Source organism: Chiloscyllium punctatum, chromosome 9, assembly GCF_047496795.1.
Source record: "Chiloscyllium punctatum isolate Juve2018m chromosome 9, sChiPun1.3, whole genome shotgun sequence".
NCBI classification, from domain to species: Eukaryota; Metazoa; Chordata; class Chondrichthyes; order Orectolobiformes; family Hemiscylliidae; genus Chiloscyllium; species Chiloscyllium punctatum.
The window spans coordinates 31,182,374-31,254,462 of record NC_092747.1 but is presented as its reverse complement, the minus strand read 5'-3'; the positions used below and the strand labels follow the sequence as shown (position 1 = coordinate 31,254,462).

At 41.6% G+C, this 72,089-nt stretch overlaps 1 long non-coding RNA gene across 1 annotated transcript; it reads right to left on the bottom strand.

The window, feature by feature from the left end:
- Positions 1-27,035: 27,035 nt before the first annotated feature.
- Positions 27,036-66,132, bottom strand: LOC140481261 (uncharacterized). The gene is made up of 2 exons (XR_011961488.1): positions 66,033-66,132; positions 27,036-27,526 (listed from the first exon to the last, which is right to left on the bottom strand). It is a non-coding gene; the product is annotated as an uncharacterized lncRNA (long non-coding RNA).
- Between the last annotated feature and the right edge of the window lie 5,957 nt (positions 66,133-72,089).

Below are 72,089 nucleotides of genomic sequence, written 5' to 3'. Positions count from 1 at the left end.
ACTGGGGAGATAAAACACAGACTGGACGATGTGTTTTCCAGAACGCCTACATTCTGCAATGAAGAATGACCCTGAGCTTCCAATTGCCTGCCTCTTCGACACAACACCGTGTTCCCTGGCCAATATCTCTGTCTCAGGCCTGAAGCAGTGCTCCAGTGATGCCCAGTGCATGCTGGAAGAGGAGCATCTCATTTTCCGCTTTGATATCCTGCAGCCTTCAGGATTCAATGTCGAGCTCAGTAATTTTAGAGGAGAAAGTGAGGACGGCAGGTGCTGGAGATCAGAGCTGAAAATGTGTTGCTGGAAACGCACAGCAGGTCAGGCAGCATCCAAGGAGCAGGAGAATCAACGTTTCGGGCATAAGCCCTTCTTCAGGAATGAGGAAAGTGTGTCCAGCAGGCTAAGATAAAAGGTAGGGAGGAGGGACTTGGGGGAGGGGCGTTGGAAATGCGATAAGTGGAAGGAGGTCAAGGTGAGGGTGATAGGCCTGAGTGGGGTGGGGGCGAAGAGGTCAGGAAGAAGATTGCAGGTTAGGAAGGCGGTGCTGAGTTCGAGGGATTTGACTTACCTCCCCCCCACCTTGTCTCAGTCAAATCCCTCGAACTCAGCACCGCCTTCCTAACCTGCAATCTTCTTCCTGACCTCTCTGGCCCCACCTCACTCCGGCCTATCACCCTCACCTTAACCTCCTTCCAACTATTGCATTTCCACTGCCCCTACCCCAAGTCCCTCCTCCCTACCTTTTATCTTAGCCTGCTGGACACACTTTCCTCATTCCTGAAGAAGGGCTTATGCCCGAAACGTCGATTTTCCTGCTCCTTGGATGCTGCCTGACCTGCTGCGCTTTTCAATAATTTCAGAACCTGAATATCATGTTTTATTTTGTTTCCCCACTTCCACACCACAGGCCATGTTGTCACATGGGCTGCTTTCAGCACAGTCAACCCAATGGTTGACCTCTGCCTTAAGACTCAATCATTCCATCTTCACCAGCCTCAGTGCAACAAAGTTCCAAAGACTGATGATCATCTGAGAGGAGAATTTCCTCCTCATCTCAATCTTACATGGGAGATCTTTTTTTTTGTAAGTTGTACTCCCTAAGGTTTAGTTTCTCCCACAAAGAGAAACGACCTTTCAGCATTCACTCTGACAAGTTCCTACACGATCTTTTGCTTCAGTAAGGTCAATGAGATTATATAGAGACCAACTTCTTCAGCCTTTGTATTTTTGTGTTGACTGGTCCCTAATGCCTGATTAGTCTCCTGTTGTTTACCTACTAAGTAAGCACAAAAAGAAAGATAAATACAGTATGATGCTGACAGAACAGAATGTTTCTTTTCAAGAACAGCATACACAACATGATGCAAGTGCTTAGAAGCTGGTCAGCAGAAAATTGTCTGAAGTTTGAAAACGCTCAGTAAATGCAAAGTGCATGGTCTTCACCTGGAGCTCTGAGAGCCCAGTAGTGAGGGTATTGGTGGGGATAGGCGTGTTGAGAGCATCAGCTGAGTCAAGAAAGGTGAATAGCTGGGACATGTGTCAGAGTGATCGCCGGGCAAGAAGAAATGAGAAACATTCCAGAAATCAGATACCGTAAATGAGAATTTGAATTTGAGAAATGGGAAAGGTGGCAAAGCTGTTAGCACTGTTATATATGCCCGGAAGCTTCATGTTGCACTCCAGACACAAATCAACTCTACGGGTAGAAGCAGCAACAGCTCCAATCATTCCATGCCCAGCGTCATTGAGTTGCTATGGGGAGTACAGGAATTGCTACACTCAGGAGTGGCTTTTACAGTGGCCACTGTGATCAAATCCCGATCAGTTACAAAGTAGGAATGTTGATTTCAAAATTTCAAAGCTTAAACTGGAAGTTGATAACAACTCCCAAAGCTTTGATTCAGTGATTTGGAATGAGAGTGTGTTCTACATAAACAAGCTATAGAAAAATTTGTCTGTCCAACAGAAATGAAGGGTTTAGAGTATGACACGTCTAGAAAAACGACCAAAAAGGTCCCAGGAAGATGTGGAGGACTTTGACAGAATCAATTTGAATTTCTGTATCCATCATCTGGAGTTTATGTCATGCAAATTTAGTAGCCTCAGGAATACAGCGATAGTTTCACTGCAATTTTTAAAAAGTAAAGCTGATAAAGAGAATCGCTGAAAAATTGATTGCATCTACTTCAATAGATGACTTTCTAAAGGATCTACAGGTCAAACCCAAGAGCTAAAACATCCAAGGCAAATGAAAGTATGAGGTGAATATTGAAGGCTGACAAGCTCAGAGGTTTCATTTGCAGCCCCTACCATTGACATAATGAGCAGATTGGGGGCAGATGTTCACAGATAAAGGGAAAACTGGAAAATGGGAAGCCTTCAGAAATGAGATAACGAGAATCCAGAGAAAGTATATTCCTATTAGGGTGAAAGGGAAGGCCAGTAGGTATAGGGAATGCTGGATTTCTAAAGAAATTGAGGGTTTAGTTAAGAAAAAGAAGGAAGCATATATCAGCTATGGACAGGATAGATCAAGTGAATCCTTAGAAGAGTATAAAGGCATTAGGAGTATACCTAAGAGGGAAGTCAGGAGAGCAAAAAGAGGACATGAGATGGCTTTGGCAAATAGAATTAAGGAGAGTCCAAAGGGTTTTTACAAATACATTAAGGACAAAAGGGTAACTAGGGAGAGAATAGGGCCCCTCAATGGCGGCTATTGTGTGGAGCCACAGAAGATGGGGGAGATACTAAACGAGTATTTTGCATCAGTATTTACTGTGGAAAAGGATATGGAAGATATAGAATGTAGGGAAATAGATGGTGACACCTTGAAAAATGTCCATATTACAGAAGACGAAGTGCTGGATGTCTTGAAATGGTTAAAGGTGGGTAAATCCCCAGGACCTGATCAGGTGTACCCGAGAACTCTGTGGGAAGCTAGAGAAATGATTGCTGGGCCTCTTGCTGAGATATTTGTATTATCGATAGTCACAGGTGAGGTGCCTGAAGACTGGAGGTTGGCTAAAGTGGTGCCACTTTTTAAGAAGGGTAGCAAAGACAAGCCAGGGAACTATAAACCAGTGAGCCTGACATCGGTGGTGGGCAAGTTGTTGGAGGGAATCCTGAGGGACTGGATACACATGTATTTGGAAAGGCAAGGATTGATTAGAGATAGTTTAAATAGCTTTGTGTGTGGGAAATCATGTCTCACAAACTTGATTGAGCTTTTTGAAGAAGAAGTAACAAAGAGGATTGATGAGGGCAAAGCAGTCGATGTGATCGACAAGATTCCCCATGGGAGACTGGTGAGCAAGGTTAGATCTCATGGAACACAGGGAGAACTAGCTATTTGGATACAGAACTGGCTCAAAGGTAGAAGACAGAGGGTGGTGGTGAAGGGTTGTTTTTCAGACTGAGGCCTGTGACCAGTGGAGTGCCACAAGGATCGGTGCTGGGTCCTCTACGTTTTGTCATTTACATAAATGATTTAGATGTAAACATAAGGGGTATGGTTAATACGTTTGCAGATGATACCAAAATTGGTGGTGTAGTGGACAGTGAAGAAGGTTACCTCAGATTACAACAGGATCTTGACCAGATGGACCAATAGGCTGAGAAGTGGCAGATGGAGTTTAATTCAGGTAAATGCGAGGTGCCGCATTTTGGGAAAGCACATCTTAGCAGGACTTATACACTCAATGGTAAGGCCCTCGGGAGTGTTGCTGAACAAAGAGACCTTGGAGTGCAGGTTGATAGCTCCTTGAAAGTGGCGTCGCTGGTATATAGGATAGTGAAGAAGGTGTTTGGCATGCTTTCGTTTATTGATCAGAGTATCAAGTACAGGAGTTGGGAGGTCATGTTTTGGCTGTACAGGACATTGGTTAAGCCACTGTCGGAATATTGCATGCTATTCTGGTCTCCTTCCTCTCGGAAAGATGTTTTGAAAGTTGAAAGCGTTCAGAAAAGAATTACAGGGATTTTGCCAGGGTTGGAGGATTTGAGCTATAGGGAGAGGCTGATCAAGCTGGGATTGTTTTTTCTGGAGCATCTGAGGCTGAGGGGTGACATCATAGAAGTTTACAAAATTATGAGGGGCATGGATAAGATAAATAGACAAAGTATTTTCTCTGGAGTGAGGGAACCCAGAACTAGAGCTCATAGGTTTAGGGTGAGAGCGGAAAGATATAAAAGAGACCTAAGGGGCAACTTTTTTCACGCAGAGGGTGGTACATGGAATGAGCTGCCAGAGGAAGTGGTGGAGGCTGGTACAATTGCAATATTTAAGAGGCATTTGGATGGGTATATGAATAGGAAGGGTTTGGAGGGATATGGGCTGGGTGCTGGCAGGTGGGACTAGATTGGGTTGGGATATCTGGTCAGCATGGATGGGTTGGACCAAAGGATCTGTTTCCATGCTGTACATCTCTATGACTCTATGACTCTATGTGTGGAAAGTACATACAATCAGGCGCTTTCCAATGTTTCATGATTTCTGGGAGGCGCGTGGCAAAGAGGGTCACTGACAGCGGCAATGCAAAACAGCAAAGGCCAAAGGAGCTCCCTGAAGTCATCCAAAAACTAAGGCAGACCACGAATAGATAATTCCCTTGACCAAGAACTACCACTTTCCCCGAGGTTGTAAATTAAGTGACCAGTGAAGACGTAAGCTACAGTGAGCACTTATTGGACACTGCGCCATTCTGTTAGCAGTATATTCAAATTCCATTACATCATTAGATGTTATTTGGTGTGATTAAGATACTAGAGCTGTTGCGAGTAGAGAGGTTTTTTCTGCTACATAATGCATGTTGAACTGATTGCGATGAAGAGAAGGCATTGGCTGAGCTGCAAAACGGCATTGCTGGCAGTAAGTCAGCATTGCAGACTCGTTGGCATTATGATCGTCCGACTCTGCACAATTCTGACAGATGTTCTTTGCCTGTGCATTGGCAGCTCTGCCAATGCTTGATGACATGCTTGATACCACAAGTGTGTGTATGCATCACATGCCCTTTAGACCACCCTCATAGTACCCAAGTGATGGATGCTCCTTGTCCCAGTTTCCAGCCTCATGGCTTTACTCTGAGTTATAGACCTGCTAATGTCTATTAAAACACAATGTGAGATTACATCCAAACTCCCTGCCGATTTCAGTAAGCTGGCTTAATGTGCACCACTCAGGCAACATGCCTTCAGCCTGACAGTATTTCACTGCTGGAGGAGATATTTGATTTGATCTCCACACTTCAAAACAATTTGTCCTGGCAGATCAAGATTGAATCAGACTTGCAGTGGAAAAGCACAAAGGAAAACAATTCCTCAAACTGCCATTTCTCATCTTGATGAGAGAGCTATGGAGGTGAGTGTATTTTTTAAAGAAAACCTTTGTATCTTATATGAGTTTCTTCATCAATATTTGCATTATTCCATAATGCACTATAAATGTTAGTTAAAAGCTGTGGTGTAAACAGACATTTTATACACAAGACTGAGAAATCCCTCTGTGGGTTACATTATACAGCCATATGTTGTGTATATGTAACATAAAAATACTGAATAATGTACCTTCATAATCCTAGAGAATTACTCTCTTGAAAAATTTCTCTGTTATGATAACAGAAATGTTTAGCTTGTTTATAGCATACTATTAAAAGGCCCTGAAAATATTTTATTATTAGCCTCCAACCATTAAAAAGTACTGTCTTGAAAAATATTTATCTTCCAAATAGCAATGAATCATGTAAAGCATTTATTCTGAATGTTATGGCATGTATTTTCGGTGCTAAATACCAATATTTAAAGCTGAACTTTTCCACTGGGAAATACCTGCAGTAATATTGTATCTGGATTTGGGAAGATTTCCTTCTGAATGCAATCTCAAGAGCCTGTGCAAGAGTGAGAAGCTGCAAGCTCCAGTCTCACCATGGGAATTGATGGTCATGGAAGATACACTCATAATCAGAATCATTGGATTGTTGCAGTGAGAAAGGAGGCCATTCAGCCCATGGTGCCTGCACGGTTCTTCAAATGGGCATTATTACCTCATGTCAATCTTCACCTTTTATCCCCATCCACTTGCACAGTATTTCTATCCAAGTAATTATCCAATGCCCTCTTGAATGCCTCATTTGAACCTGCCTCCACCATACTTCCAGGCAGTGCATTCTAAACCCTAACTACTCGCTGAGTGAAAAAGTGGTTTCTCACAACATACACCCATAACACAGCCAAGCAGTTTGAATAGCAACTGAAAACAAAAATATGCTGGAGATCACTGGGGTTCAGGAAGCAACCATGGAGAAAAAAACAAGCTAATGTTTTGAGCCTAGATGACTTTTCTGTGTATCCTTCCCAGCACACAGCAGTGACAGGTAGTGACAATGGGACAGACTCCTGATCGCTCATAGCATGGGAAACAAGTCATAGCCTCCACAATCACTATCCCAAGTTCCAGGCCCTGAATTCTGTTATAAAAATGCATGTTGCTGCAGCAACTTGGATTTCCTGAGTGAACTGTAACACATCACCACCATAATTTTGCAAGACATACCAAACTGAAGAAATTGCATGTCTCCCTGCCATCTGCAAAAATAGTTTTGAGAATGGGCTTCAGTTGTGCCATATTCCTCTACAATATTCAGCTCTCCTCTTTGTCCTTTTGGTGAAAGACCAAGAGAATGCTCCGGAATTGCAGAGTTATAAAGTAGTATTTCCCACAAATTGCCCTCTGTACACCAAGCACCTTCGTCACAGTTTTAGCCTGACCATTTGTGAGTGCCAGCAGTGGATTTGGATGTGATTGGGCAGGGCACAGACCCAGGCCACAACCTTGAGCTGCTGCACCAGCTTGAAATCAGAGTCATTTTCACGTCCAGGTTCATTTCCATTTATGAAGTGAGATTCTTGTCCGGTGCACAGCGGAGCTCCTGCTTATTCCTGTCAGGTAGGAGTGGGAGTTTGGTGAATGTAGCTGGGCAGCAAGGGATCATTATGGCCACAGATGGTAAGTGATTGGGAGAGGCCTATGGTTAGCATTCCTGCTTGGAGGATATGGGTGGAAATGCAGGGAATGAGAGTCCACCGTTTTCTTCTCAATGCCAGAGATAATATCATCATAAATAAAGGGCCCAAGTCTTGGCATCTTCTGTGATCCTAAACAACAATAACAAGTTGCACTGGATTAGATTTACATATGAGTAACACCATTGGACATTGAGTTTTGAAGAGTGGGGCAACAGTGGCAGAGTGAAAATGTTGTTGCGCTAATAATCCAGGAGAGAGTAATTCAGGGCACAAGTTTGAATCCCACCATGAAAACTGGTGGAATTTAAATTCAACTAATTAATACATTAAATTGATTAATAATATTGTGTTATTTCTCATAGCTTGTGCGCAATAGACCTTTCGAAAGCATACTTATGATAATACCCTATTAAGCTATGTGCCCTCATGGAATAAAGGTCTCAGTCTCCACTCCACTGGGACCACTTCTAGGATGGTTTCCCTGATGGAGGCATGATATAGCTTATATCCAAATTTCCAGTCACAGGAGTGCCTGTGATTGTAATATATACATGTATGTTGCTCGCAAGAGTTGTAGTAGACATATGTTGAATCTTTCAGTACTGCATGACTTGCATCTAGTTCTTGTGTTATAGAAGCTAATGTAACTATTACCTCCGCGTTTTGAAGAACAATCATACTGGAGTTGAAACATTTACTCTGTTAGTCCCAGGACAGATGCTACCAGACCTGCTGAGTTTCTTCAGCACTTTCTGTTTATATTTTGTATGAGCACTACCTCATGAGGTAAATACCCTGCAGAAAAAAGAAAAGCCCATTGCTGCATCTACAGCAGGTTGCAGGGGCAGAAAAGATGAAGCAGCAGCGATCATTGATAAAGAAACTACTCCTTGATTCCTAGGTATCATATTATGATGGAAGTATGGTGCTAATTAGCAGTAACTATTTATAAAAGACTCCAAGATCATAGGTTTGTCTGCCTCTGACTAGAGAGACCTCTATCACAATCAATTTCTTGGAGCCCTCATTATGTTAGAGCCAGTCAGGGTACCAGAAACCTGACTATTGGTGCTATATTCCCCTGAGGTTCCACTGCCCCCTCCATTTTCCAAAACAGCATACCTGCAACCTCGGGAGTCTGTCTGTGTGGAGTTTTCACATTCTCCTTATGTCTGCGTGAGTTTCCTCCAGGTGCTCCAGTCTCCTCCCACAATCCAAAGATGTGCAAGTTAGGTGAACTGGCCATGCTAAATTGCCTATAGTGTTCAGGAATGTGTAGTTAGGTGCATTAGTCAGGGGTAAATGTAGAATAATAGGGTTGGGGAATAGGTCTGGCTGGGTTACTCTTCAGAGGGTCAGTGTTGACTTGTTGCATCAAAAGGCCTATTTCTACACTGTCGGGATTCTGTTAGAGATGGGGATAGCCACAGGGACTCCTGCTGTACCTGCCTACCACTCCTACATTTCCTAGAGGTAACCCATCTACCTGTCTGTCTCTGTGGTTTTGCTACCTTCCTAAAACTGCCACCCATCACACCCACTGGCTCCTATAAATTCCTCAATGCCTCTAACTGCTTCTCCAACTGGTCCATCAGTTGTTCACAACTAAACACAATTTCCTGCAGACATAATCATCAGTAATATTGAAATTCTCCCTAATCTCCCACATCCAGCAGGAAGCACATCACGAGACAAAGGCCTTCTCTGCACCATCATCCACAGATCCAGAAAATAGCAATCTTACTGCTCTAACCACTGCTATAGGATGACTTGGTACCTATGTTTTATATATAAAAAAAATTAATCTGTCCAAATGTTATCGAGTGTTTCTTCACATCTGCAAAGTATGCGTTACCAAAGGACGTTGGGCAAATGCGTGCAGAAAACCTAATTCCAAAAGCCAAGCCAGACCTCAGAACAAGACTCAGCTGACCAATAAGGTGGCTCCATGCTATGCCACTGGCAGCCAGTACACTCCTAAAAACATGTGGGCAAATGTAAATATTTCGATGGTGTGCATAACCAACAAACAAAAAGACAAAACTCAGAAGATAACCAAGCTTTTCATATTGTCAACCTCATATGTGTAAACTGCATACGGTGATCAGAAGCTTTCATGACCATTAACATTGAATGCTCTAAAAAGGCAGATTGACACACCCTAAAGCCAACTGAAGAACTAGTGCCAGCATTCAAAGACACACATAATCCAACAAGTGACACTTCATGGTGCAGGCTACAAGAGAGTCCACATAATAAATAATAGATTACCAGTTTCTTGTAGTGACATAATCACATTGTGGTGCTAACATGCAAGGGCAACCTGAATGTAGAGATCTCAGAATAGTAACCACTGATGAGATTCAAGTCCCTCACTGCAGTAGAACATACCAAATGCAACACGATGAAATCAGGCAGTGATTTTAAATAGATGTACCCAGATGGATTTTACAAGATCAACCATTTCAAGTGTCATGCAATATTGCAACTCAAGGATGATGCAACCCCACATTCATCAATCCACCAATGAAGCACAGCAAGCACATTAAGTAGAAGGCACTGCCATCTCCAAAACAAGTGAGAACAACTTTGCCTAACAATCATTTGTTGAACTGTTCTGAGACATAGAACATTCTTCTTCAAAGACAGAGGAGAAAGAAGGAGAAACATGTCCAGAGAGCAGGTGGGCCGAGAGTTAGTCAGAAATCCAGTCACAAACACCTAGAAATCAGCAAAGGTTTCTAAAATATGCAACCAGCCTGAATTTTACAAAACTCTTGCTGCACATGACACTACACATAGTCGCAGTTCATGTTATTACCAGAAAAGTCAAATCCCAAAGTGTAATCTGGGATGGATCATAGTTTGTCTTGTGTTGATTTTAATAAGGTGTCTCTCACTAAAACGTAAGAAAGCAATGTTGCAGATTTTGTTTTAACATTGAAACTGAAATTAAAGAAATGAAGATGAAATAGAATAAACCAATCTATTTTATGTCTAACACAAACTAAAAGAATTTTAGATGCATGATAAAAATGTGTTCCCATTAATCCCAAGATACTCCTCTACAGGTTAAAGGAACATTTCTTGTACAGTACTCTTGACAAATAAAACTATTTTTCAAATACATTTATATAAGCTTAAAATAACTGTGATTTCAATTCCCAGCTTGTGAAGTCTGATAAACTTTCCATGAAGCTTTCATCTACCTGAGCTTAAACAATCTCAGCTTCAAAGAACATCTTTATTCTTTTTATCCAAACACATTTGTTCCAGAGCTACCACTAAACGTACTCTAACTTAATCACTTTTCAGATCCTCGACCTCTTCTCAGTAGCAAAGGCTTTATACATTCCTCTTCATCCAAGGACTACTGCAGAACTCCCCAAAACTGAAACTAAGACTGAAATCTGTATCTCTTTTTTTAAGCTCTCTGGGCTTAAAAAAAAACTCGAGTTCAGAATTTTCTAATCAACTTTGATACACAATTGTTTACCTTGTTCAGTCAGAACCACCCCTAACGTGGTCCATCACAGTGGGAGGGAATCCTTGATTGAAGATAATGTCAGACCTACCAGAATCCCCCATTGCAGAATGTAATTCCATCTGAACAAATACGACATTGGAAGAGAAACTGGGAGAATGGAATTGTTACAGGAAGCAGGGTGTGAGAGAAATGTAGCTGAGGTGGCTGTGGGAGTCGATGTGTTTGTAATGAATATTAATATACAGTCTATCCCAGAAATGGAGACAGATAAGTCAAGGAAGGAAAGAATTGGAAATGAACCAGGTGAAGGGGAGACAAGGATAGAATTTAGAAGCAAAAATCGATTACTTTTCCTATTCCAACCAAGAGCAAGGCATAAAATTTAGTCCTTTACAGAGCCACTACAGTGTGGAAACAGGCCCTTTGGACTAACAAGTCCACACCGACGCACTCAATCTTACACTTACCCCTGACTATTGCACTGAACCTACACATCCCTGAACACTGTGGGCAATTTATCATATCCAATCCACCTTAACCTGCACGTTTTCCTGTGAGGGAAAACCAGAGCAGCCGGAGGAAACCCACATAGACACGGAGCGGGGAGAATGTGCAAATCCCACACAGACAGACAGTGGCCCGAGGCCGGAATCGAACACAGGTCCCTGGTGCCATGGAGCAGCAGTGCGAACCCCTGAGCCACCATGCCCAGGGACTCAAAAGCCACAGATTTGGCTACAGACAGGATAGGCACCACTACCATCCTCCCCAGGGGCAGGAGGACAGAGATGACCCAGCACCTGTGTTAAGTTAGTTTAAAATTTTAGTTTTTATTGTGTGTATAATCATCACTTTCCCAGTAATTCAGCAAAAAGGCTAGTTTGCAGAGTTCCAACTCTAAGAGAGGAAAGAAGTGGGGGACAGACAGGTTGAGGGGAGTGAGGGGGAGGGTGTGTCGGAGCTGGGGCGGGAAGTGAGGGAGGGAGGGAGGGAGAGGATGTGCGTGAAGGGGCAAGGGAGGGAGGGTGCGCACGAGCATAAGACAGGGGAAGGGAGGGAGAGGGCATGCATGAGGGGGGAAGGGAGGGAGGGTGCGGGTGAGACTAGAGAAGGGAGGAAGGGAGAGGGCACACATGAGCGAGAGACTGGGGAAGGTGAAAGAAAGGGGTGGGAAGGATGGAGGGAGAATGCACAGGAGGGAGAGTGCCAGGGAGAGTCAGAGAGAGGGAGGGAGGGAGAGCGCCAGGGAGAGTCAGAGGGAGGGAGAGCGCCAGGGAGAGTCAGAGGGTGGGAGGTAAAGTCAAAGGGAGGGAGAGCACCAGGGAGAGTCAGAGGGAGGGAGAGCACCAGGGAGAGTCAGAGGGAGGGAGGGAGAGTCAGAGGGAGGGAGAGCGCCAGGGAGAGTCAGAGGGAGGGAGAGCACCAGGGAGAGTCAGAGGTGGGAGGTAGAGTCAAAGGGAGGGAGAGCGCCAGGGAGAGTCAGAGGGAGGAGGGAGGGAGAGTCAAAGGGAGGGAGAGAGGGAGGGAGATCAGAGGGAGGGAGGGAGAGTCAGAGGGAGGGAGGGCGAGAACACGCGAGGGAAAGAGAGTGCACGAGCTGAAGGGTTGGCAGAGAGTTGGACACAGCACAACGGGGAGGGGGCGGGGGAAGCAGCAAGTGGTTGCATGTGGGAGGGAATGTGAGTTGATTGGTGCGGAGGGTGGGGAAGACAGAGAGAGGTGGAGTTGGGGGAGAGTGTGGGAAAGGGAGATGGAAGGGTGTGGGGTGACAGAGTGAGAGAAGGAGGAGAGAAAGAGAGTGTGGAGGAGAGGGAGGAGGAGAGGGAGGAAGAGAGGGAGGAGGGAGATAGGAGGAAGGAGAGCCACCCTACCTCCTGCAAAAATGCCATCCCGTATTCCCAATTCCTCCGCCTCCGCTGTATCTGCTCCCAGGAGGACCAGTTCCACCACAGAACACACCAGATGGCCTCCTTATTTAGAGACCGCAATTTCCCTTCCCACATGGTCAAAGATGCCCTCCAACGCATGTCGTCCACATCCCGCACCTCCACCCTCAGACCCACCCCTCCAACCGTAACAAGGACAGAACGCCCCTGGTGCTCACCTTCCACCCTACCAACCTTCACATAAACCAAATCATCCGCCGACATTTCCGCCACCTCCAAACAGACCCTACCACCAGGGATATATTTCCCTCCCCACCACATTCCGCCTTCCGCAAAGACCATTCCTCAGTGACTACCTGGTCAGGTCCACGCCCTCCTACAACCCACCCTCCCATCATGGCACTTTCCCCTGCCTTGCAGGAATTGCAAAACCTGCACCCACACCTCCTCTCTCACCTCCATCCAAGGCCCTAAAGGAGCCTTCCACATCCATCAAAGTTTTACCTGCACATCCACCAATATCATTTATTGTATCCGTTGCTCCCGATGCGGTCTCCTCTACATTAGGGAGACTGGGCACCTCCTAGCAGAGCGCTTTAGGGAACATCTCCGGGGCACCCGCACCAATCAACCACACTGCCCTGTGGCCCAACATTTCAACTCCCCCTCCCACTCTGCCAAGGACATGGAGGTCCTGGGCCTCCTTTACCGCCACTCCCTCACTACCAGACGCCTGGAGGAAGAACGCCTCATCTTCCGCCTCGGAATACTTCAACCCCAGGGCATCAATGTGGACTTCAACAGTTTCCTCATTTCCCCTTCCCCCACCTCACCCGAGTTCCAAACTTCCAGCTCAGCACTGTCCCCATGACCTGTCCTACCTGCCTATCGTCTTTTCCACCTATCCACTCCACCCTCCCCCCCCCCCAACCTATCACCTTCATCCCCTCCCCCACTCACATATTGTACTCTATGCTATTTTCTCCCCACCCCCACCCTCCTCTCACTTATCTATCCACCCTTCAGGCTCTCTGCCTCTATTCCTGATGAAGGGCTTTTGCCCGAAACATCGATTTTACTGCTCCTCGGATGCTGCCAGAACTGCTATGCTTTTCCAGCATCACTCTAATCTAGAATGGGGAAGAAGAGATCGGGGGAGGAGAGATGGGGGAAGGAGAGATGGGGGGGAGGGGAGGGAGGAGAGGGAGGGGAGCGGAGGGAGGGGAGTGGAGGGAGGAGAGATATGGGAAGGAATAGGGGAAAGGAGGTGAGGGAGGAGAGTGCGGATGTGGAACGGTTACAGGTGCCATGCCACTGTCCCCACTGTGGTGTGAAGAGCAGGAGATTATGGTCATCACTCGACAGTGTGGTCCAGGGGGAGGAGAGTATGCAGCTGGGACACAGAGAGAACAGCAACGCGACGTTCAGATTATTCAGCACCAGAAAATGGAAAGTCAGAGGGTTTTGCAAATAGAAAATGGGAGGTGGAAATAGAAACTAGGATAGGTCAGAAAGAACAGGATGAGAGGAAAGATCCATAGGGTCAGCAGTACCTTACGTTCTTGGAGCTTGCCTTGACATTTGAAAGAAAAGGAGAAAGGTTTCTTAAGACATCAGATGAGAAGAAGAATGAAGTTAAGCTGGGGACAAGGATATTTTGTGATAGTGTGAAGTGATGCTGATGGAGATCCCTATGTGAATCAGCAATATCTGTTCTACTTTATTATCAAAGTACTTTATTTTCCAATTCTTTGACATACCACATCAATAAGGAACTCTCTTTCACTTCCATGGTATAGTGGAATGTTATTGTGACTCATCATCTTGGTATTTGGGAATCTAACCATCACAGGGGGTGTTTGAAGCAAGTATTATAAATATATTGGACAACTGGATAGCTTCTGTGATATAAAACTATGCAAGTGCAATATATAAATGTAATATGATTATCATTTCAATCCTGTTTGGTGGCACAGCTATTGTGACAAATATGCGCTTATTATTTTCAAGTACAATATTGTAAGGATAAACAAATGGTCCCTTTTGGTGTTTTTTTCACAATGTAAACTAAGGTTACTGTCTGTAGAAAATAAACAAAGCATAAGAATTAGGGTGATATTCATTTAGGAATTACTTATTGTGAAAACCTGCTGCTTCATTATCCTTTATAGAAAAGCAAATGAGTTGAGAACAATGGCTGCTTGAATACATCTTTAATGAAGCCATGAAGTACTGTGAGAGAAGATAGCTTTCTGTCCCAGCAGACTCAAATACCATCTTGTTCCTTTTTTATGCGCTTTAGCTGCGCTCTGTGTGCCCAATGTTCTTCTGCTGAAGTGATTACAGATGAGTCAAATTTACCTTCACTCAATTTTTTTGGACAATCATATTCTGCTGAAAAATGGAATGTTTTTGGTCGCTGGAAACATTAAGAAGATAGGAGAGTTAGCAGATTGCACAGGGTTAAAACAGCTGAATGGTATGATCATTGTCTGAAAATCAACTGCAAAATCCTTGATGTACCAAAATGTATCAAGTGGGAATTCTTAGTGATATTAATAGTTAGCTGTCTAGTTGCATAAATGCTGCATAAATGTGACACTATTTAAACTGCTGTCTACTGTAGACATTTCTTTTTAGAATTGTCAGCGATAAGTCAGAGATTATGAAGTAATTTATTAATGCCTTTGGTTTTTCATCTATTGATTATAAGAAGTAAAGTTTTGTTTTGTTGATTATCATCACAGCAATATCTTATCCCCAAATGCCAACAGATCTATCCAGTGCAATCCCATAAATATATACAGGGTTGCTCAATTAACATGCAGGTTGTGTTCTGAAAATTACAAACTTTAGTGAAAATACTTACATGGAATCAATGTTAATGGCAGCAGGAACAAATTACAGCGTGTGCTGGAATCTGTACTGAAACCAACAATGGTTGCAGATCACTCTAGATGACTCTAGGTGATCTCTGATGAAGAGTCATCTAGACTCGAAATGTTAGCTTGCTCTCTCTCCATCGATGCTGCCTGACCTGCTGTGATCTCCAGCATTTGTTGTTTCTAATTATAGCAGGACCTTCCTTAGCTGAAAAATATTAAAATATTATATCTTTAAATTTTAGAATGTAATTTCTATGTTGGTAGATGAAATAACTGTTAAAACAAAATAAATGTAAAATATAAGAGAGAAATGTTACATTCTACTAACAACCCTTGCGGCAGTGCCTCCTCCAAGAGTTCAGCCAGGTAAGCCATTGCTCAGGGTCAGTGCTGGGAGATTGGTACCATTGGTCAATGGGCTCCAGACTGCCGGCTGAGGCTGTCACTTCTGGCTACTTGTCTCTTCATGGTGCCAGCCAGCACTGTGGGCTTCCAGTGTTAGGTGGTGGTTCACGACAGGTAGGCTGTTGGATTTGGTCCAGACTGGGGTGATAGTGCTCTGGTCCTGTTGCAGTTCAGCAGCTCACCTGTGCTATTCTGCTGCTGTGAATGGCAGCCAGCCAACAGATCCTGCTGGTGCCTCAGGGGTATGGGCCTGGGGGCGGGGGGTGCATGCTGATGAGCTTGGCACTGGCCAGCACACTGGGGACCAACTCTGAAGCTTCTGAGTGGTTGTTAAACCTAATGGCCTCACCTTTGGGGAGGGGATGGTGGACTGCTAGTAGGTTGACAGATTGTCTTGAACCTGGTGAGTGTGAGCTTCCTGGTAAAGATCTTAGAGAGCAGTGCCACTTAGGAAAAGGCCACAAAGTGAAAGGCTTGGAGAAACCTCAAGTTTGAGAGGGAGAAGTTTCTGGAAGGAGGCAATACTTCATTATTGTAAATAATGCGGGTAGAAATCTTATGATGTCCGAGATATCTGGTCCTCATGAAACAGTAACATTCAAGTAGAAACACTGTTGGAAAAGCAGCAACATTAAGCACAATCTGCCTCTATCTGATGTTGGTCTAGAGTCTCCAGATTACAAAGATCAATCTTCACAGCATTGCTGCATACAATTTGGAGAAAAATCATATTGTTTTCATTTTCTTTGAACACTTAGGGAAAATAATTCCATTTGGCTGACAATCAATTAAATAATGAGTCTTTTGCTTTCCAGTTTCAGCAGTATGTTTCACGGATGTGTATGTGTGGGCCAACTACTGACTGAAGTGTAGGGCCAGATTGTAATGGAAACCCCAGGAATCACAGTTGGTAAATCTATATCATGAAGATTGGAGAGGACCATATAGTGATTTCCTCAACTGATGCAATATGGGTTTTTGTCCAACTGGCAATCTGTGAACTGCATTAAAAATAAATTTTACCACTTCACTCACCTTCTGTGGGCCCACCTTGGGTTTAGGGCCTATATCTTGGACCTGGACCTCTTTGATCTGATCACCCCTGCTGGCCTTTCAGAAGGTCTTTCACCAAATGCAGCTGGGACTGATGTCTCTAGGAAGTTAAAGGTGACTGGCTGCTCTTGCCTCCTCCCTCAGCTTTCTAGGTGCCTGACCTATGCTCAGACTGGCATTGGCACCTACAGGTAGTCTTAAAATGAGGAAACCTCTTATTGTCCCTGAATACTGCTTAAGATAGACAGTAGAATGTCTTTATCGAAAGATTATTGGTTTTCAGGGATTTTATTTTACAAATTGATATCTTACTTGAGTTGTGGCTTAAATTGAAGAAAAAGGTTCATTTGCAGTATACTTTTTCATTTTCAAAAGGTCAGTTATTAATTATAGAGAGAAAAAATAATGGTTAGAAAAAATATTTGTTTTAGATTAGCTGCTGAATTAATAGCTTTCATGCCAATCTTCTTGATTTTTGAGATGTGGATAATACCCAGGTCACCAAACCTGACAAAATAGGAAGGTAATCGTTGGTGTATATGAATAAAAAACAATGAAGTAATTCAGTTATATAATTAGGATAAAGCAAAATGAGTCGACCTTTCCACAACACAGAGTTTATGGTTTTTTTGACATGTGTTTGATGGTAGCCAAGTTCTAAATCAGTAAAGGAATGATTAAAGATATTTCTGCACAGGAAATGCCAAGTAAGCTTCAAATGTTCCTGGCAGTAAACTGAAAATTGGCAATTAACAGGCATGAGGTAAATTTGAAGTAAGGCTGAGCTTCCCTACATGTGTATAATTAGAAAGGATGATGCCACTTATTATCTGGCAGCTTGGTCTGCCCCAGTTACTGGTTAGTATGCCAGTAAGTTGAGGTGAGGCTCTCTCCTTATTCATTCCAGCAGCATCATTGGAAACAGTGCTCATTACTAAGAGACTGCAACCAGTCCTCAGCAGTGATGGTTCTTGGAGCTGAACACAAAGCGAAATGCTTGGGAGTGTGTTGCTATTGCTGGATCAGGCTGGCAGCACCAGGTTGGAGTGCTGAGGAAGACATGGGAAGAGGGAAGGGAATGGAAGGTGAAAGGTCAGCAATAGGCAGAAAGTGCTCAAAGTGAGGCACTCCTCATTCCATCATCTATCCCATTGAATGCCGCTGGACTTCCTCTTTAGTGTTGGCTACCAGCCACACTGGAAAATGTTTGACATGGGCTGGAAAAGGCCATTATTTGGTCACTTCAAAGGCCTCAGTTGGCTGATGGACTGCTAGATCACCCACCAGCTATCTGTGAGATTCCAGCTGGGGCGTGCATATATTATGGGAATTACATTCATAGTTAAATACCCAATTTCATGCCTCCCACAGTCCTGGAGTATACATTTTAGCCTATGATGTTCACAAAACACATGCATGTAGACATGACATTTTTTCTGTCCCAAGGCAGAAGAGATTAAAGCAGGTTACCAATAACAACAACAGTATCCAATCTTGAACTATAAATCCAAAACAGTCAATTCCATGAAGCTGTTTAAGCATTTAACAATGAGATCTGGATTGGAATCTTCTATATTATAGTCAGTGATCTCAGCATTTATTAAATTTATCTCTTGTATATATTAATCAAGAATTAGTTATTTATTCAAATAGATTATTGACAAAGAACAGCTAACTATATGATGAGATAGATTTACTCTCCAGCAGCTGGCAGCTTTAGCTGTGAAAGAAAATGTCTGGTTTTCATCTCCTTGAGTTCAATGGAGGGATAATGTGGGTTGTATAAGCGGCAAATACTTGCTCCACCTATAAAAGATAAACACTTCAATACTTTACAAGGAGGAAGCTAATTGCAAATAAATTAACCTAGCCACAATATTTATAAAATCTTTCATTTTTGCTCTGACCAATTCTGGTCTCCTCTTATCCTCCTCCTGAAATGACTGTAGTAGATTTATTTTCAAAAGAATGCACTTGCTAATTCTGCAAGTGTTTAACTGTTTCAGTGCTATGACTTCAAAAGTTATGCAATGCAAGTGTTATGATAAGGAGTAAACTCTCCTGCTTAATTTAAAACCAGCAACACAGAAAAGATTTATCCTGTACTGTAATCTGTGAAAATTCGAGAGGCCAACAATGTTTTTTAAAGTAAAAATTATCAGCTTTATTTCTTAAAGAAATCAGAAAATAACCAGCTTACATCTATTTAAAACTCCATCCTCCAACCTATTGTCTACCTTCCCCTTTGACAATGCTAGTCCGACAAACCTCGCAATTAAGATTTACAAAAGCAAAACTTTGTATCTCAAAACCAGGCAGCTTTCGGCTCTTCTATTTGGATCTTCCTGTGTCTTCTCTTCTTCTTAGGGATTCTGCTGCACAAGTTACTGATCGATAAAGGTACTTTTAAGAGAGTTATTTTTCAGGCAGTCTTTTTAACATGCTGGTAGCTAGGCAGTTCTCCTCTCAACTGTTCAATTTTCTCCAGGTTTATACTCCTAAAGCTTCAGATTGTGTCATTGGCTTTTAAGCTTGTCAATTTACTAAATTCAAACTGGATTGGAGTTTGGTATTTTTGGGGTATAATTTGACTGATTAGCCTAATTCAAATTTGCTTTGTCATTTCTAGGCAACCAGATAATTTAGCTTTCGACCAAGTGTTACGTTGTTACCTTATTGAGAACACTTGGTGCTGTCAGGTAGATAAACCAGCTTTTAACTCTCTTGAAGTTATAGTACACCCCATGTCTTCATAAGACAAGCTTTCTTGTACATTTTAAAAAGAAAGTAGAATAGTATTCATTGTGCATAACACCTGATCTAAATAAAAAATAATCTCTGACTCTCCCAAATTAATGCACTCAAGAATTCATATATACATGCACACCCACTCAAATACACAAAGTTAAAAAGAGGACACTAGGATTAGTTTGTTTTAAAATATCCAGAAAGTCAGTCCATATGAGTTCATATGAAATTGATCTCTTGAATGGATTCAATCAAGGGTCTTTCTGGGTTTTGTGTTGAGATAATTTAACAATGATGATGAATGATCTATATCTTCCTTCTGGGGTCATCAGCTGCTGAGTTTGTTTTTAAAATTTTGCCCAGGGTTTTGGATAGTCAACCAACAAGCAACACTCAAACTTACAGGATGGATGAACAAACAGAATGTGTCCACTCAGGAACATTATTCAGTTTCTCTTTTTAAAGCACAAAAGAAGGCTCTATGATTCATCATGTGACCTCCCCTCACAAACTGGCCAATTACCCAGAGATGGGCATTCCAGTTCTATGATTTAGTAATGATTAGATCATGACTAGAACAGTTCCCTGCTCAACGATGTTACATTGACCATATTTGAAAGAGTCATTCCAAATCCAGTTAATACACACGTCTGAATGTTCTATGAATGGATCAGGAAGTGGGTCATTTACATTCTTCAAAGGTGATTGTCTCTCATGAATTACTCACAGACTGACTGAAAGAGAATCAGACTAATGGAAGTTCTGAATATTTTATTTAAAGGGAAAGATATTTCTTTGTGAAGGCAAAGAAAAATATTGCAGTTGAACATGGAAGTTGTGAATTTGTCCTGTGAGAGTTGGATTGAAGAATGATTTGATAAGTGGAAAATTTGTAATTGGAGTATGATAACAAACCTCGATAGAAGGAATGATCTAATTAATTCAAATATAGTAGTCTCACGGAGGATATTGGGATAACTCGCAGAGATAAAGGAGATTAAGATGGTACAGGAGGAACATCCTGGCTGTTTATCACCTGATTGTTTCTTAACTAGGCTGTAACTAGATCTCAGTACCATAGAATTAGACAGAAAGAGGAAAAGGCTTTGCAAAAGGAAGGTTACATTGAAATTTAGAGCTGAAAATGTGTTGCTGGAAAAGCACAGCAGGTCAGGCAACATCCAAGGAACAGGAGAATCGACGTTTCGGGCATCAGCCCTTCTTCAGGAATTCGAAACGTCGATTCTCCTGTTCCTTGGATGCTGCCTGACCTGCTGCGCTTTTCCAGCAACACATTTTCAGCTCTGATCTCCAGCATCTGCAGTCCTCACTTTCTCCCCTACATTGAAATTTAGTCAGGTGACACTATTTTTGAATTTTGCCTATAAATTTAGTAGAAATGAAACAAATTGATTCTGTGTTGAAGGAGCTACTCAGTCTACTCAGAAATTGAATCAGAGCCGATATCTGAGTATTATTATTTAAAATGCGTATTAATGGCAAGTGAATGGTATCTCCTTAAAATACCAGCCCATGAAAAATAGCAGTAATTCAACAGGTGGTAAAAAGGTAAGAGAGATTTTTTAAAAGTTGCTTTTCCTACCAACAGGATGTTTCACAGGGAAACAGAAAGAGACAATTATACAGAAGGTCACGATACATATGTAGGTTCTGTCAGAGCAAATTATGTTTTCCCATCAAAAGAGAAAATGCTGGAAAATCTCAGCAGGTCTGGCAGCATCTGTAAGGAGAGAAAAGAGCTGACATTTTGAGTCTAACTGACCCTTTGTCAGCTTTGAACATTTTCTCTATTGGTTTCAGATTCCAGCATCCGCAGTAATTTGCTTTTATCCAAATTATGTTTTGATTAGCCTACAAAAGGTTAGTGTTAGAGAAAAAAAGCCCTGAGTCGCTTAAAAGAAAACCATTCAGAAACAGAAAACTTCTGGAGATGAGGGTATAAAAAACCCATGTATTTGCTCTGAAAGTACTTAGAAGTCAATAAGAAGAAAGCTCAGAAACAAACCAGAGCAAGAAGCCTTAAAGTGGAGACAGCATTACTCTTCATTGAGGTTTAAACCTCAAAGATTTTTTGAGAATAAAAGAGCTAATTCTTTATTTTTGATTTCTGTATAAAACCTTTCAACCAGCTCCGATATAATGTAAAATAGTTCAGTGACTAATCATTATTGTAAACAAGTAGCAAAAATAAATCTTATTTGACCCCTTCCTGTCAGAAGGATGTTGTGAAACTTGAAGGGGTTCAGAAAAGATTAACAAGGATGTTGCCAGGGTTGGAGGGTTTGAGCTACCGGGAGAGGCTGCATGGGCTGGGGCTGTTTTCCCTGGAGCGTCAGAGGCTGATGGGTGACCTCATAAAAGTTTATAATGTTATGAGGGGCTGGGATAGGATAAATAGACAAAGTCTTTTCCCGAACTAGAGGGCATAGATTTAGGGTGAGAGAGGAAAGATATAAAAGAGAACTAAGGGGCAGCTCTTTCACGCGGAGGGTGGTGCGTATGTGGAATGAGCTGCCAGAGGAAGTGGTGGAGGCTGGTACAATTGCAACATTTAAAAGGCATCTGGATGGGTATATGAATAGAAACGGTTTAGAGGGATATGGGCCAAGTACTGGCAAATGGGACTAGATTAGGTTGGGATATCTAGTCAGCATGGACGGGTTGGATCGAAAGGTCTGTTTCTGTGCTGTACATCTCTATGACTCTATGCCTCTAAGATAAGACTCACTCTGAGATCTGATTTTTACTACATTTATACCTGATTGTTGTGAGGGAAAATAAAATACAGCATTATTTTCTTGGTTTAGGCAAGCACCTCTTTTCATTCAGATTCAGGTGGTGGCAGTAAATTAATTACTCCAACCATATGCTACCTATAGTTTGTATCCCACAGCCAAATGTGACATGGTGATCAGTGATGAGGATTGGAAATCCATTTAGCTGCAGCACACAAGGTAACAATGAAGAGGATGCCAATTGACAAAATGAAGTCATCAGTTCTTCGTGGAAGTGACCAAGTTGATAGATGAAGGAAGGGCTGTTGATGTCATATACATGGACTTTCGTAAGGCATTTGATCAGGTTCCCCATTGTAGAGTAATGAAGAAAGTGAAGTCACGTGGTGTGCAGAGTGTTCGAACGAGGTAGATAAAGAACTGGTTGAGCAACAGGACACAAAGAGTAGTAGTTGTTGGGAGTTTCTCAAAATGGAGAAAGGTGACCAGTGGTGTTCCACAGGGGTCAGTGTTGGGGGCCACTGTTTGTAATATACATAAATGATCTGGAAGAGGGCACTGTTGGTATGATCAGCAAGTCTACAGATGACACGAAGATTGGTGGAGTAGCAGAAAGCATAAGGGACTGACAGAGAATACAGGAGGATATAGATAGACTGGAGATTTGGGCGGAAAAGTGGCAGATGGTTTTCAATCCAGACAAATGTGAGGTGATGCATTTAGGCAAGACTAATTCGAGAGTGAATTATATAATGACTGAAAGAGCCTTGGGAAAAGTTGATGAGCAGAGAGATCTGGGAGTGCAAGTCCATTGTATCCTGAAGGTTGCTGGTGGATAGAGTGGTGAAGAAGACATACAATATGCTTGCCTTCAATGAATGGGTTATTGAGTATAAGAGCTGGCAAGCCATGTTAAAATTGTACAAGACATTAGTTCAGCCGCATTTAGAATACTGTGTACAATTCTGGTTGCCACATTACCGAAAGGATGTGGACGCTTTGGAGAGGGTGCGGAGAAGGTTTACGAGGATGTTGCCTGGTGTGGAAGGTGCTAGCTATGAAGAAAGGTTGAGTAGATTAGATTTATTTTCATTAGAAAAAAGGAGATTGAGGGGGGACCTGATTGAGGTTTACAAAATCATGAAGGGTATAGACAGGGTGGATAGAGACAAGCTTCTTCCCAGGGTGAAGGATTCAATAATGAGAGGTCACGCTTTCAAGGTGAGAGGTGGAAAGTTTAAGGGGGAAACATGCGGCAAGTTCTTCACACAGAGGGTGGTGGACGTTTGGAACGTGTTGCTAGCAGAGGTGGGTAGAGGCAGGCACGTTAGATTCATTTAAGACACATCTGGATAAATGCATGAGTAGGTAGGGAGTAGAGGGATATAGATGCTTAGGAATTGACCGACAGGTTTAGACAGTACATTTGGAGCGGCTCAGGCTTGGAGGGCCGAAGGGCCTGTTCCTGGGCTGTAAATTTTCTTTGTTCTCTTTGTTCTAATAACCACATTAGGCTGAAGTAATATTTCCTGTCAGATTTAACTTCAGAGATGTCCCAAATAGAACACATAATTAGACATGTTGGAGAAAACAATGGGGTTAAAAACAATGACTGCAGATGCTGGAAACCAGATTCTGGATTAGAGTGGTGCTGGAAAAGCACAGCAATTCAGGCAGCATCTGAGGAGCAGGGAAATTGACATTTCGGGCAAAAGCCCTTCATCAGGAAAAAGGCAGAGTGCCTGAAGGGTGGAGAGATAAATGAGAGGAGGGTGGGGGTGGGGAGAAAGTAGCATAGAGTACAATAGGTGAGTGGGGGTGGGGATGGAGGTGATAGGTCAGGGAGGAGGGTGGGGGAAGGTAGCAATGAGTACAATGGGTGAATGGGGGTGGGATGAAGATGATAGGTCAGAGAGGAGGGTGGAGTGGAAAGGAAGATAGGCAGGTAAGGACAGGTCATGGGGAAACAATGCAATGGTACAGAGCTGCTTCCAGACTAAATATAAAATCATTAGCTTAACAAGTAAATACAAGACATCAAAAAGCACCTACAGCCTATTCTGGCTTGGCAAAACATAAAAGAAGGCACAGATACTTTTAATGAAGTTCGACAAACTTTTGACAATTGCGTTAATCTGAGAGCAAATATAATTCTAGAAGGAACAAGGTATAGCAGAATGTTGGAGCAATTTATTGCAGATGCTGGAATTGTACTGAAAACAAAAAATACTGGCTAAAACAGTGAGTCAGGCATCAATGGAGAGACAGCAAGCTAACGTTTCAAGTTTGAGCCCTTCATCAGGAGTGAGACTTGTGAGCCGAGGAGGTGGAGAGATAAATGGGACGGGGGGTGGGGCTGGGATAAGATAGCTTAGAGTGTGATAGGGAGATGGAGGTGGGGGTAAAGGTGATAGGTCGGAGGGGAGGGTGGAGCAGATAGGTGGGAAGGAAGATGAACAGGTTGGGCAAGTCCTGAGGGCGGTTCAATTTGGAAAGTTGGAACTGGGATAAGGTAAGGGGAGGGGAATTGAGGATTGATGCCATGTGTTTGGAGGGTGCCAAGGTAGAAGATGAGGTGTTCTTCCTCCAGGCATCGGGATGTTAGGGTGTGGCGATGGAGGAGGCCAGGACCTGCATGTCCTTGGTGGAGTGGGAGGGGGAGTTGAAGTGTTCGGCCACAAGGCAATGGGGTTGGTTGGTGTGGGTGTCATAGAGTTGTAGAGATCTACTGCACAGAAATGACTAGATATCCCAACCCATTATAGTCCCACCTGCCAGCACCCGGCCCATATCCCTCCAAACCCTTCCTATTCATATACCCATCCAGATGCCTTTTAAATGCTGCAATTGTACGAGCCTCCACCACTTCCTCTGGCAATTCATTCCACACATGTACCACCCTCAGCGTGAAAAAATTGCCCTTGAGGTCTCTTTTAAATTTTTCTCACCCTAAACCTATGCCCTCTAGTTCAGGACTGCCACACCCCAGGGAAGAAACTTTGTCTATTTATCCTATCCACACCCCTCATGATTTTATAAACCTCTATAAGGTCACCCCTCAGCCTCTGACACTCCAGGGAAAATAGCCCTAGCCTATTCAACCTCTCCCTATAGCTCAAATCCTCCAACCCTGGCAACAGCCTTGTAAATCTTTTCTGAACCCTTTCACATTTCACATCTTTCCGATAGGAAGGAGACCAGAGTTGCACGCAATATTCCAACAGTGGTCGAACCAATGTCCTGTACAGCTGCAACATGACCTCCCAACTCCTGTACTCAATACTCTGACCAATAAAGGAAAGCATACCAAATGCCCTGGAGATGAAGGGTTCTTCCCCGAAATGTCTATTCTCCTGCTCCTTGGATGTTGCCTGATCTGCTGTGCTTTTCCAGCACCACACTCTCGACTCTGATCTCCAGTATCTACAGTCCTCACTTTCTCCTAAGGTTTCAAGTATAGATGACTTTTCATCTGATGAAGAGTCTGTGGAAAGTGTAATTACATGTACGAGTGTCTGAATGTTACCTATTGGAAAAAGAAGAAGCTTAAGGGGTAATGCTGTTTAAGACAATGCTTCAGTAAGGAATGCTACATTTATAAAAGACAACAGTTCAGAAAGGGTTAATGTTGGAGACTGCATTAAGTTCCACCAATTCTGATGAAGTCAAACAGTTTGAGTTGAGATAAGGCTGAACATCTTAGAATCTTATAAAGTGAAAACTTATATCATAAGTCACCCAATTGTCTTAATAGCAATGTACAACTTAGAAGTGTAACTTGTATCTCATTGAATAAGGTGTAATTTATTCCATGATGGCAATCAAGAGCACTACTTGATAAGACTCAGTTAGTGGCAACAAACTCTCTCAACTTCAATTGGTATTCTATAACAAAGCACAACTTTGTGATTTGAATTGTCAACAAAATTGTCTTTTCTCATAATTCTGATAGCAAACACTGGGCTATTTTTCATATATCTCTGAACTCTGATGTGTATTGGTGTTTTCTGTGTTAAGAACTTCACATCTTCACTAGCAGTTGCCCAAGGCATATAGAATGATAATCATATGGATTTGTTAGATGTTGTTTTCAAAACAAGCTGACACTGAATTTGTCACAGTTAAAACATTTTTGAGTGTAGGCGAGGAGGCAAACATGTCTCAAACTTCCCTTTTTATTTTAAATTAAAGCTTGTTTTGACTTGCTTTTCTTAAGAACTATTTATTCTACAGTTATAGACAATCACGTCATTGATCAGGTAGATGTTAGTATATCTTATGCTAATTTAATAAAAATTACACGCCAATTTGCATCACATTTTCGAACCTGTCAAGAAAGTGAGTAAAAGGCAAATGAAATTTAATACGATGAAGTCTGAAGTGGTTGATATTGGTGGGATGTATAAAGATGCCTTATATTTCTTAACACTTAAGGAGACTAAGGCAGGGAAATTAGTCACCACCAGCAGAGAGATTAAGCTTGTCGAAATTAGCGATTGATTTTTCACCCAGCCAATCTTCTTGTCATCGAAGAACATGCAAAACAACTGTTCAAGTTATTTTTAGAGACTTCATTCCTGGCCATGGTGTTTCTTTTACTTGGTTTGAAATTTAAAAATCTTGGTAAGATTTTCCAAGTGAATGTAAAATAAAACTGGATGCTAATTCACTACAAGCCCATTTCATCTTTCTAATATGGATCAATTTGATTCCCTAAATGTGATAGAGTAGAACTGGGAATACAAATACACAAATGACAAAAACACCACTTGATAAAGATATAACAAATGCATTCAAAGCACAAGGAGTTCACTTTATTAAATGCATTCCAGGGATGTAAGAGTCAACATGCCAACACTTACTGCCCATCCCGAAGTACCCTTAAGAAGGTGGTAGCTGATCTGTTTTATTGAACCACGACAGTCCCTGTGCTGTAGGTACATACATAGGGAGGGAAGAGATCTGAATTTTGCGCCAATGATGGTGAAGGAAAATGGTTTATTTTCATATCAGAATGATGAGTTGTTTGGAAGGAACTTGCAGGTGGTGTTTCTTCTCATATATCTCTTGCTCTTGTTCTTCCAGGTAGTGGAAGACACACACTTGGAAGATGCTGTTGAAGGAGCCTGGGTGAGTTGCTGCAGTGCATCTTGTAGACGGTACACAGCAAGTTGGAATATAGGGTTGTGATTAAATGGCCACTGTCACGCATCTTGTGTGTTGCTGGAACTGCATTCTTCCAGGTAAATGCAGAGTATTCCTTCATGTTCCGAGAGGTATTATCTACACAAACAGAGCAGTAATGCTGGATTACACTGGGAGTGTTAGTTCTGCCCAATTATGCAGGAAAAATATTGAAGCACTAGGGAAAATCACAAAAGAAATTGTGCTACCAGAATTTAGAGAATGCATTTCTCAAGAAAAATTTGGAAAAGATTAAGAGGAGAGATGGTGGAAGATTTTTATAATTGGGAAAATGATAGGTTGGATGGGAAGAAACTGCTTCAATGATCAAGTGGACACACTATTATAAGTTAATTATTAAGATCCAATAAAGAATTCAGAAAAATGTTTGCACAGTGATGGATTTGACTGTTATTGTATGTAAAGGGAGGTGAAAGGTATGCATGTGGGAGAAAACAGCAGGAAGACATGGGGGGATGGTGAAATGAGTTAATTGGTGTGGGAGCAGGTTCAGTGAAATATAAATACAGGCTGAAAAGAATTATTCCAATGCTGAAAATGAGACATAAATTAATCAATTTCCACTATTCAACAATATTAAATAACTGAGATAGTTTTATTACTCCTATAACTCCATTATGAAACTCCATAAGTAGGCCAAGAGCGAGCTTGGAGATCTTAAAGAATATTAAATGCTGTACATGGAGGCAGCTGAGGGAGTTCCATGTAAAATGTTTTTTTTTGCAGCTTATATGAAATAACAGGTACGTTTGGAAGGGCAGCTCTACATCTTGTCATGCAGTAGTTTTATAATTGCCATTTCCATTGAAGTCTGCTGGCAACATAATCAACCGAGTTAAGAGGTAGCAGTTTGCACAGCTGAATTCCTGCATTACCGAGTGCTGAATGATGAATGGTCGTGTTGAATACAAATAAGGAAAATGAAGTGCAGCATTACTGAGACAGAAGCCATGAATATTTTGTCTGCTTCACAGATTTCTGTGTGATAGTCAATAATATTATAATTGCAATTTGCTGAATATGTAAATTAAACAGATAAAGTTACGGTTGTACCCGCAGGGGTTTTATCAGAGAATATTTCTCCACATTACTTTTTAATTTTTTTGCAAGTCTGGTGTTTTAGTTGGAAGTTAACCCAGTAGATGAGAGGCAAAGTTACATTTCCTAGTTCCAGTTTAAGGCTTCAGTTTTAATTAGGGCACAAAGGTACAATTGAAGTCTGCAATCGAGCAAGTTGAATTATGTGCAAATTTTCCTTGTAAATCTCATCAAAATGTAAATTTGGAACATCCTGTATCTCAGTGACAATTAAAGAGTGCAGTTAAACCCTACACCTTCATCTCAGTACAAACAGGTTGGTTAAGCAATGATGTGAAAATGAAGAATTTGTCAGGACCTTGCTCAATATATTCTGGAAGATTATTTCAAATTAATAAATTTTGGGGGAATTGAAGCCACTGCAAAAAAATATTAAATGCCTAAAAGTTCAATTGAGCCAGTTTACAAGTATGGAGACAATGATGAGCAATTAGGCTATAGCTGATTGAAAAGATGCAGGCATCAAAAAAATGTCATGCTGGCAAATTCCCACCAGAATTGTGACATACAGTTTAGTTATAAACATGCTGCAGCAAGAAACCCAAGTGAATTTGAGTCTGGCATATAGTACTTAAAGAAAAACTGAAAGAACTGTGGATGCTGTAAATCAGAAACAAAAACAGAAGTTGCAGGAAAAGCTTAGCAGGTCTGGCAGCATCTGTGAAGAAAAATCAAAGTTAACGTTTCATGTCCAGTGACTTTTGCTCTGAGAAAGTGTCACCGGTCCCGAAACGTTAATTCTGATTTCTCTTCATAGATGCTGCCAGACCTGCTGAGCTTCTACAGTACTTGAAGGGTTGTGTATTCCAGCTATAAATGTGTCAAGAGATGGCTCCTCTAAATGTCTAATGTAACACACTAAAGAAAGTCCTCTCATTCTTTAATTCAGAAGCAAACAAAAGAAACATGCCATGGGTGGGATTTCCAATCCACATCTGGAACTTGCCATCTGAATCAAAACCCTAGGTGCAGTGCTTCTGACATGTCGACTTCAAGTTTTAAAGTATCAGGTAATTAATGCTATCTTTCAGCTAAAGGAAAACAATCATACTAATAGAACATTTCTAAGTGATTTAACTGGCCAACATTCCCATTAGGGAGAGAGTCAATATGGAGACAAAAGAAAGTTGCACTTGGCCTCTGTATCAACAAAGATAGGTTTTGCATGAAACCAGTCCACAGAGGCCGGCATCCCATCACCAAGTCACCCTTTATTTACACACGGAAAGTCCTTAATACTGATCCAGGTCCCTCAGAGCTAGCTCTCAGAATCTTTGGCACACCTGTTTATATTTGTCAGCTGGGGCTCCTTGATTGGACCAGATGAACCACCCCAATCAGGTAACACATATTCTATGAGGTCCACTTGGCTGACTTTGTTACTATCACTACAGTGTACATATGAGACAGACAATGCAAATCACCTCATCAAGACATGGTCCATGCATTAGATCAGGGAGTGTTTAATAAGATGCCATTGGAAAAAGTTAAAGACTGCAAAATTAGATAGGAGCAGAAAATGAGTGTATGCTCCTGCCCCATTGAACTCATCTCTTACCTACCTCGACACTGTCCTATCCCCCCTAGTCCAGGAACTCTCCACATACGTTCGAGACACCACCCACGCCCTCCACCTCCTCCAAGACTTCCGTTTCCCCGGCCCCCAACACCTCATCTTTACCATGGATATCCAATCCCTCTACACCTCCATCCGCCATGACCAGGGCCTCCAAGCATCTCCGTTTTTCCTCTCCCGACGTACCCAACAGTACCCTTCCACCGACACTCTCATTCGTTTGGCCGAACTGGTCCTCACCCTTAACAATTTCTCCTTCGAATCCTCCCACTTCCTCCAGACCAAAGGGGTAGCCATGGGCACACATATGGGCCCCAGCTATGCCTGTCTCTTTGTTGGCTACGTAGAGCAGTTGATCTTCCATAATTACACCGGCACCACTCCCCACCTCTTCCTCCGTTACATTGATGACTGCATTGGCACCACCTCGTGCTCCCACGAGGAGGTTGAGCAATTCATCAATTTCGCCAACACATTCCACCCTGACCTTAAATTTACCTGGACCATCTCTGACACCTCCCTCCCCTTCCTGGACCTCTCCATCTCCATTAATTGACACTGACAATTTTCACAAACCCACCGACTCCCACAGCTACCTGGATTAGACCTCCTCCCACCCTACCTCTTGCAAAAATGCCATCCCGTATTCCCAATTCCTCTGCCTCCACCGTATCTGCTCCCAGGAGGACCAGTTCCACAACAGAACACACCAGATGGCCTCCTTCTTTAGAGACCGCAATTTCCCTTCCCACGTGATTAAAGATGCCCTCCAATGCATCTTGTCCACATCCAGCACCTCCGCCCTCAGACCCCACCCCTCCAACCATAACAAGGACAGAACGCCCCTGGTGCTCACCTTCCACCCTACCAACCTTCGCATAAACCAAATCATCCGCCGACATTTTCGCCACCTCCAAAAAGACCCCACCACCAGGGATATATTTCCCTCCCCACCCTTTTCTGCTTCTGCAAAGACCGTTCCCTCTGTGACTACCTGGTCAGGTCCATGCCCCCCTATAACCCACCCTCCCATCCTGGCAGCTTCGCCTGCCACCGCAGGAACTGCAAAACCTGCACCCACACCTCCTTCCTCACCTCCATCCAAGGCCCTAAAGGAGCCTTCCACATCCATCAAAGTTTTACCTGCACATCCACCAATATCATTTATTGCATCCGTTGCTCCCGATGCGGTCTCCTCTACATTGGGGAGACTGGATGCCTCCTAGCAGAGCGCTTTAGGGAACATCTCCGGCACACCCGCACCAATCAACCACACCGCCCTGTGGCCCAACATTTCAACTCCCCCTCCCACTCTGCCGAGGACATGGTGGTCCTGGGCCTCCTTCACCGCCGCTCCCTCACCACCAAACGCCTGGAGGAAGAATGCCTCATCTTCCGCCTTGGAACACTTCAACCCCAGGGCATCAATGTGGACTTCAACAGTTTTCTCATTTCCCCTTCCCCCACTTCACCCTAGTTCCAAACTTCCAGCTGAGCACTGTTCCCATGACTTGTCCGGACTTGTCCCACCTGCCTATCTCCTTTTCCACCTATCCACTCCACCCTCTCCTCCCTGACCTATCACCTTCATCCCCTCCCCCACTCACCCATTGTACTCTATGCTACTTTCTCCCCACCCCCACCCTCCTCTAGCTTATCTCTCCACGCTTCAGGCTCTCTGCCTTTATTCCTGATGAAGGGATTTTGCCCGAAACGTCGATTTCGAAGCTCCTTAGATGCTGCCTGAACTGCTGTGCTCTTCCAGCACCACTAATCCTGAAAATGAGTGTGTCAACTGCAATTTTTTAACCTGCATGACTTGCTTCCAAATGCAAAATTCATGCATTGGACTGATGTATCTGTAAGTACAGCTAGGGAGCCCAAGCTTGTTGGACTGGAGCATGATTTGTACCAAGGAAGCCAGGTTACACCTCACAAAGGAGAGATGAAGGCTGGCTGAGGCAAATGCTGAGTGGCTGCTGAAGAGAATATGTGCAGGGGGAGCATTCAATGGTCATGTAACAGGCTACAGAATCAGGCTTGAATCCTCAAGAGTTTGGTGTTGCTAATGTAACTGTAGGAGATCTCCATACTCATCATAAGTGATCAGAAGTGGAGAAGAAAGTTAAGCATGGTGTCAAGACTCCATAGCTTTGGGCTCAGCCTTGGCTGGCATTCAGCACTATTGTCTATGGATCTTAAAAAGGATCAATACCTACAGGCATTGAGTAAAATAAGCCACACCTACTCTCATAATGTTAGAAGGAATTAGTGAGAGAGTGAAGCAGGATCAGGAAGACCAGTCCAAGCTGATGGCGGAGTCAGTTCATCCACTCCAACCACTTCTCTTTTCCTTTTTCTTTTTATCCCTCTTTTCTTTTTTCATTTACTTACCTTATCCTGAGCTTGGAAGGTCCAGCGCACAGATCTTGTGTGGGCCCAGCACGGAGGGGAATGAGCCCATATATACCTTTCTGGAGTAAGCACTGGAGATGGCGGCTGCTCGATTGGCAGAGGAGATGTTGGTGCGGTATGCCCAACAGCAAAAGATGGCACCTGAGGATTTGATGACTCCATTGTTGTTTGGGTCCAGCACTGGCAGCGGTGGTGGAAGGGCACCACGGCAACATCAATAAGGTGGGCGCAGTGGCGAGAAATGAGACCCTAACATTGATTGGTCCAGCACAGGCAATGGCAAGGCAGTGACAGAGGAGAATCAGCCAGTGGCAAAGATGGCATCTGAGGATCAATGACTTTGACATTGATTAGGTCAGGCATAGGGACAGCAATGTGCTGGAGGAGGGATGGTGGTGCAGGCGTCCTTGATGGTAATAAGCTGGCTCGGGACTAACGGACTATCTTCAAGTTACATATTTTTTTCTTTATTCTTAAATTAATCAAAATGGTACTATTTCATAGTGATTGATGAAAGCTTCTCATGGTAGTTTATTGTATTCTTATTGTAAAATACACATGACAATAAAATCAAAATGAAAATGGAATGGAGGATCACACCCAGAGTTAGTCTCAGCCTCAGTGAGTGTGTATATGTATCTTTGGGATTTTGGAGCAGTGTCAGAATTTGGTTTAGCAGGGAAGAAGTTGTTTTTGATTTTTTTTAGCACATAGTTTGTGAAGCCTTTTTAACAGAATAAATCAGAGCCCAGGTTTGGGACCCTAGCCCAAATGAAAGAATGACGTAGCTGTTAATTTGACCATTTAAATGTCACTTTCAGATTAAAGGTAAATGGGGGTTTTTGCAGATTAGAAACTAAGAGACTCGTAAAATGTTGAAGTAACACAAATTAAGAACTGAATAAATAAAGTAGAAATACAGAATCAGGCAATGTATTCTCCCTTCAATATGTGGGAGCTGGTGGACCCCAATATAGTTTGTAGTGACTACATCTGCAGCACAGATTGGTTGCTTGCGGAACTCTGGCTGAGAGCTGATGAGCTAGAGTCTGAGTTTCAAACACTGCCACACTTCAGGGAAGGGGAGAGTTCCCTGGATACTGTGTTTCAGGAGATAGTCACACCTCTTAGGTTAAGTACCTCAACTTCAGGCAGTGGTCAGGGACAGGAGGATGTAACTATGAGTGAGGCAGGTAGAGGGATTCCAGGAGGTAGTGTTGAAGTAGCCTCAGCCCTCGAGCTTGTCTGACAGGTTCGAGATTCTTGCTCCCTGTGTGGGTGAGAGCGGGGACTGTAGGGAGGATGAGCAAATGTATAGTAGCACCATGGTACAGGAAGCCATAAAGGGGGAGAGAAAAGAGAAATGTAGTTGTAGTCAGGGCTAGTATAGTCAGGGAAATCGACGCTGTTCTCTGTGGCCAGTATCACCAGTCTGGAAGGCTGTGTTGCCCACTTGGTGCCCACGTTCAAGATATCTCATCTGAGTTGCAGAGGAACACAGTGTGAGAGGGGAAAGATCCAGTTCTCAATGGCCACATAGGTGCCAACAATATAGCAGAAAGAAGGAAGAGATTCGGATCAGGGAATATGAGCAGCTAGGGGCTAAATTAAAAAGCAGAACCAAAAGGAAATATTCTCCATTAGCCACGAGCTAATTGACACAGGATCAACAAGATTGAAGAGGTGAATGCATGGCTTGGAAGTGGGTGTGGGAGAAATAGGTTCAGATTCATGGGACATTGGCACTAGTACTGGGAAAGGATGAAGCTGTTCCAATGTGACAGCCTCCACCTGAATCATGCTGGAACCAGAGTTCTGACAAATTACATACAATATATATACCTGTGTATAGGTCAATCTCGTGTATAAATTGACCCTTTGTCTTTGGTCAAAATATCCTGTATTTTCCATGTATCCTGTGTATACGTCGACCCTACTATATCAAATTAAATCACATTTATTCATACCGGTAACTCTATTCACCACTCTTTGTTTACTATATCGCATCTCTATTCATTCATTCATAATGATACTTACCGCACATTTTGATTCATTCATTCGTTCAGATCAGTAACTCTATTTACCACTCTTTGTTTACTATATCGCATTCCTATTCACTCATCCATAATGATACTTACTGCACTTGGTTTACTACAACATGTTTTGATTCATTCATTCATTCAGACCGGTACTAAGTCTATCAGTACTTACTGCACTTTGTTCACTTCACACTGTTATGGACCAGGCCCAACCCCTCAACGCATTTGAGGTAGCCCAGACCATAACTTTGCTATTTGTTTTAGCTAAGTGTTTAGTGGATACTCCCAGACTGAATTATTTGGTTCAACTGCCAAATTTTAAACAAACAGAATTTATTGACAAAAAACAGAAAATAGAATACCGGATAACTTATCCTATCCAAACCCGACTTAACAATGCTATTCCGGAAATAGTTGCAACAGTCCCAGTAAACACATCCCTTCACATAAAGAGTAAAAATGACACAAACAGCTTACAGGTTATGAAATCAGAAGGGCTGAAGAAAAGAGAGAGAGCTTCCAGTTTCAACTGTAACTCCGACGCAACTAACCCCCGAACTGAAGAGAACTGCACAGCTGGACTATACCTTGACTATACCAATTTTTTAAAAAAATGACTTGAATGCTTTTGGCCTATTAGGGGTAAACAAAAAGGCCCCAATAAACCATTCAAACTTCAGACATGATGGAACTTTGGGTCATTAGGATCTCTCTGAAAAAAACTCAAGGGCACAATAACCTTGCAAAAGACCAGAATTGTGACAATACTATTGACATTTGCTAATAATACAGCATTTCAAACTGCAGCATGAACTTCAGCCCCTCAAAATGTATGCCCGTGTATTAGTCAATGCCCCTAAATTCAGCTTACAAAAAAACGGTTTGAAAATTCGACCTAAATACAAATATATATGGTAACTAGGGCTGTGGAGAAGGCTTAAAAGTAAACAAAGATATGGTTTGGGTTCAATTTCATGGAAAATTATAAAATCAAAGTTAAAGGAGAAGGTAGGAGAAGGAAAGGACAGAATTTGCGAATGTCATCTTGCACCAAGGAACCATAAAAGTATGGGGAGATTTGAGAACAGAACAAACTTAAAGGCTTTTTATCTTAATGCACAAAGCATAATAAGGTAGAAAAGCTGGCATAAGTTAGAGAAACTGATGGTATAAATTGAGGTAAATGAATATGATCTCAAAAACATTAGGGAAACACGGTTACAAGGAGACCAGATCTGAAACGTACCATTCAGAGATATTTGATCTTTCAGAGACAGGAAGGATGGAAAGCGTGGTGAGGTAACACTGTTAATAAGAAATGAAATGAGGACAATGTGAGAGATGATCTTGGCTCAGCTGATGTGGAGTCCCTTTTGGCAGAAGTAAAAATCACCAAGGGGTATAAGACATTGGTAGCAGTAATATATCGACTCCTAAACAGTAGCTACTCTCTAGGAAAGGTGACAAATCAACAAATAATAAGAACATGTAAAAAATAAGCAGTAAATATGAGTAAGTGTAATCTTCCTGTTGATTAGGTTAATCAAATTGGAAAGAGTAGCTACAATAGTTATTTTCTAGGGGGCATTAGGGATGGTTTCCTAGAGAGATATGTCAGGGAGCCAATCAGGGAGTAGGCGATGTTGGTTCTGATAATAGATTGTGAGGTGGGTTTAATAAATGACCTCAGAGTAAAAGATTCCCGTGGAAGTAGTGATCATAACATGGTAGAATTTAATATTCAGTTTGAGAGTGAGGAACTTGGATCGGAACCAACTGTATTCAACTCAAATAAAGGGAATTGCAATGAAAGGAGGGATAGAGTTAACTAAAGTAAATTGATGGATAGATTAGGAAAATGGTAGTAAGCAAGTAGTGGCAGATATTTAAGAAAGTAATCCATGACTCTCATCAAAAATGTATCCCAGTAAAGAGGATAATGACTAAGAGAGGGTTAAATCACCCATGGCTAACTAAGAAAATCAAGGACGGTATTAAGTTGAAAGAAAAAAAAACACATAAAGAGATAAAAGTCAATGATAGCAAGTTAGAATAAGGTTTTTTTTTAAGTTATCAGCATGTAACCAGTGGGTTCCATAAGGATCAGTGTTGGGACTGCAACTGTTTACAGTATATATGAATGACTTGGAGGAAGGAAGAGAATGTACTATAGACAAATTTGCAGACAACACACAAATAGATGGAAAAGGCAGGTTGCAAGAAGGATACAAACTGTTTGCAGTCAGATATTGATAGGTTAATAATAAGTGAGCAAAAAGTTGGCAGAAGGAGAAGAATGCAGTAAAATGTGAAGTTGTTAATTTTGGAAGAGAACAAAAGAATATAATATTATTTAAATGGAGAAAACCTGCAGAACGCTTCAATGAAAGGGACTTGGGGGTACTCGCACATGAAAAACAGAAAGCTAGCACACGAGTGCAGCAGGTTATCAGGAAGGAGAATGGAAGGTTGGCCCTTATTTCAAGGGGGTTGGTGCATAAGAGAAGGGAAGCCTTACTGCAACTGTACAAGGTGCTGGTAAGACCACATCTAAAGTACTGAACTGTTTTTGTCCCATTACTTTAAGAAAAATATCACTTCATTGGAGAAGATTTATGGGGATGATCCTCGATATGGAGAGGTTGTCTTCTGGGCAATGGTTAAACAGGTTGGGATTCTCCACACTGAACTTTAGAAAAATGAGAGTTGATCTCTTTGAATCATATTGGATTCTTAAGAACTTTGACCGGGTAAGTGTTGGGAGGATGGGGGTTTCCACACCTGGGAGAGCTTATGGGCCAGAGAGCATAGCTCAGAATAAAGGGTCACCAAGTTAAGACTGAGATGGGGAGGAATTTCTTCTCTCAGATGGTTGTGAATCTTTGGAAGTCCATGTCACAAAGAGCTATGGGGGCAGAGTCCTTGTGTATGTTGAAAGCTGAAATAGATAAATTCCTGATCTCTCAGGGAATCAACGGTTATGGAGAAAATGCAGGAAAGTGGATATGTGGAATGTCAGATCTGCAATGATTCTATTGAATGGCAGAATGGACTCGAAGGGCTGAATGGTCTACTCTTATTCCTATTTCTTCTGGACTTAATATGATTTTATAATTCTGTGGGAGATAGATCTAAGTCTAGGTCCTCCCAATAATCTTTTTAAAAACATAGACCCTATTTCTTATATGCTATCAATAGTTCAGAGTAGAAATAAACTCCACCTTATCTATTGTACAAGCCTCTTATTTCCTTTGACCAGAGTGTGGTTACTCTTGCATACACTAGACCATATAAACCCCAGCACACCCACAATTTGAATGATATGGATGGTGGCACATGCAGATTGATAATCAGCATTAGAGCTGAAAGTTTAACTTTGCAGCACCAGTCAAAGGAGGCAAATGTGCTGGTAACCCAGAAGCTTTAAAGAAAGACTGATACTACTGATGGCTGTGGACAACAAAATTCTCACAAACTTGTGACAACACACAACATGGAAGAATACTTCAAAGAACAATACAAACCATTTCAGAACTTGGAAGAGATGTGCAAGAGTAAAATAAATCTGCTGCTTTAAATTAGAGGTACAAACTTCACAGCAAACCAATGGTATGTGGAAGCAATCCTGAGTCAAAATTAAAGATTCCTATTACAAAGGAAGAAAACCTCAATTATAGTCCGGACAGGGATGAAATCCGCTATTGGAGCCGTAAGATTGGGAATCCTTCATTAAACGCATATTAAATCAGAATAACACCACAGAAGAGCATCAAAATACAGGAGAACTGCCATTACTGTAAATTAAAAATATTTAAAGAAACTGAAACACTCAATCACAGCAGAAAGCTCTGATGTCAGAAATAGCTTTGTCAGGAATATTTAATTTCAGAGATGGGCCAAATAAAATTTATGATTGGACATCATGGAGATGTTGAGTCCAGAATAGCTTTTAAACTGAATTCTAAGTCAGAAGCTGAGCAAGTAACTATACTTCTGTACATAATTGGGAAAATGATATATCCGATGTTATTGCCCGCTATAGGATAAAACAGACAACGGATACAATGAAATAGGAACTGAAAATGTTTGACAACTATTTGGGGTGGCACGGTGGCACAGTGGTTAGCACTGCTGCCTCACAGCGCCAGAGACCTGGGTTCAATTCCCGCCTCAGGCAACTGACTGTGTGGAGTTTGCACATTCTCCCCGTGTCTGCGTGGGTTTCCTCCGGGTGCTCCGGTTTCCTCCCACAGTCCAAAGATGTGCAGGTCAGGTGAATTGGCCATGCTAAATTGCCCGTAGTGTTAGGTAAGGGGTAGATGTAGGGGTATGGGTGGCTTGTGGGTCGGTGTGGACTTGTTGGGCCGAAGGGCCTGTTTCCACACTGTAAGTAATCTAATCTAATCCAGCACCTCCTCCTTTGTCATATGGACATTTTGCAAGATGTCATCATCTATTTTCCCACATTCTATATCTTCCATGCCCTTCTCCATAGTAAACACTGATGCAAAATATCCATTTAGCATCTCCCCCATCTCTTGTGGCTCCACACAAAAGCGGGGCGGTGTGGACTTGTTGGGCCGAAGGGCCTGTTTCCACACTGTAAGTAATCTAATCTAATCTACTTCAACCTCAGAACTGCTAAAATTCTTGCAAGTTCAAGTTTTAATAGATCCAGCAGAAACTGTGGGTTTTTTATTCTGTTATGGGACATAGGTGTCACTGGCTGGTCAACAGTTATTGTTCATCTCTAGTTGCCCTTGAGAAAGCAGTGGTGAGCTAACTCTTAAATATCCACGTACTATAGGTTGACCTACAATGCCTTCTGAACTGGACTCACCATACAAATATTATGGTGAGAAAAGCAAGTCAGAAGCTAGCAATACTACAACAGGTAACTCACCTCCTGACTCACCAAAGGCTGTCCAGCATCTACAAGGTACAATAGATTACATGGTTGAAAATCTCTACGAACAGTGGAGAGGTGCAACTATTGTGATTTAAAGTCAGAATTCATGAGACAGACTGTTTTAGACATGGCAGATGATTTTTTTTGTCAGATTTATTCCAGTCAAAAGAAAATGTAACTAATTAATAAGCCATTCAACTAGTGATTGAAGCAAAGGTTTGGGACAAACCCAATGTTTGCTGAGGGAAAATCAGTGACTCAGACCAAATAATTATGCAAGGGAATATTTATGCCAATGGGCATCTCTCAATTTCAAGTTAGATATGCAATGTCTCAAAATTATCAGATAATGAGGCCTCTGATGGCAAAATACTGTTTACAATCAACAGAACCATGGCTCAGGGGACATCAAACAATAATAAAGTCATGCTCAAATCAACTCTCCAATATAGGAGATGCTAAATATTAGGAACACATTCCTACAACAAAAAGTTCTCTGTTCTGAATCTAAAGACATGCATTAACCTCAATCTTGCTGAAAAAGTAGAAGAGATTAAATGGCACAATCCAATAAGTTCCTTTGAAAAGAAATATCCCATTTTGTTGAAAGAGTTAAAGAAGTTGAAAACTGAATATAACATTACAGTGAAGAAAGATGCAAATTCCTTATACTTGTATATACCTGCAAAAATGAGGCATCACTCAATGAAATTGTTTGATAATCAACTTAAAGAAATGATAAAAATAGATATTATTTTCTTAACTTCATATCAACTGAGAGTTGTTCTGACATTATTACTGTACCTGTTCAGGATCCAAAACTGTACACAGTTGTCCAGTGCAGCCTCATTAACATCTGTACAATTGTAATAACAATTCCATATATTTAAACTTTGACACAGTAGTAATAAAGGTCATCATAATTACTTGCTGCACCTGCAAGCCCAACCTTTTGTGATTCATGCATAAGAAAATCAAGATTCTGTTGTGTTATACATTTTGCAGTCTCTCTCTCTCTCTCTCTCTCTATAATAATGGTCTGTCTTGATATTCTTCCTAACAAAATGCATGATCTTACACTTTATACATGAAACTCTATCTGCCAAGGTTTTGCTAACTCACTGTTATTCTTTTGCAGTTTCTTTATGTCTTCATCACAATGTGCCCTCCCAATTATTTTTGTATCAACAGCAAATTTGGATGCATTATATTCTGCCCATTCCTTCCGATTATGAATGTATATGGTAAATAATTGTGATCCTAGAACTGATCCTTGTGGTTCTCCATCAGTTACATCTTCCAACTTCAAAAAGGCCTGTTAATCCTGACTCTCTGTCTTCCATGTGCTCACCAATCTTCAATCCTTGTTAGTACATTGTCCAAAATACTGTGAGTTTCTAGCTTATGCAAAACCTTTTATGTAGCACCTTACTGAGTTGTGTGGAAATCCAAATACATGACATCTACCAGTTCCCCTTTAGTAACTCTTCTTGTTATATCTCAAAGGAAACTTAGAGTCACACAGTACAGAAACAGACCCTTAGGTCTAGCTTATCCCTGCTGAACAGGTTTGGCCCACATCCCTCTAAACCTTTCCTATCTCAGTACATGTCCAAATGTCTTTTAAATGTTGTAATTGTACTTGCCTCGACCACTTTCTCCTTGTTCCATATAAAACTATCCTCTGTGTGAGAATGCTGTCCTTCAGGTCCCTTTTAAATCATTTTCCATTCTCCTTAGGGCTATGCTCTCTAGTTTTGGATTTCCATACCCTGGGGAAAAGACCTTTCATGAGTTGATTGTCAAACATGACTTTTCTTTCAGAAAATCATTTTGACTGTTTGATAGCATCGAACTTTTCTAAATATCCTGTTACTTCTTCCTTAATAATGGTCAGATGCAAGGGATTCTGCAGGTGATGGCAGATGTGCTCTCCAGTCAGTAGTTGATAGCCTTGTCATTCACAATGTCAATATCATTCAAGAAACTGAGACACAAACCCAGTCCATCATGGCACAAAGGCCCACAAATCATAATCGCATATGATTGTACTTGGATTTCCAGACAGCATTCAGCAAGAATCAAAGAAGGGTCAGGAAGATCCATCAATATTGCACTGGGGCTTTGCTGAATTAAGTGCCCAGCAGTGTGGTTATGAAAATGTATTCCCAACACACGTTTATTTTGCTACCGTTAATGGCATACCAGTGCATGCTGAATGCCTGTTAACCCCAGCTTCACTTTGAGAGGTCGTCTCAGGGAATTGCATCAGGGACACTGGGAATCACCAAGTATAGGTCCACAGCTCAGTCAAAAATATGGTGGTCTGAAATTTCTAGATACATTAAGGACTTATTGACAACTGTCAGCTATACGCCACCCACAAACCTGAAGAAAAAGAATCATTACTCTATCAGACCTTGTGAACATTGGGGGATGGATTTGTTTGCACTCAATGGAAGGTCTTGCATTATCATCATCATCATCATCATCATTGTCAATCATTTCTCCCAATGGTTCAAAGTTAAGAAAACGTGCATGATTATTGCAAAAGCAGTTATTTGAGTTTTACATGAAATATCTACATCACTTGGTATGCTTGATGTGGTCATTTTGGGCAACAGAGATGCATCCACAGGCATGCAAACCAATGGGGATAGTACAATGTACTGTTTAAGGGCTACATGAAGAAACAGCATAAAATATCATTCTATTAGAGGTGAGCCATCCTCAGATGATTAATTTGGATGAACTTAATGGCAAGTATGACAATAGAGGGGAATCTCAGACCTCAGATTGTGAAGAAGACAATCCAAAACAGCAACCTCTACCCAACAAATTACTATTCTTCTAAGTCCAGAGACAGAATACTCAGCGAAATTAGTGAAACCTCCAGATCGTCTGAATTTGCAAAATCTAGAACTAGTGAAGACATAGGATAGTGGTAAATGTAATTATATAAATAACTGTACGACAGTCATACTTATCAGAAAAATTGCTTGAGGGAGATGTTATTTATACATGTATCTGAAAAGATCTGAAAATTGTAATAATTGTTTTTTGTATGATAGACATAACTCACTGTGATGATGCCTTGAGGACTTGGTGAAAGAGTAAAGTTGGATTGGGTGGTAGGTGGACCAAAGAGTACTTCCTCCTAATACTCGTTACAGCCTATTCTTATAACCTCCAAATAGTTTCTGGGACACAGTAAATAGCATTCTGTTAGACCAGAAGGTAATGATATTGCCACTCATTGGACCATGTAAGCTCCTAAAAAATCCACATCCTTTGGGGATTCAAATGATGGCATTGACAACAAGTACAATTAATGATATTAAGGTTGCCAATGAGTATGTACTTACTAGGATTAATGATGGAATCAAAGAGGTGGACTGGGGTTTTCATAACTTAAACTACAGTAAATCATACCATTGGATTGTACAGATGGAGTGGCCAATGATGTAAAAGAGGGTGAAGGGAATAATAATCTTCAGTCCAGTTATATAGGATGATTATTTATGACTTTGTCCAGGAATTTCTCGGAATGCACAGCCAGAATACCTTTAGTACCTTTAAAATAAACAAAGATGATTGCCAAGCATTCCAGGTTTGAAGCTTTGTATGGTGTAGTTGTTGTTACTCTTAGTTATAAAACTCATTTTTTTTTCCAGCTGGATCTGGCCTTAAGGTAAACTGAATGATTTCTTGATCATTCATTTTGCATTTTGCTATGTTCTGATTTTATTCTGTCACTTCTATTTTGCAGCTTCTGTGCATGATTGCATTTTATAATCAGAATAGATTTTGCTTTTTGATAAATGGGCACTTGTGCTTGTGATGGCCTTGGTGGTTTATGCTTCATTTTACCCACTCTCCTTCAATTATTGCTTTGACTTGAAGTGCTCTGGCTCAGGCAGGGTTGTATTCCATTTCTATTCTGGACGAGCCCAATAAATGTTAAACCAAAAGAATGTCTACTTTCTGAGCATAAACTGAGTGTCATTGAATTCTTTAGATTTATTCACATGAGCTGGGCTTTGCTGGTACAGCTAATACTTACTTGCCCTTGAAGTACTAGCAAGTTGTTTTTGAACAGCTGCGACTCACATGGTGAAAGTACTCACACAATGATGTTGGTCTTGCATAATTGAATGGTTTTCAAGAGCATTAGTCTCTGGGAATTGGCAAATTAGCATTCTTTGCTCCTTGCCCTGGCAGCAAGTCATTCATAGCCAGGATGTTCCAGATGTATACCTTGTCTCTAAGTTATCATCAAAGCTTCCCCGTATATCAGTATCTAAGCTATTGTCTATGAGTGTGAGATCAAGTGATGGCATATCTTCATCACCGCTGTCTTCTTACTCTTTTAACTGTTTCCTGTTGGACATTCTTGGGCATTCCTGGGTAGAGAAAAGTAGATTGGGATAGAGTGTAGTGAGGTTAAATAGGGAAAGCAAAAAGCGCATGTTGAATCAACCTGCAACTGCTAAGTCTGAAGAGATTGTGGGCCAAGAGGAAGTGGAATGAACAAAGGAGGACCAGATTTGCTGGTACCATCACCTTCCATAAGTTCAGTCATGCCAATGGCCATGCTTTTCAAAAATGACCAGTCATATCTCTCATGGAGATAAAGACATCTGGTACTCTCAACAGCCTCTGGTTGAGTGCCATTTTGTCCTGTGAGGGAGGGAGGTCTGTCAGTAAATGTGGTGCAAAGTGTTTGGGTGAAATGGCTGCTACTAGCAAGCTGTGAGATGTGTTGGAACCCTCGCAGCACTGCTAAGTGTAAAGATGTAGCAATGCATCCAGTAAGAATCCTGATTCATAAAAATTGTTGATATGTGAGTGATTGGCGTGTCATGCCTGGATGAGTGCATAAGGCTAATGGTGTAATTGGTGAGATGTGACATTTATGGGTGATCATGTGACATTGCATTCAGGTCCTTGGGGTTTGAATTCTGCCATTGACTACCATGACAATCAGGCTCCACTTCCTTCAAAGAGTTCATATGTAGGTATTGTTGGAGCAGACCATGGTCAGAGGTGGCACAAAATGGCTGCCCATGGATTTTCAGTTGGCATAAATATGGCGGGAAAAGGGTTTTAGCTGCAGTAACCGAATTGTCCTGCTGAGTTCAGAATTAAAGTGAAATCATAAGTTAGGGCAATGATAGATTTGAAAAGAAAATAAACCCATGATAACAGGTAGAACAAAGAATCTTACAAATTAAAATACAGAAAGTTCTCTACAAAGTCACAGTGGTAGCTATCTGCAAGAGGCACTCTGTTAAGAGATGTTTGGAAACAGACAGCTTCAAGTTTTTGAGTTTAGCAAGAATTAAAAGAAAAGTATAATGCCACAGTAACAGAGACTGGTTTCAGTACACACCCTTGCAGGAACTTGTTCTCCATCAGTAGGAAGATTAGAACAACAAAAAGGTATAAGCAAGATAATCTTGTAAGAGTATCAAGAGACAAGTCATGTAGTAAGAGGGGCAGAAACAATTGTGAAACAGGGTCACTATAACCTGGAGAGAATAAACAATCACCACTTTGAACATAATGAACAGCCTAAAGAATCCAAATAAGCTTCTTTTAATAACTTAGTAGAGCTTTAAAAGTGCTGGAATTTCATTTTTATTGATGGGATTTGATTAGGTGTAACATGAAAAGTATTTAAAATAATGACAATAAAGTCCATCTTGTTACCAAATTTCTGTTTTAAACCATCTTGCAGCATGCAAAATAAAAAAAAGTTGTGAAAGGCAGCTGCTAGACAGAGAGACTGGATTTGTTTGACTTCTCTAAATCTGGTAAAAGGGAAGCTGCTCCTGAAATTGTTAGCTTTGTCACAGAATCATAGTACTGGCGCAACTATGTACCACTTTATAAGTAACTTTATATTAGAACTAACATTACAAATGCTATAGCAATTGCTAGAAATTAACATTAATTAATAAATTAATTGTGGGCGGCACGGTGGCACAGTGGTTAGCACTGTTGCCTCACAGCGCCAGAGATCCGGGTTCAATTCCCGCCTCAAGTGACTAACTGTGTGGAGTTTGCACGTTCTCCCCGTGTCTGCGTGGGTTTCCTCCGGGTGCTCCGGTTTCCTCCCACAGTCCAAAGATGTGCAGGTTAGGTGAATTGGCCATGCTAAATTGCCCCTAGTGTTAGGTAAGGGGTAAATGTAGGGATATGGGTGGGTTGCGCTTCGGCGGGGCGGTGTGGACTTGTTGGGCCGAAGGGCCTGTTTCCACACTGTAAGTAATCTAATCTAATCTAATCTAAAAAAAATCCTTTTTCATCTTTGTACGAAGGTCAACAAAGGATATGAAGTGTATGACCAAATTGGAAAAGTTATTAGTAACAAGCAAGTATACGATGCAGCTGGCAAATGTCTGGGAACAAAATAACAATTGGTGTTGGAACATAAATTAATTGGCTTCAAAGTAAGATCCCAAAGCCTGATGATAATGATGTCTGGCAAACGTCATGAGATCATGTGGAACTTAAAGTTGACCATGAAGTTGTCCACCATTGATCGTGCATTCACAGGATCGGATATGCCTGTTAGAGGAGGTGTGGCAAGCTCTAATGTCAATGCTCCATGTAATGATTGTAACACAGTATGGATAAATATCCTGCACTTAATTGGGAAAGGTAGACTGTCAATGACTTCCAATCTGAACTGTAATTAAGAGGGCAAATGGGCCCCTTCACTGGCCTCTCCCACGCGTGTGGTAAAAGAGCTCTGTATAAGGGTTACTTGTACTGCTGAGCACAGAAATGGAGACTCCTCTTTGACATATCTCCCCAACAGATATCCTGAATCATTTTAAATAAAAGAAAGCTCAAAGGATTTGCAAAACCAAAGCATCTGGTGCAGTGTTGGACAATCTTGGAACCAACCCCTCCCTAAATAGTGTGGCCCAGTTTTAACTGATATTAGTCTCTCAAATATTGGGCTCCATATTGAAGCTTGCTGCTACTTAATAGCATGGTTAGTGCCGGTAGCATACAGGAGTCATATTAATGAGCAATTTGCAGGAAGGTGACTTCTAGCCAGCTTTGGCAATGGTCAGTCCCATTTCATGACCCCATGCCCATTTTCAGAGATTGTTAAATTTATCCCTCCTTATAAATTATTTTGATCTCAGATGTCAGTAAGATCTAAACTCTTAGTTCTGGCTGTCTTGACAACCTCTCCAGAATTAGCTGTCACTTTTTTGTGATATAAGGTTCCTGTCATAGAGCCTAGCAATTTACTGGAACAATAATGTATGTGAATCAGGTCCACAGCATAAAAGATCCTTTCATACCAATTCAGAATCTATCTAGAGTGCTTATCAAGTAACTTGATCAGCTAAAACGTTAATCTTCAATTATGTTGTTAATGCCATTTTACATCATTTTCATTCCAATATTATACAGAAAATTAATCTTGAGCCAAGAAAGTCAATCTATCAGTAACTACCAGCTTATATCCCAGTTCTGTCTAAAATCATATTCTGCTGGTTTCTTGAATTAATTTGCTTAAATCGCAAGTTTCACTTATTCTTGTCACGAAAGAACACAACTTACTTGTCTTTATTATTTGCTTCCTATCATATATGTAATATATTCCCTGTTCAATTGTGCTTGACATGATATTAGGGTTGTAATTTGCCAACAGATTTTAGCTACATCATATTTTCCCACCAGCCCTCTGCAATTATAAGGCTTGTAATCAGAATTCCACAATGATTGTTTCAAAAATCTGCAGTCTGTAACTGAGTTTTATCTGTCCCAACTGGTATAGTCCTGTCCTAGAACATGTGTACCTTGGAGAATCTGTTGTCTGAGTGGGATATACTTTTGTTTTCACTGCTTCATGTATCTAACAAAGTGATCACCTGAACCTGCCAAATTTTCACTTCAATGAAATCATTTCCTCGGGTAAAGTTGCAAATTATCTCAAGATGCATTCAATTACAGCTCAATAATAATCACCAATGGTCAATTCTGATATCAGCAAAATTATTTCTCTGTAGAGCACATCATAGCCTTCATCCAGTCATGGTCAAATTATCTGAATTCTAAGTGAAACTGGTTAGTAAATAATGCTACCCTGGATGCATGGTGGCACACAGTATGTCCTTTAAAGCTAATTTTGATATATGCATAGCAAAAGCAGCTATCGACTCTGGCTAACTCATAAAACACACATAGAGTCATAGAGTCATAGAGATGTACAGCATGGAAACAGACCCTTTGGTCCAACCCGTCCATGCCAACCAGATATTCCAATCCAATCTAGTCCCACCTGCCAGCACCCAGACCATATCCCTCCAAACCCTTCCTATTCATATACCCATCCAATTGCCTCTTAAATGTTACAATTGTACCAGCCTCCAACACTTCCTCTGGCAGCTCATTCCATACACATACCATCCTCTGCGTGAAAAAGTTACCCCTTAGGTCTCTTTTATATCTTTCCCCTCTCACCCTGAACCTATGTCCACTAGTTCTGGACTCCCCCACCCCAGGGAGAAGACTTTGTCTATTTATCATATCCATGCCCCTCATAATTTTGTAAACCTCTATAAGGTCACCCTTCAGCCTCTGACGCTCCAGGGAAAACAGCCCCAGCCTGTTCAGCCTCTCCCTATAGCTGAAATCCTCCAACCCTGGCAACATCCTTGTAAATCTCTTCTGAACCTTTTCAAGTTTCACAGCATCTTTCCGATAGGAAGGAGATCAGAATTGCACACAATATTCCAATAGTGGCCTAATCAATGTCCTGTACAGCCACAACATGACCGCCCGTCTCCTGTACTCTATACTCTGACCAATAAATGAAAGCATGCCAAACGCCTTCTTCACTATCCTATCTACCTGCGACTCCACTTTCAAGGAGCTTTGAACCTGCACTCCAAGGTCACTTTGTTCAGCAACACTCCCTAGGACCTTACCATTAAGTGTACAAGTTCTGCTAAGATTTGCTTTCCCAAAATGTAGCACCTCGCATTTATCTGAATTAAATTCCACCTGCCACTTCTCTGCCCACTTCGGCTAATGTCAATCTGACTCTTAGGATGAACATGATTGTTCATAAATTTTTATATTAGTATTACATTAGTATTCTCAGCATCCTGTAAACATGGGGGACTGACAGCTGCCAGGGAAAAAAAAGCTTCATAATTTCCATCTTTGCTGTCTGTGTTATGCTAACTGTTCTGAAAAAAAGGTCACTGGACCCGAAACGTTTTTGTTGTGGTTTCTCTCTGCAAATGCTGTCAGACTTGTTGAGTTTCTTCAGCAATTTCTATTTGTGGTTCTGCTTGGTCTTTTGTTGTGTACAGAATGAAGATTGCTACCCCCCCCTCCCCCCCCCACCCCCCCCCCCGCCCCACACCCTGTGGAATGTTTGCCGCCTATTGATCATTTCAGACAATACAGATCCAACAGATTTCTCAGCAATGCTCCAGAATATATGACCCTGTGAATTAGTAAAACTTTGCAAGGGTTAGTAGTTATTCACTGGTGAGGACCTCATTTTAGAACTCCCTAAAATGCTGCTCTGTCACAGAGTATCTCAATAGCTGCTCACCGACTGGTAGTTCACTCTCCGTATCAGGACAACACTTCCATGGATTTTGGAAACTGCACTCAAATCCAGTCACACAGGCACAATTTCTGCTTGTCACAGACACCTAGATTTACTGAGTTAGTATTGCCCCAACATTTCTCTGATCTTGTTCAAGTGCACTGCTTGTGGGCTTCCTTCACCCTTGCTCCCATCTGCACTGAAATATTAATGCTATACGACTTCTTGTAAGCTTCTGAATTAGGAGCAGAGTTAGACCAATTGGTCCTTCAAACAGGTTTGCCAATTAATAAGGTCATGGTATATCCCTTAGAATTTTGAATTCCACATTCCCATCTACCTCTGAAAAAGCTTTGATTCCCTTGCTGAACGAGGAATTGTTCACACCTGCCTGAAAAAAAATTTGATGAGCCTGCCATCACCACCTTCTTAGGCAGGGAGTTCCAAAGCCGCACAATCCTGTAGGAGAAACAAACCTCTCATCTTCGTCCCCATAGCTCTTATGGATTTTCCAGCCTGCTACCTTCATCGTACAGCTGCACCTCCTGGCTCTCTGGCTTCTCCTGAACACTAATGACTGCAATAGCAGATTGTTTGGACAGTATTCAGACCAAGAGCTAGTCAGATAGTTCAGGTGTAGTCAGGTTAAGTTAGGAGTGCAATAGTCAGTATAGTAGGTGTTAATTAGGGGAGTCAGTGAGGTAACCTAGGAATTAAGTTCAATTATAATCTGTCTAACATTTCCTCCACAAGTGACTACCTGGGGAAGTACTGTAAAACTGTCTGTACTCTTCAACTTGAATTCAGAGTTACAGACATCTGCAGAGGGTCCTGAATACAGGGAAACTGCCCATCAAGAGTTTAAAATTCCCAGGTTATTCCCATATTGAGATATGGGTAAGATTTCCCACAGGATCACAATCACATCTTGAGTTTTATATTGAGTCTCCAATGATTTAGAGCCCAGAAGATTTGGGCAATGATCACCATTTTGATAAACAACAAAGCTCTAGGATTGAAAAAATATATTTTAGAGGAAGCTTTTTCAGGTTTAAGGTACTGAAGTGGAGTGAAGAAAGTAAACTGAAACAATTTCACTTATAGGGCAACAGGGAAAAAAGCATGTTCAATATTATAAAGTCAAATTCGAGGCAGATTTTGTTTCTTTTATATTAAAGATTACTAACAGCTGGAAGAGTTTATTGTGACACCCAGGAAGGTGATTATGTTAATATTCTGGGAAGAAAGGTTAAATTTGACTTAAAGTGTGCAGTTTAGACCAGATTTGAATAACAGTGCCTTGGGTTACTATATATATTTTTGGAGTCAGTGCAAAAAATCTGATATTAAATGTTGCCTTAAAAATTGTTTGATGTGATATTAGTTCAAATTGCTTCAATGCACATATTCTGCTTGAGAAAACACAGTTGAGGCAATCCTCAAAAAACACATACGATCAACATAATTAATGGCAGGAATCCACAAAATTATTTTGACATGAATAAAGATAGTGTGTGTTCTTTATGGTGGCAGGTCAGGAATAGAAAAATAGAATCTTAAAACATAATGTAGTAAAACACAATGTATGAAAATGTGCTTGTACAACTCAAAACATCCTGTGGCTAAAAGCTTAATAAATTGAGAGGTAAATTTTTTTTCTATATTAGCTTTTTGACTATACACCAACGCAGTAGAATTCGTTACGTTGCCTATGAGTGATTCTTTTTTTGTAAAATGCATGTGGATTCATCTATTATCATTTCTGAAAAGAATAAGTAATTGTTGGAACATATTGATTTAAGCTCAGAATAGACAGAAGAGAATCTGAGCATTTATCCCATACATCAGTCCATGCCAACATAACACCTGATCCAAATTGACCCATGCCTCATTTAAATACCATTGCTGCTAAATTCATACTATGCTGCACATTGCTAGATAGGGAGTGAGAAGAAATTGGCAGGTTGTCATATGGGTAATAGACTGGGAAAGGTCTGTCTTGAACATTCCCGCAACAAAATGTCTTTGTGGCCCCAGGAAGAGAAGTACTGGTTCTTTCAACACAGATTATTTGTATTCACTTGTGGTCATCGCTGGCTAGCCAACATTTATTACATGTTCCTGGTTGCCCTTGAGAAAATGGTCATGAGCTGCCTGCATGAAGCACTGCAGGCCATGAGCTGTAGGTGGACCCACAATGCCCTTAGGGAGGAAATTCCAGGGTTTTGACCCAGTGACAGTGAAGGAATGGTGATATTCCTGCAAATCAGGATGGTGAGTGTCATGGAGGTAAACTTGCAGCTGGTGATGTTCCCATGTATCTGCTGCCCTTTAGGTGGAAGTGGTCATGTGGTTAGAAGATGCTATCTAAAGATCTTTGGCGAATTTCTGCGGTGCATCTTGCAGTGCACCTTGCCGCCACTGAACGTCGGTGGTAGAGGGAATGGATGTGGTGTCAATCAAGCATATCACCTTGAGAGTCAGCAGCCTCTGTTCTTAGCAGCAGTGGGAGCAGAGAGAGCAAGGAGCTGAGTGGGAGTGGTTGAATTGCATTCTGGGAAGGTGAGTGAACTGATATATTTGGGCAGCGGCTGAAACCAAGACACTGCACGTGTAGTGTCTCTCACCCACCCTCCTCCTCTGACCAAAGAATAAGACTCTGTGGTGTGTTGATAAGGTAAAGCTTTTCTTTTTTTTATCATGAGATTTTTTTTTTCTTTTTATTGTTTTTCGTTTATCTATTATTTGATATTACCATTGGACTAAGTTTAGCTTAAGATTAAAAGGCTGGAGATCTCAGACCGGTGTTCTGCTCCTCTTGCTCAATGTGGGAGCTCAGGGATGCAGCTGATGTCCCTGACTCCTTCACATGCAGGAAGTGTGTCCAGTTGCAGCTCCTGTCAGATCGCACAATAGCTCTGGAACTGCAGATAGATCCACTTTGGAGCATTTGCGATGCTGAGAAGGTCATGGATAGCACAATTAGTGAATTGGTCACACCGTAGATTAGGATGCTGAGGGAGAAAGAGAGTGGTGACCAAAAGGCAGAGAAAGAGCAGGAAGACAGTGCGGGTGTCGCCTACGGTCATCTCCCTCCAAAACAGGTATACCGTTTTGGATACTGCTAGGAGAGATGCCTCACAAGGGGAAGGCAGCAGAGCCAGGTTCATGGCACCGTGGCTGGTTCTGCTGTACAGAAGGGTGGGAAAAAGAGTGGAAGGGCTATAGTCATTGGAGATTCAATTGTAAGGGGTTCTGTGGTCAAAAACAAGACTCCTGAATTGTATGTTGCCTCCCAGGTGCACAGGTCAGGGATGTCACAGATCGGCTGCAGAACATTCTGAAGGGAGAGGGTGAACAGCCAGCTGTCGTGGTGCATATAGGCACCAATGATACAGGTAATAAATGTGATAAGTTCCTTCAAACAAAATTTAGGGAGTTAGAAGCCAAGGTAAAAAGTAGGACCTCAGAGGTAGTAATCTCAGGATTAATCTAATCTAATGTGCTAGTCAGAGTAGAAATGAAAGAATAGGCAGGATAAGTGGATGACTTGAGAGATGGTATAGGAGGAAGGGGTTCAGATTTTTGGGACATTGGGATGGGTTCTGGGGGACTATTACCAATACAGTAGTCTACACCTGGGCCAATGTCCTAGGGGGTACTTTTCCTAATGCTGTTGGTTAGGGTTGAAACTAATGTGGCAGGGGAATGGGAACCAAATGGGGAGTTTAATGGACTATAAGGAGATAGTAACTAAATCCTATAAGGAACTAGATAATGAAGTCAGCGTGACTAAGTGGAAGAGTAGGCAGGGAGCAGATGATGAATGCAAAGGGACAGGTGATCTGAGGTGCATTTGTCCTAATGTAGAAAATGGGGGAGATACTAAACTACTATTTTGCATCAGTATTTACTGTGGAAAAGGACATGGAAGATATAGAATGAAGGGAAATAGATGGTGACATCTTGAAAAATGTCCATATTACAGAGGAGGAAGTGCTGGATGTCTTGAAACGCATAAAGGTGGATAACTCCCCAGGACCCTATCAGGTGTATCCTACAACTCTGAGGGAAGCGATTGCTGGGCCTCTTGATGAGATTTTTGTACCATTGATAGTCACAGGTGAGGTGCTGGAAGAATGGAGGTTGGCTAACGTGGTGCCACTGTTTAAGAAGGGTGGTAAGGAGAAGCCAGGGAACTATAGACCAGTGAGCCTGACATCGGTGGTGGGCAAGTTGTTGGAGGGAATCCTGAGGGACAGGATGTACATGTATTTGGAAAGGCAAGGACTGATTAGGGATAGTCAACATGGCTTTTTGCATGGGAAATCATGTCTCACAAAATTGATTGAGTTTTTTGAAGAAATAAACAAGAGGATTGATAAGGGCAGAGCGGTAGATGTGATCGATATGGACTTCAGTAAGGCATTCGACAAGGTTCCCCATGGGAGATTGGTGAGCAAGGTTAGATCTCACGGAATACAGGGAGAACTAGCCATTTGGATACAGAACTGGCTCAAACATAGAAGACAGAGTGTGGTGGTGGATGGTTGTTTTTCAGACTGGAGACCTGTGACTAGTGGAGTGCCACAAGGATCGGTGTTGGGTCCTCTATTTTTTGTCGTTTACATAAATGGTTTGGATGTGAGCATAAGAGGTGCAGTTAGTAAGTTTGCAGATGACACCAAAATTGGAGGTGTAGTGGACAGCGAAGAAGGTTACCTCAGATTACAACAGGATCTTGACCAGATGGACCAATGAGCTGAAAAGTGGCAGATGAAGTTTAATTTAGATAAATGTGAGGTGCTGCATTTTGGGAAAGCAAATCCTAGCACTTAGTGGTAAGGTCCTCGGGAATGTTGCTGGTACAATTTCAACCTTTTAAAGGCATTTGGATGGGTATACGATGAGGAAGTGTTTGGAGGTATATGGACTGGGTGCTGACAGGTAGGATTGGAATACCTGGTCGGCATGGACGGTTTGGACCGAAGGATCTGTTTCCATGCTGTACATCTCTATGACTCTCTGACTCTAATTGTAGTAGGTAAGGCAGATGAACTTATGGTTTGAATTAGTAACTGGGAGTATGATGTTATTGCTGTTACTGAGACTTGGTTGAGGGAAGGGCATGATTGGCAGCTAAAAATCCCAGGATATCAAGGCAGGATAGAGTGGGAGGTAAAAGGGGTGGAGGATTTGCATTACTGGTCAGAGAGGATATCACAACTATGCTGAAAGAGGGCGCTATTGAGGACTCGAGCAGTGAGGCAATATGGGCAGAGCTCAGAAATAGGAAGGGTGCAGTAATAATGGTGTGGCTGTACTACAGGCCTCCCAACAGCGAGTGTGAGATAGAGATGCAAATATGTAAACAGATTATAGAAAGATGTCAGAGCAACAGGGTGGTGGTGATAGGAGATTTTAATTTTCCCAACATTGACTGGGATTCACTTAGTGTTAGAGGTCTAGATGGAGCAACATTTGTCAGGAGCATCCACGAGGGCTTTATAGAGCAGTACATAAATAATCCAACTTGGGAAGGGGCCATACTGAACCTGGTTTTGGGGAATTAGCCTGGCCAGGTTGTTGAAGTTTCAGTAGGGGATTACTTTGGGAATAGTAATCACAAATCTGTAAGTTTTAAAATACTTATGGACAAAGACGAGAGTGGTCCTAAAGGAAAAGTGCTAAATTAGTGGAAGGCCAAGTAAAGCAAAATTCAGCAGGACCTGGGGAATGTGGTTTGGGAGCAGCTGTTTGAAGGGAAGTCCACATTTGATATGTAGGAGACTTTTAAAGAGAGGTTGATTGGAGTGCAGGACAGACATGTCCCTGTGAAAATGAGGGATAGAAATGGCAAGGTTAGGGAACCATGGATGACAGGTGAAATCATGAGAGTAGCTAAGAGGAAAAAGGAAGAACACGAGGCCTAAGTGACTGTTCTTTGTTCGTCGTTCAGGCTACTTTGTCCTGGATGGTGTCAAGTTTCTTGAGTGTTGTTGGAGTTGCACTCGTCCATCTTGCTTAGCTGATTGGAATCTGGAGCTCCTGCTGGATTGGGTGTGGTGTGTGTGGTCACTGCCCTTGGAGGATGCCCTGAGAAGTTGGTGCCTGGTCTACAAGATGGAGGGTGAGATAAGCAAGCAGTGAGCTGGAGTCACCAGTAACCATTTTGACCTCTGTGTCAAGAATTGTTGCTATTTAGGTTCTCCCTGGGTGTGCCTGGGGTTTTCTGATCTTGATGTGGGAAATATCCTCACCGCCAATCTCATGTGATTCTCCCTAACTTTCATGCCAATGCATCAGTGGCTCAGAAAATTCAGCCCATTATCTCTATATGGATTTCAAAAGTAGGTTCTTTACAAGAGGCAATAGTGTCTCCCTGTGTTAGACTGCATTTGGTACATTCACAGGCAGATGTTTCTGGTACACGTAAATGGTATGATGAAGGAAAAAAACACTGAACACAGCAAGAGATAAATCCAAGCCATCTCACTTTATTGTGTGGATGCCTTTAATTTTTATCAATTGAAAATATGTTAATTTGGTATACTACTTGATATTAGTTACTGTAACTATTTGTTACTGTAGTTACTATGGTTATCCAATACAGTGATAACCATCTCCAGTGAGACATAATTTATTCTGATAGAAGGAATAACTTACAGAAGGCCAAATGTAATATCGTTGTTCACATTTTTTGGAGTGTTTGAATCAGGAGATGAGTTCAATGTCAATATTTTAATCAACACAAAGTATTTAAACACCAACAACTGAGCTGTGTAGAAAGGGATCTCTATAGCTTAATGTTAACACATGTTATGACCAGGTGACCAAGATCAAATTATGTCTCTTTAACCCTCTGGATTGGATAAAGCAAAAACGTTCAAGTCACTTTGACGTGCAGCTAGACCAGACATTCAATTAAACCTAACCCTGAGAAAAGTACTAAATGTAACATCAAACAATTTATTTAGTTCTATTTCCCACAGTGCCAGAAGGATGTGAAGACTTTGAAGAGGGTACAGAAGCAGTTTACCATGTTGTCTGGTTTGGAGGGTACTGACCATAAGGAGAGATTGGACAAACGTGGTTTCTTTTTACTTGAGTATCAAAGAATAGAAACTTACAAAATTGATTGTTTTGATTTATTGTAACATGTACCTAAGTACAGTGAAAAGGTTTGTTTGTGAGCAGTACAGGCAAATCATGTTGTGAAACTTGAAAGGGTTCAGAAAAGATTTACAAGGGTGTTGGAGGATTTGAGCTATAGGGAGAGGCTGAATAGGCTGGGGCTGTTTTCCCTGGAGCGTCAGAGGCTGAGGGGTGACCTTATAGAGGTTTATAAAATCATAAGGGGCATGATTTCAAGGTGTTGGTGTTGGACTAGGGTGTACAAAATTAAAGATCACACAACTTCAGGTTATAGTCCAACAGGTTTATTTGGAAGCACGAGTTCCTTTATCAGGTGGTTGTAGAGTATAAGATCATAGGACACAGAGTTTATAGCAAATGTTCACAATGTGATGTAACTGAAATTACATATTGAAAAAGACCTGGATTGTTTGTTAAGTCTCTCATCTTTTAGAATTGGCATGTTAGTTTCAACTCTTTCATACATAAATTCCAGAACTTTCTTAAAGTTACATTCTCAAGTGAGGGGCATGGATAGGGTAAATAACTAGGTCTTTTCCCTGTGGTGAGGGAGTCCAGAACTAGAAGGTATAGGTATAGGGTCAGAGGGGAAAAATTTAAAAGAGAGCTGAGGGACAACCTTTTCACACAGAGTGTGGTATGCATATGGAGTGAGCTGCTAGAAGAAGTGGTGGAGGCTGGTACTATTGCAACATTTCAGAGACATCTGGATGTGTATATGAATAAGAAAGGTTGAGAGGGATATGGGCCAAATGCTGGCAACTGGTACTAGATTGGGTTGGGATATCTGGTCGGGCATGGACGAGTTGGACTGAAGGATCTGTTTCCGTGCTGTACCTCTCTATGACTCTAAGCAAGGACATACAGATCGTAGAGTGATAAAAACTTGAATAGAGTAAGGCATACAGGTTACATTGCACGAGGTAAGAACAGCATTAACAAGATTAGCATTATTTGAATTTAGAGAGTCCATTTATCAGTTTAATAAGGGCAGGGAAGAAGCTGTTCTTGAACCTACTCATGCATGTGTTCAGGCTTCTGTATCTTCTGCCAAATGGAGGAGGTTGTAGAAGACCATAACTGGGATGCGATGGATCTTTGATGATGTTGGCAGCCTTTCCATGGCAACGAGACATGTAAGTGGAATCCATGGATGGAAGGTCTGTGATGGTCTGGGCTGTGCATATAAATCTTCTGTAGTTTCTTATGGTCCTGGGCAGACAAGTTACCATACCAGGCCATTATGCACCTGGACAGAATGCTTTCTATGGGTCCTCTGTAAACATTGGTGAGGGTGCTTATGGGCATGCTAAATTTCCTGAGCCGCCTGAGGAAAAAGAGGCGTTGTTGTGCCTTCTTGACTGTAACATCTAAGTGGGACGTCCAGGGTAGATTGTTGATTATTTTCACTCCGAGGAACTTGATGCTGCCCCATTGATGTAGATGGGGGCATGTTCTCCTCCTTTCTTTCTGAAAGCCAATGATCACTTCTTTAGTTTTACCGACAATGTTATCATTGCACCATGACATCAAGCCCTCTATTTCCTTTCTGTATTCTGACTCAGCATTGTTTGAAATCCATCCTATCACAGCGATGTCATGAGCAAACTTGTAGATGCCATTTATTCGGAATTTGGCAACAGAGTCATGGATGCACAGGTAGTACAATAGGAGGCTGAGAATACATTCTTGGGTGCTCCAGTTAGAGTGTTACTGTGAAGGAGGTGCAGTTACCTATCTTCTCTGATTGTGGTCTGTAGTCAGAAAGCTGAGGATCCAGTTGCAGAGGACATAGCTGAGACCTACAGTCTCAGAGTTTTGAGATTAGTCTGGAGGGGATAATCGTTTTGAAGGTAGCGCTATGGTCGATGAGTAGGAGTTAGATGTAGGTGTCCTTGTTCTCCAGATGTTCCAGGCCTTAGTGCAGCTAGAGACCAGAGTTGACATGGGCCATGACCAGCCTCTTGAAGTACTTCATGATTCTGAGATGCATGGTTAGAATGGATAACAGGAGTCTTTTTCTCAGGATTGCAATATAAGTTACTACAGGACATAGGTTGAAGGTAAAAGCAGATAAGTTTAAATGAGATGTAAATGGCATTTCTTTTTAAGTAGAGAATAGTAAGTATTGGAATGTGCTGCCAAAGGAGGTGGTGGAGGTGGTAGAGATGGTTATAATAGCAATGTTTAAGATGCATCTTGACAGATATATGAATCAGCAGGGAATGGAAAGATATGGGCTGTCTACAGGCAAAATATTTTTATTTTAGAAAGGATCATGTGTTGACACAGTCTTGGTGGGCTGTAGGACCTACTTCCTGTGCTGTATTGTTCTTTGTTGTCTGTAACACACGTGCAAAGACAGGTATAATGGTTGCGAGTACAGAACTTGAGTATTGCTAAGAAATTATACATTTTATTGAAGTTTTTTGTCTTGCATGTGTTCCTTATGTCCAGAAAGAACGAGGTCCTATATAATAATATCGGCAGCTTCCAGTACACGCAAATACACCCCACTGCAAATCCAAAACCTTTAATTGGTTGTCAGCTTAATAAAAAAGCCAGCACACTTGGGATCATTTAGCAAATGATGTCCAGTCACAGAGTCATATCTAATGTTGGCAACTACATTTTGAGTTTTGCAAACACAGAGCTGTTAGGTATAATCAGAACAGGTACACAATCCTTTATCTGAAATCTGAAAGCTACGAAATCAAAAGTCCTTTCATGAAATTTTTTTCTCCATAACAAGGTTATTTGGCGTCCAAACAGTTAACCCAACTCCACACCCACTCGACCCATGTCACTCAGCTGTGACATGGTGGAGTGGCCCAGCATTGGCAGGTGTCAATTCTGTCTCAGGGCTCATAGTACTCACAGGTACGTCTGCTGTTTAGTACAATTATTTTTAACTTCACTGTTCACTTATTCTGAAATCCAAAAAATTCTGAATTCCAAAAACCAGTTGGTCCTGAGGGTTTCAGATAAAGGATTGTGTAGCTGTACCTTGCCAAAGGAACACACTGTTTGACATACTTATCATCGACCTGAGCTACAAATCTTCTCAAAAATCACGATGTTGACTGTCTTTAGTTAGGCCATGCTTTTCCAAATGTGCATAAATCCTATACATACAGATAAAGAAGGACACCACTTTGATTGGGAGAACATGCACACCCTAGGACAAGGGAAACAAAGACACGCATGAGAATTATTAGAAGCATGGAAATCTAACCAGAAATCCATCAATAAACACATCGATTTAGATCCCATCTACCTTCCCTTGAAAAAAAAGAACCGGAAATGACATCATCCATCTTAAGAAACCAAGACCTATAAATAGAGAGGTGGGGCATATCACCTTCATTTCACTAGAGACTCTCACTGATGATGTTACCTAGTATGGTGACGAAACATCTGAAAACAAACCTTCAACCTCAGCGAGCAAACTCAAATACTTATAGTCAACATAGCTTTGTACATACTCCTGTCTTACTAACATGATTGAATTTTCGAGGAGGTGATAAAGGTGATTGATGAGGGTAGAACAGTGAATGTTGTCTACATGGATTTTAGTCAGGCGTTTGACATGGTCTCTTATGGTAGGCTCACCCATAAAATTAAGATGGATGGGATCCATGGTGACTTGGCCATGTGGATTCACAGTTGGCTTGCCCATGGAAAGCAGAGGGTAATGGGGGAAGCGTGTTTTTCCGGCCAGAGCTCCGTGACTAATGATGTTTTGCAGGGATCCATAATGGGACCTCTGCTGTTATATAATTGATTTGGATGAAAATGTTGAAGGGTAGTTTAGTAAGTTTGCAGACAATTCAAAGATCAGAGGAGCTGTGGATAGTGTTAGAGGTTGTCAAAGGATACAGTGGGATATAGATCAGTTACAGATTGGGCAGAGGAATGACAAGTGCAGTTTAATCCAGGTGAGTGGAGGTGCTGTACTTTAAATCAAATATTAAGGAAACATTTGCAGTTAATGGCAGGAATCTGAACAGCATTGATGTACTGTGGGATCTTGGGGTTTAAATCTATGTCTCCCTGGAAGTGACCACACAAGTAGGTAGAGTGGTAAAGAAGGGGCATGGCGTGCTTGCCTTTGCTGGTCGGGGAATTGAGTGCAAGAATCAGGATGTCATGTTGCAGTTTGGTGAGGCCATACTTAGAGTATTGTGTTCAATTCTGGTCACCACACTACAGGAAGGATATGGTGGCTTTGGAGAGGCTACAGATGAGGTTTACTAAGGTGCTGCCTGGATTAGAGGGAATGAACTAGAAGGAGAGGTTAGAAAAATTTGAGTTGTTTTCTCTGGAGCGGTGGAGGCTGATGAGAGACTTGATAGAAATTTATAACATTATGATTTGCATAGATAAGGTTGATGGTCAGAATCTTTTTCCCAGAGTTGAAATGTCTAAAAATGGGGACATGCATTTAAGGTGAGTAGGTGAAAGTTGAAAGATTAGATTAGATTAGATTAGGTTAGATTGCTTACAGTGTGGAAACAGGCCCTTCGGCTCAAAAGTCCACACTGCCCCACCGAAGCGCAACCCACCCATACCCCTACATTTATGTGTGGGAGATGTGTGGGACAAGTTTTTACACAGAGAGTGATAGGAGTCTGGAACGCACTGCCAGAGGCAGTGGTAGAGGCAAACACAATAAGGATATTTAAGGAACTTTTAGATAAGCACATGCATAAGCAAGAGATGGAGGGATACAGACCAAGGACAGACAGAAGGGATCAGTTTAAGTTGGCATAATTGAGACATACACCATGGACACAGATCCTTTGGTCCAAGTCATCCATGCCGACCAAATATCCCAATCTAATCTAGTCCCATTTGCCAGCACTTGGCCCATATCCCTCTAAACTCTTCCTATTCACATACCCATCCAGATGTCTTTTAAATGTTGTAATTGTACCAGCCTTCACCACTTCCTCTGGCAGCTCATTCCATATACGTACCACCCTTTGCGTGAAAATGTTGTCCTTCAGGTCCTTTTTAAATTTTTCCCCTCTCCCCCAAACCTATGCCCTCTAGTTCTGGACTCCCCACCACAGGAAAAAGATCTTGTCTATTTACCCAAACCATGGCCCTTATGATTTTAGAAACCTCTATAAAGTCACCCCTCAGCCTCCGAAACTCCAGAGAAAACAGCCCCTACTTATTCAGCCTCTCCCTATAGCTCAAACCCTCCAACCCTGGCAACATCCTTATAAATCTTTTCTGAACCCTTTCAAGTTTCACAACATTCTTACAATAGGAGGGAGACCAGAATTGCCCACAATATTCCAAAAGTGGCCTAATCAATGTCCTGCACAGTTGCAACATGACCTCCCAACTCCAGTTCGGCACAATATTATTGCCGAATGGCCTATTCTTCTCCTGTACTGTTCTATGTTCTATACAGAAATGAGTGACTGTTATGAATTATTTTGTTGCCATAAAAACATAAAGTGGAGGAGAAATTGAACATGCGTGATAGCATCTGTGGGGAGTGAAACTGGATTAACATTTTGAGTCCAGTTTGGCTTTTCTGCAGAATTGAAGAAGAGTCTTACTGGACTTGAAAGGTTAACTCTGTTTTGCTCTCACTTATCCTGCTAGACCCGTTCAGTTTCTCGAGCACTTTCTGTTTTTTATCACAGATTTCAGGATTTTGCTAGTAATCTAATTTCAGTTCAGACTGGGTCTCATTGATTAATTATGTCATGTGTGGCTCATCTTGGTCAAAGGATAACTGCAGCCATCTGAAGTCAGTGGCTTTCCTTTTTAAAAACCATGTTAGTCCATGAAAGCTCCCTCATATTAAAACCAAATGATGGAAATAAAAAAAAGTTAGTGCATTTTACCACCATCATAACAGACCAGAATCACATATATATGAAAAAGGGACAATCAGTGATAGCATCAACTATAGATATAACCCTTGGCCAACTTGAGTGTGAGGACTGATAACAACATTTACAAAGTGGACCTGAAACATCCACTATATTGTCTCTCCACAGATGCAGCCAGACCTGCTAAGCCCTTCCTGCAATTCTTATTTTGTTTCTGATTTCCAGCATCCAGAGTACTTTTGTTTTTTTTCTTAGAAAACTGACTTGATCCACACAATGACTTCAGTGTAATTCAACACTTTGCTTAAAAAAGCTGGATGCTCAAAAATAAGTCGCATTCATTCCCATTCAATTGCCTTGAACATCTCATATGTTTACGTAAAATAAAATGATGAATGTCCTTATTTGGACAGAAAAACTGTAGAAAAACAGCTCGGTCAGATATTTTCAATTCTGTGCAGTCCATGCAATCAATATCATAGAATTTCCAGTGATGTCAGCTATTCAAGAGCAATGTATGCGTTATCTTAGAAACCATAAAAAGGAGTAGATTCTTCTTTTGCATGAGAACAGGCATAAGTGTATTTGTTTTCTGTCTTTTATTTGCATAAGTCTGTCTGTCAGTCTGTCTGTCTAAATAGCTGCTTCTGTGAGATTGAGGTTTCCCTTAAGTAGTTCTGTGATTGGAGAGTAGGCGTGTTGCTTGGGTTGTATGTTTAGTTGGGATGCATAAAAGTTAAAAAAAAGCTGAAAATGAAATCAACATTCCACTAACTATTGCACTTAAGAAAACTTTTGATGGAGCCCGAACTAAATTATTCACATTTTAAGTGCAACAGAGTTGAGTCTAGGAGTGGTAGAAAAAATATCTGAGCAGGAGTTTTAGCTACAGGTTGTGCTGTCATAATGTGTCTTTCATCAACGCGAATTTGCTGTAATGTGATTGATGCATTGGGGACGCTGTTTCTAAAGCACAAACTTTTAAAACGTGTGTTGGCTGTAATGCGATTACAGTGCCAAAACATTAGGCGCTGTTTCTAAAGTGCAATTTTTCTATAATATGGCATTGCACAAGAATGCAACCATCGCATCATTGAAGAATTGATTATATTCAGCCAATTGAGCTGACTTCGCCATTCAGTTAGGAATATTTCCACAATGCCAGAGGTTCATGCACACCAAGACTCCCAGCCCCTCTACCCATTGTCCTCCAGCTCAGCAGGGAGGAGACTGTTGTCTATCCCCTTCTAAAATTTGCCATTGCAAGTACGTTTACTGATCCGTTTATTGATATTTTCTAAGTGACCGGTTCAACTGTGCGAGTACACACTTCTGGAGCAGGTGGGACATAAACCTGGGCCTCCTGGGAATGGTGCAATTAAGAAATAGGAAGATAACTGTTGCTTGGTGTCAGGAAAGACAAAGACAGAAAAAGACAAAACAAACCAGAAAAGCAGGTATTCTGTGTGAGTGTATTTCTGAAAGGAAGCAAGGCAGGTTGAGATTTCCCAAAGCCATTTGATGAGGTGCTTCACCAAACATTATGATGGAAAACAGCCTCTCATGGTGTAGGGGTTAACGTATTAGCATAATAGAAAGTTGGCTGTCTAACAGGAAGCTGGTAGACATAAATAGATCATCCGCATCAACCAAATCATCCACCGACATTTCCGCCACCTCCAAAAAGACCCCACCACCAGGGATATATTTCCCTCCCCACCCCTTTCCGCCTTCCGCAAAGACCGTTCCCTCCGTGACTACCTGGTCAGGTCCACACCCCCCTACAACCCACCCTCCAATCCTGGCACTCTCCCCTGCCACCGCAGGAACTGTAAAACCTGTGCCCACACCTCCTCCCTCACCTCTATCTAAGGCCCTAAAGGCGCCTTCCACATCCATCAAGGTTTCACCTGCACATCCACCAATATCATTTATTGTATCCGTTGCTCCCGATGTGGTCTCCTCTACATTGGGGAGACTGGGCGCCTCCTAGCTGAGCGCTTTAGGGAACATCTCCGAGACACCCGCACCAATCAACCAAACCGCCCCGTGGCCCAACATTTCAACTCCCCCTCCCACTCTGCCGAGGACATGGAAGTCCTGGGCCTCCTTCACCGCTGCTCCCTCACCACCAGACGCCTGGAGGAAGAACGCCTCATCTTCCACCTCGGAACACTTCAACCCCAGGGCATCAATGTGGACTTCAACAGCTTCCTCATTTCCCCTTCCCCCACCTCATCCTAGTTTCAAACTTCCAGCTCAGTTACTGTCTCCTTGACTTGTCCGACCTGCCTATCTTCTTTTCCACCTATCCACTCCACCCTCTCCTCCTTGACCTATCACCTTCATCTCCTCCCCCACTCACCCATTGTACTCTATGCTACTCTCTCCCCACCCCCACCCTCCTCTAGCTTATCTCTCCATGCTTCAGGCTCACTGCCTTTATTCCTGATGAAGGGCTTTTGCCCGAAACGTCGATTTCGCTGCTCGTTGGATGCTGCCTGAACTGCTGTGCTCTTCCAGCACCACTAATCCAGTATTTGGTTTTCAGCATCTGCAGTCATTGTTTTTACCTGGTATCACTGGTGTACCTGGGGCTTCAACTTCTTATCTTTTATAAAAATGACATAGATGAAAGGACGAAAAGTGTGGCACTGGAAAAGCACAGCAGGTCAGGTAGCTGTGATGTTCCAGCGCCACACTTTTCAACTCTGACCTCTAGCATCTGCAGTCCCCACTTCTCCATAGATGAAGAGACTAAAGGTACATTTGACAAATTTGCTGATGATGCAAAGTTAGGTCAGAAAGTAATTTGTGAAAAGGAAATGGGATTATAGTTGCGTTAGGTGATAGACAAAGATCTGATAAATAGTGTACAGGTAGTTCTGCTATTACATGATAGTTGCGTTCTTGTGCAGCCCCGTACTAAACAAAAATTGTGTAATACAAATACAAGTGTTGGCAATGTACTCGCATTATAGCCGACACACTCTTTAAAAACACAAAGTTTAGAAAAATGTGTTTCCTATTCACCCAATTGCATTAAAGCCAATTTGCGTTAAAGCAAATGTGTTATAGCGGAACTGCCTGTATTATAAGGAAACCTGAAATTATTCACTGTGGCAGGATGAGTACAAAAAAAAATACATTGACTATGTGGTGGGAGACCGCGGAGCTCTGAGTTCCAAAGGAGTCGGTGTGTCCTTGTGCATAAATTGCAAAAAGCACATATAGCATGTAATTAGGAAAGCTAACAGAATGTTATTACTTACTGCAAAGGGATTTGAATACCAAAGTAGAGAGCTTATTCCTTTGTTGTATAAACAGAGACAAACTCTGTTTATAGTATTGTTTCCTTATTTAAGCCTCAGTCTCCACCTTAACTGAGGTCACTCGAAACATGACGTGCTGATGGAAATGTGCTGCTGTCTGTAATTGAATAGCTTTGTTTTAGCCTAGACACTGAAGTGCATGCAACTGCAATGTATATTTAATTTTTAATTCAACCTAGAATGTGGGCATTACTGGCTAGGTCAGCATTTATTGCCCATCCTTAATTGCGCCTTATAGTACTATGTGTCTGTGTCCAGTTTTCATGTTACAGGAGATAATACAAGTATTGCTTAATCAGGTGCAATTATTCTTTTGAAGGTAAATGCGTGCAATACAATAGTAGATCACAATGGCAGCATGGTGGTAAGCAGAGTCAACACTTATAAGAGTATCCAAGTACTCAGTGTGAAATATCAAGCCTGAAAGTCTACCTCTTTTAAAAGAAAAGAAAGAAACAACAACTTGATTTCTTATTTAAAACTGAAAAGGCGTCTTACACCATTAAAACAAAGAACGTTAGTTAATGAATCCTTTCAGCTTAAGTACAGTGCCGTCCTGAATGAACTTAGTTTCTAAACCGCCAAAAAGCATTTTTCTAACCTAAGAGTTTACCTGTGTGCAGAGATTCGTTGGTCCCACCATTTTTGACTCATCAATTCGGTGTCAAAACAGGGAAAAGCATATGAGATATCATTTTACCTTATTTGGTGTGAACACCCTCTAGTGGCTGGAACCTACAACAAGCGGACTATATGACTTAAAGGAACCATCCTGAAGTGATCAAAACTCAGCAGTAGAAAAAATACTCAATAAATCAGCAAGGGAATATCTAAGAAGAAAGCAAGTAAAAGAAAGAAACAAGCCATGCACTCCACTTTAATATAAAAATGATCTACAGTGAGAAATTGAATTGATAAAACATACCTGAGCACTAACATGCATTTGGATTTCTTTTCCCCTTTGTAAAAAGATTGATGTTGTGTTATGTCTCTTACAGTTACTATGTATACCTTTCAGAGCCATACTCATAAAAGTTGAGAAATTTCCTCACCCAGAGAGTGGGGAGCCTAAGGAATTCGCTGCCACAGGAAGTAGTTGAGGCCAAAACATTTGATATTTTAAAAAAGGAGTTAGGTATATTTGTTAGGGCTAAAGGAAACAAAGGGTATGGAGACAAAGTGGGAACAGGGGGTACTGAGTTGGACAATCAGCGACATTCATATTGGTTTGAAAGGACCAAATGGACCCACTCTTGCTCCTGTTTCCATGGTTCTAGATCATTATTGTACAACATTATGTGAACTCATGCGATAAATATCCCAGTCACCATCTTAACTTGGGCCACTTACAGCCTCACACCCTGATGGAAGTGTGCTGCTTTGTTGTAACTAAATACCTTAATATTAGCCCAGACCCTGAAGTGCCTGTGACTGTAATATATATATTTTCTAGGAGTTATAATAAATGAATCTTTTGGCACAACATAACTGAAGTCTGGAACTTGTGTTATAGGAGCTAACATAAGTATTGCCTCATCAGATACATATATCCTGCTGAAGGCAAAAGCCCACAACATGATGGCAGATCAGATCTAAGAAGCCATGTTTCACTTTGGAATCTGACTGGTCCTGTAGTACATCAGCCAGAATCATAACAATATATTGTTTGAAAAATAAGTATTTTCACAGCATATTAAGACAGAGAATTTCAGGATGAAGGAATAGCAGTTTGATGTGGAATTACACAGGATTACTTGCTGGCAGAGAGCTATTGAGAAATCAATACTCACCTAAGACAACCATGTTATTCTCAGAATCATCACTACAAAACCTGGAATGGGTCTGGCAACAGAAACTACATGGGAAAATATTCTGAAGTCTCATGGCCAAACCCTGAAAATAAATTCCAATTTTCTTCTTGAAAAACCTTTGTTTCTGCCAGTCTTTTTGATCTTAGCAACAGCTGTGCCTTATATTGCCAATTCTAAATTACATTGCATTCCATGATTTGGCTACCATTTCTGAATACATTCGAATTAGATAATGTGTCTTGGCAGGCAGATTAATAACTGGGCCAAAATGCATTAGGATATCCAGGTGGATGATCTTTTGGGCAAGAAACTGGTATAAGTAGTGATTTCCTGATAGGGAGAAAAAGATTGGAATGTTAGACTCCCGAAATGTCAAAGAATTTTAGAGACCTACATAACTCATTGAAAAACAATTCCAATTCCAAAACAAGTTGCACACTGCTTCTCAACAAAAATACAGTCTGCTATACATATTGTGAAAAAATAGCAAAATGAAACAGATTTTCCATTGATCAGGCTTAACAATTTTATATCTCCAGAACCTAGAAAGGATGAAGAGCTTAAAATGTATGTTAAATCAAAATTTATACCTAGCATAAAAAAGCTGTTACATTATTTAGATTATTTACACCATTATGCTCTCCAAACATCTATTGGAAACTCAATAACCCATTCAATTCATGTTACATTTATTCTGTCAACTTCAATCACTATAAATATAGAGCTTCTAAAACCTGCATCATTATTCAGAACGTAGCTTTGAAAGTTAACTTATCAATGCCAGTGTAGTGATAACTAGAGGTAATTTACTGAATTGTATTCTTTTTCATTTGATTCTTTGCAATATTTGTGACATATAAGGATAGATTTCTTGATTGGGGACACCCTAGAGGTTTGTACGAAATGGATGTGAGTAGATTGTCGATCATCTCACATCTTATTCAATTTCCCAGCTGTTTTTGCACATATTGCATAATCAACACGATTTTTCAGTTACTGATATTGAATGTCATCATCCCACTGCACTTAATTTGATGCTAATTGAGCCTTGAGGAGTTTTATGTGACCCTGGGAGAAGTGTTCAAAAGCAATTTTGTTCCCTTTTTCTCAGGCAATATCCAAAATCACGGAGGAAAATCAGGAAACCCTGCAGGAATTCAGTGCCCAGATAGCCATTTGAATTAGAATCAGAGAGTCATAGGGTTGTTCAGCATTGAAACAGTCCCTTTGGTCCAAAGTATCCATGCCGACCAGATTCCTAAATTAATTTAGTCCCATTTGCTAGCATTTGGCTGATATCCCTCTACACCCTTCCTAATCATGTACCCATCCAGATGCCCTTTAAATGTTGTAATTATACCAGCTTCCACCACTTCCTTTGGCAGTTCATTTCATACAATCACCACCAGCTGCATGAAAATGTTTCCCCTTGGGTCCCTTCTACATCTTTCCCCTCTCACCTTAAACCCATACACTCTAGTTTTGGACTCCCCCACTCCAGGAAAAGTCTGGGCTATTTACCCTATCCATGTCCTTCGTGTTTTATAAATCTTTATAAGGTCACTCCCTCAGCCTCTGACAACCTGTGGAAAATAATTCAAGCCTATTCAGCCTCTCCGTATAGCTCAAACCCTTGCACCACAATGCACCATATCAGGGAAGGGTAAATTACCTGAACATTTTGCTTCAAGAGGCTATCACTCCCTTAGACTCTGAGATTTAAAATTTGGTCTGTGATCAGCAACAGGAGGACATGACTACATGTGAGATGGGTATGATGATTTGGGGAATGTATTGGAATAGTCTTGGCTCCTGCAATTGTCCACCAGTTAGGAAGTTCTTATGAGTTATGTGGATGAGAGGAAGGATAGCAGGGAGGATGAGTGAACAGACTACAACTTCATTGTGCAGGGAGCCATTCATGTGGAGGAGGAAATAGAAATAGCGTAGTAACAGAGGTAGAGGACAGTAAGTTAGGGAGGTAGATAATGCTGTCTCAAGTCATGAGCATGAGCCTAATCAACAGTTCCTGGCTACTCTATAAATGTCATGTCAAAAACTAATTCATTACTCTGCAATTGAGGTGTACACGTGCAAACTGTTTTACTGAGCTGTCAACACTGAGTACCACGCTTGAGGCTTTCTGAGTTTTCTCTCAGAATCCATTGATCCTATTTTCATGTCATAAGTTCACTAGTATCAATTGGAATATTCATGAGAATTGCTTCTTCCCCTCTTTATTTCAATGCCTGTAGGTCTCAGATCAGTTGCCTTATGATTGAATGTGGTCCATCAGCACATCCCTCAGATTTCTGATGGTTGCAGCAATAATAGCAATATTCCCATAAATAGAAATGGAACAGAGCTTGTTCACAAGAAAAATAAAATTCCTCATATTCCTGACAACTGGATCAATAAAATTTATGCACCCACATCTTACACAGGTCTAGAAAGCTAATGGTTCACAGGGGACAAAATGTGTGATGAAAGGAAATGTGCTTTCTTGGGCAATGAATAAATAAATAGATCTTTGAAGAAGCTTTCCAAGTAAGCCGTATAAATGCATTGCCAGATATTCACTATAATAGGAACCCTTAATTAATCCAAAAGGCCTTTTGTAGCAATGTAAAACAATCATTATAATTCAGCGAGTATATTTCATTGAGGCAGGTCTGTCACATGTTATAATTGCTTGGCTTGTAATACACATAATAGCAAATGAAGACTGTGATTCTTTTTGGAATGTACAATTGAGAAGCCAAAGGCATTGACTTAACCAAATTTGCCTCAAGGCAATATTTCTTATTTATGAGGATATAGATGCATGATCAATAATTAATAAACAGTACACATGTGACCCAAATCTCAGCACAATTTCTGATATATTATTTCGTGTCTCCTGCTATACCGACTCTATAACATGCAAACATTGAGATATCAAAGTAAATGAAATACAAAGTAAAAAAAGAAGTTCCTGTGCATTCTCATATTTTCATATTTTACACAAACATGCCTGACCTGAAGGTTGCACAGGATAAATGCAGAAAAAGATTCTGTGATGTGTGTTCATGAGATGTTTTGGGGTGTTTTCTCTGATCTTTTGCTGAAGCTGTTCTAAGCAGATCAGTAGAACCTCGCTCTCTCCCAGAGAAATTGCTACTGGCAGATTTTGGTGAATCTTTTCTGCTATTTTCATATTAGCACAGAACAACTTCTGTGGCCCAGCAACAAGCAGACAGCAGCTGAACTCCATTATTAATCAACGTCGAACTTGTTCGAGAGGTAGTCTCACTTGGGATTTATACTCTGACATAAGCAGAATTCTGTTTATAATATTTACAAGAATAAGACATATAAGCCGTCTTCATAAAACCATACAGCTTAAAATAGTTTGTATCATTAAACTTAGGAGTCATGAATTATACCTGCTCTCCCAGGTTCAGGTGATATTTAGCACATAATTGTGGTACTGCTGTTTCATTAACTTGAACATAGGGAAGCCAACATGCTGTTGGCTGTCTGTACTCAGCAGAAAGCTGGACATGCTGCTTATCCTGATAGCATGGTATGCAGCCAGCCTTCTTTTCTTAAAATGCATCTGTTGTCTGTTCCTGTTACAGGAAAGGAGAGCTAAATTACAGGTGTCCACTGCAATTCAAAAGGAGGGAAACAAAAGGTGAGAGGAGGGAAGGGACTCACAGATATAGAGCTCTGGGAGCCTTAAAGCTGGAGATCATAGAATCAGTATAGTGTAGAAGCAGGCCGTTCAGCCCATCGAATCCACACCAGCCTCTGAAGAGCATCCCACCCACTCTATCCCTGTAACCCTGCATTTCACATGGTTAACCCACCTAACCTACACATCCCTGGACACTATTGACGATTTAGCATGGCCAATCCATTTAATCTGCACGCCTAGTGGGAGGAAACCGGAGCTCCCAGAGAAAGCACTTGTACACACTGGGAGAATGTGCAAACCCCACACAGACAGTTGCCTGAGGGTGGCATCAAACCCAGGTTCCTGGCGCTGTGAGGCTGCAGTGCTAACCACTGAGCCACCATGCCACACTGTGAAGAGTGGGAGTTGGTGATTGACACAATTAGGAGAGGAGATACAATTAGTACATAGGGTTCAGAAGGCCTGAACACTCCACTCTCATTTGGAGAATGGGAGGAGGTGAGCTGTGAGGTCAGGTCTGAGTACCTGGTCTTGAGGACCTGGCAGCAGTGCATTGAGACGTATTCTGTGGGTCAGCGCTTACATCTCCACAAGACGCTACCCACTCATGTCCACCAGCTCTCATATCATCCATTGAAAAGCATAATTCATCCATCAGCAGTCCTTGGCATTTAGGGATCTCTCGCCTCACATCTCAACCTCATTGCACATGCCTATCAATGCTGGCAACCTCACACACACCCTTTCCTCCGTTCCCATGCCTCCAGCTATTCAGCTCGGGCACAATACCCGAACACTGTGCATCACAATCACTGACATTCTGCTCTTTCTGTTACAGGACCAGGCCACACATAATTGAAGGCAGCACAGCAGAGTAGACAGGAGCTAAGCATTCTCTGTGCCCCACAGTGGAGATGATTCTCTACATCATGGGATTGGCATGACAGTGCCTTTGTCACCTGGCATCACTGACAGTATTCAAAATGATGGTACATTTCTGTCGTGAGCCCCTTTTCAGACTCCGAGTTGACCTTCATCTGGTTGTCTGGCATGACAGGCTGTGAACCTCTCGCTTTCCTCACCCCAGACCTCCCCTTCAGACAGACAAGAGCTGTCCTCAGCAGCAGCATACCTAGAAGGATATGAGAGAGGATCAGTACAGCTCTGAGCAAGATGCCCC